Genomic DNA, 72,089 nt, shown 5'->3' with positions numbered 1-72,089 from the left:
ATGGCTGACATGAATGGGCATAGTTTTAATGTGCTTGGAAGTAGGTACAACGGGGATATCAGGTAGATTTTTTTTACACAGAGGGAGGTGAATGTGTTGGATACACTGCCAGCGACAGTGTAGAGGCGAGTACGATAGGGTCTTCTACGAGGCTCTTAAATAGGTGCATGCAGCTTAGGAAAATGATAGGCTATGCGGTATGGAATTTCTAGGGAGGTTCTAGAGTAGGTTAAATGGTCGGTACAACACTGTGGGCCGAAGGGCCTGTAATGTGCTGTTTCTGATTCTGTGTCTATATCACATGGAGCTCCATGCCTCGCAAACACGGTTGTCAAGAAGGTGATTGCGGCTTTGCTGGATGTTGACTGTCGTGCTTTAACCTCTGGTTAATTGGAAAAGTAGCCTGTTGTAACAATATGATTCTTCCCATGGCAATCAAACAAATCCTCTCCTAATCTGAAGGACGGCCTGTCCGCTACAGGGTGCGGAGTAAGGTTTTGCCATGAGATCCTCCAGATATCTTGGTTCATTCTTGGACAGCACTTCAATTCACCAGCTCTTTGTTTACGAGTTTTCCTCATCAGGATGCCCTTTGTGCATCTTCTGGAGAATTTCTTTGTGCAACGACTCTGAAATCATGAATCTGCTCCCTTCCAGGACCATTTCTCCCACTGCTGACAGTTCAGCTCTGCATGACCAATAATCCCGAATACATACTGGAATGCTATTGTCAGTTGCAGGCCGCCCTTTCTGTGGGTCACTTTCACTACAGTAATTCATCCGTGCTTGCTGGCGCCCTGATCGTCTCTGTTCCATCAGGAGATAGAACACAAAACACAGAAATCTACAGCACATTACAGGCCCTTCAGCCCACAATGTTGTGCCGACCATGTAACCCACGCTAGAAACTGGCTAGAATTTCCCGAGCGCATTGCACTCTATTTTGCGACGCTCCGTGTACCTATCTAAGAGGGTTTTAAAAGGCCCTACCGTATCCGCTTTCACCGCCGCGATATTCCACGAACCCGCCGGGTGAAAAGCGTAACCCTGACATCCCCATGGTACCTACTTATAAGCACTTTAAAGCAATGCCCCTCGTGTTAGCCATTTCGACCCTGAGAAAAAGCTTCTGGCTATCCACACGATCAGTGGCCCTCATCATCTTACCTAACTATTATGTAACCTTCCGTCCTTCGACGATCCAAGAAGAAATGGCTAAGATCATGCAACCTATTCTCAGAAGCTACGCCCTCTAATCCAGACAACAGCCTTCTAAATCTCCACTGCACTATCTCTGGTATCAACATCCCTCCTGTAGTGAAGTGAACTAAACCGAACACGTTACTCCAAGTGGGGTGTGACCAAGTTCTTATATAGCTGTAACATTACCTCAATCTCAATATCATGGTTGATGAAGGACAACACACTACACGCCTTCTTAACAACACTGTTAAATTGTGCAACCGCTTTGAGTGTCCCATGGACATGGAGCCCAAGATCTCACAGATCTTCCAAACTACCTGGAGTCTTAACATTAATATTATATTGTGTCTTAAAATTTGACCTGCTAAAATGAACCACTTCAAACGAGGTCTTTTCTTCTGTCCGACACAACAAGTGGGATCTCCTGATGGCCACCCATTTGAATGCATGTCAGCCCATCACCTCCTCTACCACCAGGATTAAGTCGCACTCGGGTTCCTCAGGGATTATCTGATGGTGTGAACACCGATCGCTTGAAGTTCGGGTCAGGGCACCCTACCCCCTTCTTCACCATTCCCCATTCTGTGTCCCTCTCACACCCTATCTTTTAAATCTTTTAATATTTTAAATCGCAGCAAGAGGCAGAGATTTTAAATCGTCGCAAGAGACGGAGAGGGAAGAGGTAAAAGAAGGTCGGAGAGAATCTGTTTTCTTTTAACTGATCAGGGCAAGGTGGCTAGACTGCGCAGGCGTATGACGTAGCGCGCCAAAGATTTAAAACGAAAAGTCCGCTATATACAGCCGCCATCGTCTTAGCGGCTATCGTCAGAGTGGACTGAGGCAGAGTGAGACGGCTTTGGCTCAATCAGGCTTGGGCAAGAACAAGCAGAGGCGAGCTTTGAACGGGACGCAACTGAGCAAGCGCGTGAAAGTCGGCCTCTGAGATCAGCGGGGGAATTTAAAAAGCGAGCAGAGGCTGAGGACGAGCTTCACTGCAGGTCATGTAAGGCCAGGTAAACTCCTTTAATTAATCTTATTAGTTGAGGAGTAGGTAATGGAGGTAGATTTAGGGCAGTTGAGTGCTCCGTTTGCAGTATGTGTGAAGTCAGGGCGAGCACAGCTGTCCCTGATGACCACACCTGCCAAAGGTGCATCCAGCTGCAGCTCCTGACAAACCGAGTTAGGGAACTGGAGCTCGATGAACTTCGGATCATTCGGGAGGCAGAGGCAGACAGCAGTTTCAGGGAGATAGTCACCCCTAGGAGTCAGGAGACAGATAGTTGGTTGACGGTCCGGAGAGGGAAGGGGAATAGACAGGAAGAGCAGAGCACCCCTGTGGCCGTTCCCATCAACAATATGTATACCGTTTTGGATACTGTTGGTGGGGACGACCTACCAGGGACAAGTTGCATTGGTTGTGTCTCTGGCACTGAGCCCGGACCACCGAGTCACTCCTGCCTCCCCAGGTCTCCTCTGCGTCCCGTTCCGTGTGCATTCAATATTCGATAGGTTTCAAACTGATTTCTCCCTCATCTTTCGCCCAGAACCATCAAGCGCTCCTCAAAGGTTTACTCTTTCATTCCCTGTTCAACCTCCTCAGAGTTCACCCCATGATATTGCTGTATCCCTTACAAACAAAACAATGCTATGTAGTTCCCCGAACCAGTGTACACACATCTCTCTGTTGTCATCGCCAAGTGTTCTCAGTAGCCAAGCCGTCCCGACAAAGCGCCAGCGTTGTCTGCTAGCTACCCTCTGACACAAAGACACACACGCGAACTCATATAAACACTCGGAGATGCAGACACACATTAATAATGAACACATTATGAACTCTGAACTTTTTAACATGGAGGCAGCTATTTCGCGAACTGTTTGAAATGATTTTGCACTCGGAAAATCTAATATGTCTGTGGCGATGTCAGCGGGTTTGGGGGTACACATGGAAATGGGGCTGTACATTGATTTGCGGATGTCCGGACGTTTCAGGGCATGTTGGCGAATACGGGTGTGCACACTGATTTCGGAGTGTCAGTGAATTTCGGGGTGCCCACAGTTTTGACATGTGAGGGTGCACAGGGTGTGCAGATCTATTTGAGGCACCGCACAGAATCGGGTGTGTAGGCGGATTTGAGGATGCATACAGATTGGGGTAACCTTGGATTTAGGGGTGTGATGACTCTGTTTCATTTATAGATACTTTAATAACAAATGCACTTTGAACTTTGAACTGTGTTCTTGCTATTTTATTTAAGGTGGAGGCCGCTTTGCTGTGATTTGTTTGAAATGATCTTTGCTCTGGGATAATCTAATGTGCATATGGAGTTGTCAGCAGGTTTGGGGCCCGCACAGATCTGGGTATGTCGGTGGATTTGGGAGTCTTTAGTTTTGGGGTGCTCACGGATCTGGGTATGTGGGTGGATGGAGGAGTGTGTTTAGTTTTGGGGTGCGCACGGATCTAGGTATGTAAGTGGATTTGGGAGTCTTTAGTTTTGGGGTGTGCAAGGATTTGGTGGATTTGGCAGTGTCGGCAGGTGCGCATGGATTTGGGGTACACACTGATTTGGGAGCGAACACTGATTTGTGCCTTGCCTGCGGCTTTGCGGGTGTGCACAGTTTTGGGAGAACACACAGTTTGAAGATTAGCGCAGATTTGGGAATCCCGGTGGATTCGGAGGTTGTTTCATTGATACAAACTTTAATAATAAATGCAACTTGAACCTGTGTTCTTGCTTTTTTTTAGGGTGGGAGCAGATATTTTGAGAACTGCTTGAAATGATTCTTCTTCTCAGATAATGTAACTTGCATATGGGGGCGTCAATTAGTTTGGGGTGCGCACAGATCTGGGTATCTCAGTACATTTGGGGGTGTCTGCTGCTTCGGCGTAGGCAAGGATTTGGGGGCGCACACAGATTTGAGGTTTGCGCTGACTTAGGGATGTTTTGGTGAATATAGGGGTGCACAGGGATTTGTGGATGTGAGCAGACATCGGGTTTTGTCAGCGAATATGGGGGTCGGTGGATTTGGGACACCTACCGACGAGGGGATAAAGATGGGTTTGGTGAGGTGCGAAGATTTAAGGGGATGTAAATGATTATACGAGGATTTAGGGGTATGTCAGTGAATGTGTGAGTGCACTGGAATTTTCGGGTGCCGGTTGCTTTTGGGGTGCACGCTGATTCGAGGGTTGAATGAGGCTTTTCCAGTGAGCACAGATTTGTGAATGCGCACTGATTTGCAGAGAGTTGGGGGTGTTGGCGGATTCGGGGGTGAGCACTGGCTTGGGGAGCCGGTGGATTTGGAAGGGTGTCAGAACTCAAGATTGTTCCGTTTTTATGCAATAACAATTAATTCAATATATACCTTTGTTCTTGTATTTTTTTAAAATAGAGATAGCTATTTCATGAACTGTTTGAAATGATACTTGCTCCGGGATAATCTAATGTGCATGTGGGGGTGTCTGCTGAAATGGTGCTGTGACGAGTCTCAAGGTTGTTTTATTTCTGACACAGAAATTGAAAATTTGAAAGTTTGAAATTTGGCCTCTGTTCTTGCTTTGTTACGGTTCAACAGCCATTTGTGAAGCGTTTGATATGAGAGTTCGAGAACATCTGCATTGCGGAGACAGATGGGAAGGGGCTGAACCAAGGGGGATAAAGTAAATTGGAGGTACGGGAACGTGTATAGTCAGGCAGGGACAAGCAGAGACACAGACACAGAAACACACACACACACACAGAAACACACACACACACACACACACACACACTCTCTCTCTCTCTCTCTCTCTCTCTCTCTCTCTCTCTCTCTCTCTCTCTCTCTCTCTCTCTCTCTCTCTCAAAGCTGCACTTCCTTATCTTCCTCTCCTGCTCAGTCGTGTTCTTTAATACATATTGTGTGACATGATTAAAACATACCCCACTTCTGGTATTAGATTAGCAGCCGTTTACAGACTCTAGCACTCCCGAGTATTTAGCCAAAGCCCGATGCCATGTTAATTCCTGGAAAATGTTTTCAGTAATGCCCACTGTCTGTTCTCTCTCTCCAGTAAATTTACTGGCGATTGTGATCCTGTCCCGGGGAAAGTGCAGCCTCTCTACCTGCACCACTCGCTACCTGGTGGCCATGGCAGCGGCGGATCTGCTGACCATTGTCATCAGCGTCATTCTGAATCGAATCAGAGTATATTACTTCCCGTGGAGTTTTCTGGACATCACCCCTGTGTGCAGTGTTATCGATGTACTGAGGTTTCCAGCCACACACTGTTCTGCCTGGTTCACCGTCACTTTCACCTTTGACCGGTTTGTCGCCATTTGCTGCCAGAAACTGAAAACAAAATTTTGCACTGGGAAAACTGCGGCTGTGGTTCTAACAACAACCGGGGTACTGTCCTGTCTGAGAAACATTCCCCGCTACTTCACACTGGAACGCGCAGTGATCATCGACAATGTACCATGGTTCTGTATTACCAAGGACAATTATTTCACTGACCCCTGGTGGGTGGGATATGACTGGCTGGATACGGTTTTATCTCCGTTCCTCCCTTTCGCTGGGATCCTGCTGCTCAACGCTCTGACAGTCAGACACATTTTAGTGACCAGTCGGGTCCGTAAGGGGCTGAAGGGTCAGAGCAAGGGGGAGAACCGCAGTGACCCGGAGATGGAGAGCAGGAGGAGGTCTGTGGTTTTACTCTTCACCCTCTCCGGCAGCTTCATCCTCCTGTGGATGACAATAGTTGTAAATTTCATATATTATCAGGTCTCAGGAAAAGGACACGATTTCAATGATTCTGAATTGATCTTTCAGTACGTCGGGTTTTTCCTGATGAATTTCAGCTGCTGCACAAACACATTTATTTACGCGGTGACTCAGTCGAAATTCAGGGAGCAGGCAATCAGCGCGATGAAATATCCCGTCACTTCGATGCTTCAGTTGATTAATGGCGCCGCATTCTGAGTAGTCGCCAGAGGCGGCGGCAGAGTCTCCAGTCCGGGCTCCAGCTCCTCAGATTCACCGCCTGATCTCCCAGGTGTTATTCTCGGGCGTTTTCTTTCCCATCCACCGCAGTCCGGGACGTTCAGATAGTGTGTGTGGGGAGGGGCAAAGCACCGTCCAAGAGAGTCAGTACCTCATTCTTCCCGCCAGATGCCAGACAAAGAACTACTCCGGAATGCCGCCCGCACATTCGTCTGCGGATATGTCCATCTATTCCCATTCCGCTCACCAACTTCACTGTCAGACATTCCCACAAGACGGCGCGGGTCGAGTCAGATGCTCATTTACTAACCCAATGTGAATCAAACCAGCCTCCACTGTCTCGTTTAATGATTGGCAAAATTAAGACTCTCCAACTTAAAGGCGCATTCCCGTTATCAACTGTTATCAATCAGTGGAAACACATTTAATTGATAAGACACCTCGGACGGTTCAGTCACCTTTGTTGTAACAAACTAACCCACATAAATGATCTAAATATTATTCATTAATTTAATCACAATCTGTCATCGCAGGGATTGCACCTTTCTGACGTAATTGGTTTGTAAATAATTTTAAATCATTTATTTTTAAATATATCGAAATCTGTCCCTGTGGAATTGCAAAATGCCTTTAAAAACCCCAGGCATTTGCTGCCTTAACATTTCATTCCGAGAGATCGCCTGTCGCACAAAGAGACAAATCACTGGCCAGAGAAGATGTCGGCAATGTTCGATAGTTACAAGAGTGTGGAGAACATATTGTACATATTCATTGTCTTCATTGGAGTTCCTGGTGAGTGAGCAGAGCATTACATATTCGTTATTTCTGTGTGTTAACCGGAGTGAACCTGTTTAAGATAATGTTACAAGCTTACAACCTGATCACCATTGCACAAATATCCAACAGAGATATCGATCCTGTCAATGTCACATACTGAATTTTCATATTTAATAACAAGTGGAACTAAGTCTATGTTTCTCCTCAAAATCACGGGATCGAATAGAACGCTGTTCCTGCCTTGAATGACAGCTTGTCCAGAGATGTCCCAGTGATGGGGCCAGGGATCTCTCCGGGAAGTTGTGACTGGGAGATGTTGGCATTCTGAAGTATACTTTTCCTAGGTTATTGATCAGAGGGAAACCCTAGTCCTGCGCTTCACGTCTCCCTATGGAGTCTGTCACAATCAGATCCCACTGTCTGTTGGTCAATAATTGTGTCTGATCACCTGAACCAGTGTTCACGGATCTGCTGCCGTGTGTTATCGAATTAAACTGCGCTGCAGAATTAATCCATTAACGGCGCAACTCAGCCACAGGTCACTAAGTGGCTCCTTCTTTCCCTCTGAAACCCGAAATAAATCGGGGCAGCGCTTCGACCTGAAGGAGGGTCTCGACCCGAAACGAAAGATTATTCAATTCCATGGATGATGCCTGACCTGCTGAGTTCCTCCAGTTCTGTGTGTGTTGCTCCTCTCTGTATCCATTCTCGGCCTCATCAGATGCTGATTTTCCAGAGTCCTGGTCAGCCACAGTTAATTCAGTGAAACGCGCCAGATCAGAGACAGTGTGACCCACTTCTGGTGTTAGATTAGCAGCCGTTTGCAGACTTTTGAGTTTTAGCCAAAGCCGATTCCATGTTAATTCCCGGAAAATGTTTTCAGTAATCCCCAGCGCATGTTCTCTCTCTCTCCAGTGAATGTAGTGGCGATTGTGATCCTGTCCCGGGGAAAGTGCGGCCTCTCTACCTGCACCACTCGCTACCTCATGGCCATGGCAGCGGCCGATCTACTGACCATTGTCACCGTGGTCCTTTTTTTTCGAATCAGAAAGTATTACTTCCCGTGGAGTTTTCTGGGCATCACCCCTGTGTGCAGCGTTATTGATGTACTGGGCTTCACAGCCACACACTCTTCGGTCTGGTTCACCGTCACTTTCACCTTTGACCGGTTTGTCGCCATTTGCTGCCAGAAGCTGAAAACAAAATATTGCACCGGGAAAACTGCGGCTGTGGTTCTAACAACAACCGGCGTACTGTTCTGTCTGAAAAACCTTCCCCGATACTTCACATGGAAACCGGCGGTGATAATCGACAATGTACCGTGGCTCTGTATTGCCAAGGACAATTATTTTACTGACCCCGGGTGGATAGGATATGACTGGCTGGATACGGTCTTAACTCCGTTCCTCCCTTTCGCTGTGATCCTGCTGCTCAACGCTTTGACAGTCAGACACATTTTAGTGGCCAGTCGGGTCCGTAAGGGGCTGAAGGGTCAGAGCAAGGGGGAGAACCGCAGTGACCCGGAGATGGAGAGCAGGAGGAGGTCTGTGATTTTACTCTTCACCCTCTCCGGCAGCTTTATCCTCCTGTGGATGACAATGGTTGTAAATGTCATATATTATCAGGTCTCAGGAAAAGGACTCGAATTCAATGATTCTGAACGGATCTTTCACTACGTTGGGTTTTTCCTGATGGATTTCAGCTGCTGCACGAACACATTTATTTACATGGTGACTCAGTCGAAATTCAGGGAGCAGGCAACCAGCGCGGTGAAATATCCCGTCACTTCGATGCTTCAGTTGATTAACGGCGCCGCATCCTGAGTAGTCGCCAAAGGCGGCGGCACAGTCTCCAGTCCGGGCTCCAGCTCCTCAGATTCACCGCCTGATCCCCCAACTGTTATTTCCGGGCGGATTGTCCCATCGACCGGCAGTCCGGGCCGTTAAGATAGTGTGTGTGTGGGTAGGGACAAAGCACCGTCCAAGAGAGTCAGAACCTCATTCTTCCCGCCAGACGCCAGAAAAAGAATTACTCCGGAATGCCGCCCGCACATTCGTCGGCGGATATATCCATCTATTCCCATTCCGCTCACCAACTTCACTGTCAGATTTTCCCACAAGACCGCGCGGGTCGAGTCAGACGCTCATTTTCCAACCCAATGTAGACACCAGACTCCACTATCTCATTTAATGATTGACAAAATTAAGACACTCCAACATAAAGGCGCATTCCCGTTATCAACTGGACTGGACTATGGTGTACAAAATTGGGAAATAAAATCCTCACTGCTTCTGTCTTCTAATGAAAGCTAAATTACCGCCAACAAATCCTATCGATTATACGTAAAGAAACACAACAGTGCGAATTTATTTGAAGTCACCCCATGACTTAAGAAAGCGGTTAAATGAAATCAATCAAGCCCCCCAAAATTGCAATGAAGCCTGCATGATTTATTTCCGGATATGCTTCACCCGAAAATGCCCTGTGTTCAATCGTTTCATAATGGGGAAAAAAATTCTCAATCCGGAAGCATGTTTTGCAACATGACAAAAGGAATAATTCAGCTTAGTAAGACATGGGGATAAAATTTCTTCCCTTCTTGTTTCTCCCATAAACCCAGCACCTTCATGTTCCCATTGTAGTTCATGTCAATATAATTCCGTCCGTTCCTGTTTTACCCCTTTCTCCCCATACACCCAACACGTTTATGTATTCTGTAAAGGTGTACCCATTTTCCCATCAGTCTTTCCATAAGCTCCTAATTCTCAAAATACATAACTCTGAAATTCTGATTTGTTAAGTGAAGGGTCTTCATCTACAGTTGAACTTTTGTAACTTACAATCAACCCACTCATTCCCCTCAATACCTCTGTGTGCTGGGACTTATAAGAAGAAAATATATAAACAAGTACTTGAATATGAATTAATGCCTGGTGAGTTTCCAACAGTAAATCTGACCGACTGCTAGAATAACGTGTTTAAGAGTCATCAAAACATAAAAGTAATCTGAACAATTATAACGCTACGTGTGAAGAAATTTTTCCACCAACCTTAAGCCTAAAATGATGGCAACCATTTCTGCTGAAAATACTGATAAATGGTTGCAAATAAATTTCTCTATCATTGTCTATACTTCAATCCCAAAAATGGGCTACTCCACCATCCCCAGTTAAATTATCTTTCGTTCCATCTGTAAAAATGTTAAAACTTGGCATGGTTAGTATAATGCTTGGGTCTATCGGCTTGTATTTGTCCAGGGTGAAACCCGTCCACCCGCCAAACCGTGTCTCCCGTTTGCGTGGATGCTGTGTAATGCACACTGGTACAAACTCACACATACAATATCAGACAGCACACAATGTACGTTTTACAGATTACTCTTTATAAGCCTTACTGGAAATAGGTAATTAATAGCGATACAATATAAAAAGAAAAGAAAAAAGGCGCCGGCTTATCAGAGTTCAATCAGTTCGTGCACAACCGCTGGAGCTCAATTATCGAAGCTTTCTGTCCATCATTCGATCTTCTCCGACCTTCTCGACCCGCCGCCTGGGACCAGCCTGGGACCAAAGGGTCCAGCACGTCCTTCCTCTTCGGTTCTCCTCCCGAAAAACCCGCGCACTGACTCCAGGTTCCCACACATACAGACAGAACAACATCGCTTCCAGTGGTCAGTTCCTCCGTTATCAATAATTATAACCCAAATATTTCAACTAAACAGAGCATTACCAAATCAGTTACCTGCAAAGTCGTTTCATTATAGCGCTACAGAGGACCCACTTTGTAACAGTTAACAGTTAACATTACAGTTAATGATCTGAGAACCGTGCATTCTCCCCCCACCGAATTAAGTCATGCCCTCATGACGTTCAGATAATTCGCCAGCCTCTCCTGCAGAACACACCTCCCAATCCAAGTGCAGAAAGCAGTGGCATAACTCCCCAAAGCAGTGGAGATCACACCCTGTTCCCCAGGTGCCACATAGGCCAACCTGTCTGAGGGGTGCCTAGTTCTCTGAGGCCTGCGCACTCCTTCTTCTAACTCCTCCACCTCGGACAATACGGGAGACCCATGGGAACTACGAGGCGAACCCTCCCGCGAGCGGTCACCCAAACACCTTTGCTCCTCGTAACCCTCCATCGCTTGCTTGGGCCCCACATCCTTTGTTCCAACGCCATGTGGTAACCCCGACAGTCCATCACCAGCTTCCCTTACTCCCTCTAACCCAGTGGGGGAAGGACCGGGAGCCTCCACCTCCATCACGGGGGCGTCAGCGAACGGCAGCATGTACCGATCTTCCGAGTCATCATCCTCCGAGTCAGTATCCCTCACAGGGACTGTGCCCGGGCCCGACTCTCCCGGTGTGGGCTCTTCCTCCACCCTGCGTGGACGCAGAGTCCTGGTACAAGGCGCAGCCGGCACCTCGGGCTCCCGCTCTACCTGTACATCTCACCCCAAGGGCAACAGGTGATTCCGATGGAGAATCTTGACGGGCCCCTCCCATCCTTGGGGCTCATCCGGAAAACCGGTAGATTTGGCATCAGACTCTCTACTACATAGGGCGTGCCCGCCCAGCGATCAGCCAGCTTGTGTTTCCCAGGTAGTCCCAAATTCCTTATGATACTTCTCAGGCCAAGATAACTGCCAACACCGAGGTCGGTCCGGGGGTGACGTTACCCGATATAAAACTTGTTTCCTCAACTTCAACTGAGGCCATTCCCTCAATAACGGAGGCACTGAAGCGTGTTTCATCTTCTCCGCCCACGCCACATCCCCCTTTTCCACCGCGCACCGAACAGCGCCAATGCCCGGGTCATCTCGCTGAGCAGCTGCCACTTCCCCCGGACTGAATTCCGGCAACTGCTTAGTCTTCAGTGCAGTCAGGTCACAGTAAACTGGGGGTAGGGCGTCATTAAAAGCCACCAATGGGTTCCCAGTTCGCTTCCGGCCTTTCCTTTTCCTTGGCCTTCAAGCTGATAGCAAACTGACACATGGCTTTCACCCCAGGGGCAGGAATGCTCTCCCACTCCTCGTCCGTCTCCTGTTCCTCATGCTCCCGTCGTGACAAAGCATCCGCATCGATATTCTTGCTCCCCGGCCGGTACTTCAGGCTGAAATCAGATACCGACAAGGCCTCCAATCACCGATGGCCTGTAGCATCCAGTTTCGCTGAAGTCAGGATATAAGTACTGGGTTGTTGTCCGTCCTCATCTCAAACCTGGCTCCGGTGAGATAGTCACTCAGCTTGTCCACCACTGCCCACTTCAACGCCAGGAACTCCAGCTTATAGTTTCTCTCGGAAGGCGGCAAACACCGGCTGACAAACGCGACAGGTCTCAAGCCGGTGCCGTGATAGATAGATAGATAGATAGATAGATAGATAGATAGATAGATAGATAGATAGATAGATAGATAGATAGATAGATAGATAGATAGATAGATACTTTATTCATCCCCATGGGGAAATTCAACATTTTTTCCAATGTCCCATACACTTGTTGTAGCAGAAACTCATTACATACAATCCTTAACTCAGTAATAATATGATATGCATCTAAATCACTAGCTCAAAAAAAGCATTAATAATAGCTTTAAAAAAAGTTCTTAAGTCCTGGCAGTTGAATTGTAAAGTCTAATGGCATTGGGGAGTATTGACCTCTTCATCCTGTCTGAGGAGCATTGCATCGACAGTAACCTGTCACTGAAACTGCTTCTCTGTCTCTGGATGGTTCTATGTAGAGGATGTTCAGGGTTTTCCATAATTGACCGTAGCCTACTCAGCGCCCTTCGCTCAGCTACCGATGTTAAACTCTCCAGTACTTTGCCCACGACAGAGCCCGCCCTCCTTACCAGCTTATTAAGACGTGAGGCGTCCTTCTTCTTAATGCTTCCACCACAACACGCCACCACAAAGAAGAGGGCGTTCTCAACAACTGACCTATAGAACATCTTCAGCATCTCACTGCAGACATTGAATGACGCCAACCTTCTAAGGAAGTACAGTCGACTCTGTGCCTTCCTGCATAAGGCATCTGTGTTGGCAGTCCAGTCTAGCTTCTCATCTAACTGTACTCCCAGATACTTGTAGGTCTTAACCTGCTCCACACATTCTCCATTAATGATCACTGGCTCCATATGAGGCCTAGATCTTCTAAAGTCCACCACCATCTCCTTGGTCTGGGTGATATTGAGACGCAGGTAGTTTGAGTTGCACCATATCACAAAGTCCTTTATCAGTTTCCTATACTCCTCCTCCTGTCCATTCCTGACACACCCCACTATGGCTGTGTCATCAGCGAACTTCTGCACATGGCATGACTCCGAGTTATATTGGAAGTCTGATGTGTACAGGGTGAACAGGACCGGAGAGAGTACGGTTCCCTGTGGCGCTCCTGTGCTGCTGACCACCGTGTCAGACCTACAGTCTCCCAACCGCACATACTGAGGTCTCTCTGTCAAGTAGTCCACTATCCAATCCACCATGTGAGAGTCTACTCCCATCTCCGTTAGTTTGTGCTTTAAGATCTTGGGCTGGATGGTGTTAAAGGCACTAGAGAAGTCAAGGAATGTAATCCTCACAGCACAACTGACCCCATCTAGGTGAGAGAGTGATTTGTGCAGCAAATACGTGATAGCATCCTCCACTCCCACCTTCTCCTTATACGCAAACTGAAGCGGATCCCGGGCGTGCCTGGTTTGTGGCCTCAGATTCTGTATTATCAGCCACTCCATGGTCTTCATCACGTGCGATGTCAAGGCAACAGGTCTGAAGTCATTCAACTCCTTTGGTTGAGGTTTCTTCGGTACCGGGACAATACAGGATGTTTTCCACTGTCTGGGTACTCTTCTCTGATCTAGACTCATGTTGAAGATGCGCTGTAGTGGTTCTCCCAGTTCAGTCGCACAGGCCCTCAGTAATCTTGGGGAAACTCCATCCGGTCCAGCCGCCTTGCTGGTACAGATCTTCCTCAGTTGACCTTCCACCTGTGCAGCCGTAAACCTGGGCGTGGGCCAGGTCTCCTGTGAGTGGCTATTTTCCTGTGAGGGAAGTAAGCCTGGTGTGGAGTTCTGCGGTGAGGGTGGGATTGTGCTGTCGAACCTATTGAAGAAGTTGTTCAGCTGGTTCGCTTTCTCCACATCTCCACTTATGTTTGCCCCCCGCTTTGCACCACATCCGGTGATGATCTTCATCCCATCCCACACCTCCTTCATGCTTTTTTTCTGCAGCTTTTGTTCTAACTTCCTCCTGTACTGCTCCTTTGCCCCCCTTATCTGTACTCTGGGTTCCTTCTGAACTCTTTTAAGCTCCAACCGATCACCATCTTTAAAGGCCCTCTTCTTCTGGTTTAGGAGGCCTTTGATGTGACTAGTGATCCAGGGCTTATTATTGGGGTAGCAGCGAACAGTTCTAACAGGAACAACGGCATCCACACAAAAATTAATATAGTCCGTTGTGCAATCAGTGACCTCCTCAACGCCCCCACAGAGCCCCCCTTGCAGTACATCCCAGTTAGTAGTACCGAAGCAGTCTCTCAGGGCCTGTTCAGCTTCAGGAGTCTACTTTCTAAAAGAGCGTGTGGTAGTGGGATGCCTCATCACAATTGATTTATATCTGGGCTGTAACAAAACCAGGTTGTGATCAGCTTTCCCCAGCGCAGGCAGCGGGGATGCACTATATGCATCCTGTACGTTTGCATACAGCAGGTCAATAGTCCTGTTACCCCTGGTGTAACAATCCACATACTGGGAGAAAGCAGGTAGTGTCTTGTCCAAGGTCACATGGTTGAAGTCCCCTGTAATTAACACCAGTGCCTCAGGGTGTTGTGTTTGTAACTTGGCAACCGCGGAGCTGATGACATCACACGCTACCGTTGCGTCGGCACGCGGCGGGACGTAATGACCGCAATGACGCTGGCGAATTCTCGAGGCAGGTAATATGGCCTCATACTCACGGCGATCAGCTCAATATCCTTTTCACAAACGGAGATCTTTGTACTCACATGCCCGGGGTTACACCATCTTACGTTAATGTAGAGAGCGAGTCCCCCTCCTTTCTTCTTCCCACACTTTTTGGCATCTCTGTCAAATCTTACCGTAGTAAAACCAGGTAATTCTACATTTACATCCGGGATGTTAGCCGTCAGCCATGTTTCGGAAAAACACATTAAACTGCATTCCTTGTATGCTTTAACATTCCTTACTAGTGAGGCTAGTTCATCCACTTTATTTGGCAGCGAGTTCACGTTCCCCATAATGACCGAAGGAACAGCGGGTTTATAACGCTTCTTCAAGTCCGTCCGCTTATCCCTGCGCAGTTTTCCAGCCCTGGAGCCACGGAACCTCCGTTTAATTTCGTTCGGGATCTGGATCTGTTGCGCAACACTGACTTGCGCATTTCTCAGCGCAAGTAGCTGGTCTCTCGAGTACACCTTTCTCTCCATCTCAATATTAAATAAATACTCAACATAACACTATGACTAAAAAGAAAACAACCTAAAAAGAATGATCAATTTGATCGAATCTCGGGAGCAGCTGGAAAAGGCTGCCGCTCAGGTCGGCGCCGGAACTTGATACAAGATGGACCCTAATCCCTCCCGGCTGGCGTCAGTGTGTAGTACACAGGGTAAACGGGGTCCGCAAAAGCCAGCACCGGTGCCTGGGTCAGCAACTCTTTCAGCGATTTAACAGCCTCCTCACATTTTGTATCCAATCTCTGTCCAAAGGGCTCCAACGGGTTGAGATATTCTCCAACCTCCCGGCCCTCTTTTCCTTTCTTCCCCATGGGAGGGTAACCACCCAGAAGCTGGTTTAAAGGGGTGACTCACTTTGGCGGAGCCCTTCAGGAATCTCCGATAATAACCACAGAACCCCGAGAATGAGCGCGAAGCGCTCACAGTCCGGGGCCTCGGTCAAGTGGTCACCGCTTCTATCTTATCCGGGTCTGTAGCGACTCCAATTTGCAAGATTATGCGTCCAACATAGCTAACAGACGTCTTGCAGAACAGACACTTGTCCAGGGAGAGTTTTAACCCTTCCTACCTCAGCCGACATTGCTCCTTCAGTAGCCTCGCTTCGTGTGCTTCCAAGGTGGCTCCAAACACTAACAAATCATCCAAATACACCAACACTTCAAGCAAATTCATATCCCCCACCGTCTTCTCCATGACCCTCTGGAAGGTGGCAGGGGCTCCCGATATGCCCTGGGGCATTCTTTCGAAGTGGGTAAAATCCCAGAGGGCATATAAATGCCGTCCTCTCTTTGTCGGCCTCACTCATCGTGATCTCGTAGTATCCACTCCTCAAGTCCAACACACTCAACCACTTCACCCCACTCAGACCCTCGGGACCGTATACTGGTCAGGGACAGTGAGCCGGTTCAGGGTCCTATAGTCCACACACATGCGTACCCTTCCGTTCTTCTTCCGGGCCATCACTATTGGGGACGCATAGGGGCTTCGGGACTCAGAGATGATTGCAGCTTCCTTCAACTTGCACAAGTGCTGCCGCACGTCTCCACATCTGCAGGGGCCAGTCGCCGCGACCTCTCTCTGAACGGGGTGTCCTCAGTCACTCGGATGATATGGCGAGTGTTCTTGGAACAACCCATATCAAACTTACCAAAAGGAAAAACCTCTTGCAGCTTCAGCATCTTGTCCACCAGCCTGCGTTTCCACTCCGGCGGCACAGGAGAGTCCCCAAAGTTAAAGGCATCAGCGGTCAGTTTTCCTCGGTTTTCCTATCCTCCCACCACCACCCCCCCCCCCAGTGGGCCTCACAGGGGCGCTAGACATTACCATCACAGGAAACAAATGCCCCAGCGGCATCCCTCTCTTAAAGGTGATTTCTCTCTCCGTAGTGTTCCTGACACTCACCGCTATCCGCCTGGCATCTACCCCCGAGGGCCTCGGCACTTCGGGACTCACCAGCACCCCAGCCGGAAATCGTGACTCCCCCTCGAGGTTTTCCGCAGCGTCCACGAATAGGGCCTCGCCATCAGGGATTCCGGGAAATCTGGAGGCTCCCTTCACTCTCGCTAGTTTCCCGGGCCCTATTATCACAGGCTTCAACTGGGTGCACTACACTGTCCCTCGTTTAAATGTAGTCTCCGGCCTGGGGTGACGCCGCACTTGCTCCAAAGCAACATGAAACGCTGGGTGCACTGCCTGGGTCCCCAAACAGTTCTCACTCGCCCTCTCCTGGCAAGCCCCCATGAGCCTCCGCACCACAGGGGTGTTGGTCCCCAGCAGAATTGAAGCGCCCCCCCCCCCGTCTCAACCGTGTCTGGAAAACCAGCGACAACGTCTCCAAAACTTCAGACACTCCCACATCGGCTACTGAAAACTCCAGTTTCACCGACAACTACCCGTCATTCGGATAATCCCCAGCACTGACGTCTCAAATCCCCAGTGCACGGAATGGGGTCAATGGCAAATGCTTTAATTACTGGTTGTAAAACAAACGGTATCGTAGCGTGACCTGTGTGACCCTTCTGGAATAGGGTCTTTTGCTTTTGGGGGTTCCTAGGAACATTGCTGGGAACGTGTTCACTTACAGACACCAGGCCGTTCCCTCACTGGGTCCCCTCTAAGTTTCCCGACACCTCTCCCTTTTTGGATACCCGGGGACTCGTCCTCCTAGAGGCTCCCGGCAGCTCTCATTCCCGCCGGAAGTGGCCCTCCTCCCCGAAGTTACAGCACACTCCCTGCCTCTCACAGTCTCATCGGAAATGTCCCTCTTTCCCACAGTTATAGTACACTCTACCAGCCGCCCCTCTTCTCGCAGACGTCCCGCCAATTGCAGCGTCCTGCGCTCTCCGTCCTCTGGGAGGGCGGGGGGTGGGGTGAAGCCCTTCCTACCGACCCCACAGCCCTCAGCTCGGCCACCACTTCCTTTATCAGTTGCGGGATGGAGCCGGCTCCTCTCCCATCCCCACCGGGATCTACAACTGAGGATCTCACCCTGCTGACAGAGTCCTTCCGCGGCTTCAACGCGCGCTCATCCCCCCTCACATCTCTGATCAGATGAACGAACTGTTTTATAAGACAGCCGGAGACTCCAAGCAATCTTGTCCTCGGCCTCGGCACCCCAAAATACATGATCCATCTTTTCTGATCCACCTGTTCAGCCCGAATGGCCCCCGGCGCCGCCATCCATTAAGCTGTCTCTCTAGCCGATAAAGGTACGCTGAGAGCTTCTCACCCTCCCCCTGCTACATGTTTTAAAATTCCCTGAGAAGATCCTAGGAGCATCCAGTCAACAAAGCACTTTCCAAAGCCACTATATAGTCCTTCAGAGTGGCCAAAGGCTGCTTAGCCTTCACACCTCGCACTACCCCAGTCACCTCTCCCCGAAAACTTTCAACTAATCTCTGTCGCTTTTCCACATCCGAGCACTGACACTCCCTCAACAACTGTGACGTTTGCTCAACCCATGTCCCATAATCCTCCTCACCCTCGGGAGCGGGCGTTATCCCCGAGAAAACTCTGATCTTCTGGCGGGGCCCCTCTGCCCTTCTCGCTAAGGAGGTAAGTGCAGAGGCCAACTCAGAGCTCTCGCCTTTCACGGTGGAACGGGAACTGACCAACTTTTCCAAATCTGACCACTCTTTCCGTTCATCCCCCAACACCGGAAGAATCCGTTCCCTACGATCTCCTCCCCCTCTCTGCAGGCAACTCCACTCGCTGAGCTTTGACGCCTCCTCCCCGACACTCTGCAGGCGCCATGGCCCCGCCTCCCCGGGGACGCCAATCTCCTCTGGCATCTCCACCCCTGTTATGTCCTCACTTGTCTGCACTAACACTATATCTGTACCTGCCTCAAAATCAAAGTTCCGCGATACAACCTCCACTTTGCCAAAAGTTTTAACCGCACTCATACCTCGCAGTAACACTTCATCCGGTACGCCGGTCTCCACCCCCCTCAACACGCAAGCATTGCTCTCTGCCCCCTTCGCAGCCGCACTCCATCGCCGAAAAGCAGCTGCCGCCATCCCATTGTATTTTATTTAAGCAGAGTGGTCACACAGCATCCACAGAATTCAATCCCGTGACGAGCAGCCCACAGATGTAATGCGCTTAGGGCTATCGGCTTGTATTTGTCTCGGGGAAAATCCGTCCACCCGCCAAACCGTGTCTCCCGTTTGCGTGGATGCTGTGAAATGCACACTGGTACAAACTCGCACACACAATATCAGACAGCACACAGTGTACGTTTACAGAGTACACTTCATAAATCTTACTGGAATAGGTCATTAGTAGCGATAAAATACAAGAATAAAAGATAAAGGCGCCAGAACTTATCAGAGTTCAATCAGTTCGTGCACAACCTTGGAGCTAAATTATCGAAGCCTTCGGTCCACCAGTCGATCTTCTCCGACCTCCTCGACCCGCCGCCTGGGACCAACCTCGGTGGTCGACCAGAGCGCGTCCGGCACGTCCTTCCTCTTCGGGGTTCGTCCCGAAAAACCCGCGCACTGACTCCAGGCTCCCACAGAGACAGATAGAACAACATCGCTTCCAGTGCTTAGTTCCTCCGTTATCAATAATTATAACCCAAACATTCCAACTAACCAGAGCATTACCTCATCAGTTACCCACAAAGAAGCCATTTCACTCTAACGCTACAAGTAGCCATTTTATATAAGCAGCTAACAGCTAACATTACAGTTAATAATCTGGGAACCCTACGTTAACTATTTGGGTAGTAAAATGCTTTGAGGCCTAGTTATGAGGCTTCATCTCAGAGTAAGATGTAACCTCCCTACTTTAAATATACTGCAACCTTTATGTTGCATCTGGGTGTGATGGGTGGCCTGGTTTAAATCAACAGGGTTTACTGGAGATTCAGAGTCACTCCACACTGTCACGGAGAGTTCAATGGTGACTTGTTTGGTCTGATTCCAAGTTAACTAACTATACTCTCTCATCTTACTGGTATCTCGGCTTTTTCATTGACCAAGGAAATGAAGAGCATGTCACGGTTAGGTTGTGATTATGGGGGCAGTGGGAAAATCATCCCTCGTGTTTCAATCCAATTCGTGATCCTATTCTTCCAGTTATCCTCACTCCCCTGCTTCTCCCCATCACCTTTAATTCTCTGGCTAATCAAAAACCTGTCTAGCTCTGCTTTAAATGTACCTAATGACTTGCAGCTCCTGGCAAAAATTCCACAGATTTACCACCCTCTGACTAAAGTAATTACTCCGCATGCCCTCTTTTCCTAGATTCCCTTATCATGGGAAATAACTTAGCCATATCTAATCTGTCCCTGCCTTTTACAATTTGGAATCTTTCTATGAGATCCCTCCTTATTCTAGTGAACTCCAGCGAAAAACGGGCCTAGAGCTGCCAGGCGTTCCTCATATGGTAACCCGTTCTTTCCTGTAATCCTTCTTGTGAATATTCTCTGAACCCTCTCCAATGTCATTAATACGTTTTTAAAATAAGGAGCCCAAACCTGCACACAATACTCTAAATGTGGTCTGCGGAGTTCTTGTGGAGCATGAATATTGCATCCCTGTTCTTACATTCCAGTAAAAAACACCTGCACCAGGTGTATCGAGCGCAACTCCTTAGAGACCGCGTCAGGGAACTGGAGCTGCAGCTCGATGACCTTCGTCTGCTCAGGGAGAGTAAGCATGTGATAGAGAGGAGCTGTAGGAAGGTAGTCACCCCGGGACCACATGAGACAGAGAAAAGGGTAACAGTTAGGAGAGGAAAGGACAAGAAGCCCGTAATAGAGAAACACCGGTTGTTGCACCCTTAACAATAAGTATTCCTGCTTTGGGGTGTGATGGTCTACCTGGGGGAAGCAACTCTGGCACAGAGTCCGGTCCAGTGGCTCAGACGGGTAGCGAATGGAAGAGGGTGACAGCAGCGATAGGGGACAAATAGGCGATTCTGTGGACACAGGAAAGAACCGCGGATGGCAGTTTGCCTCCCAGGTGCCATGTCCGGGATGTTTCTGATCGCGTCCACGATATCTTGAAGTGCGAAGCAGAATAGCCGGAGGTGGTGGCACATATTGGTACCAACCGCAAAGGTAGGAAAAGGGAGGAGGTCCTAAAAATGGACTACACGGAATTAGGAAAAAGTTAAGAAGTAGAAACTCAAAGGTAGTATTCTCGGGATCACTGACAGTAAGTTCAGGAATAGAATGAGGTGGAGGATAAATGCGTGGCTGAGGGATTGGAACAGGCGGCAGGGATTCATCTTTCTGGATCATTGGAACCTCTTCTGGGGCAGTGTGACCTGTACAAAAAGGACACTTTGCACTTGAATCCGAGGGGAACCAATGTCCTAGCGGGAAAGTTTGCTAAGGCTATTGGGGAGAGATTAAAGTAGAATTGCTCGGTGGTGGGACCCAAACTGAAGTGATGGAGGAAAGGGAGACTGGCTCAAAAATAGAGAAACTTTGGAGACAGGATTAGGTGGTAGAGAGCGACGCACTCTTTCCGGTGATTGAGATGTGTCTATTTTAATGCGACGAATATCATAAGTAAAGTGAATGAGCTTAGAACGTGGATCAGTACTTGGAGCTATAATGTTGTGAACATTACTAAGAATTGGATGGTGCACGAGCAGGAATTGCTACTTCAAGTGCCAGGCTTTAGATATTTCAGAAAGGACAGGGAGGGAGGCGAAAGAGGTGGGGACATGGCACTGTTGATCAGGGACAGTGTCATGGCTGCAGAAAAGGAGGAAGGCATGAATGGGTTGTCTACGGAGTCTCTGTGGGTGGAGGTTAGGAATAGGAAGGTGTCAGTAACTCAACTGGGTGTTTTCTTTTTACAGATCACCGAAAAGCAACAGGAACATCGAGGAGCAGATGGGAAGACAGATTCTTGAAAGAAATAAAAGAATAATATGGTTGTTTTGGTGAGAGATTTTAATTTCCCAAATATTGATTAGCATCTCCCTAGAGTGAGGGGTTTAGATTGGGTGGAGTTTGTTAGGTGTGTTCAGGAAGGTTACTTGACACAATATGTGCGTAGATAAGTCTACAAGAGGAGAGGCTGCACTTGATCTGCTATTGGGAAATGAAACTGGTCAGGTTTCAGGTCTCTAAGTGGGAGAGTTGTTTGGAGATAGTGATCGCAATTCTATCTCCATTAAGACAGCTTTGGGGAGAGGTAGGAACACACAAGTTAACTGGTTTAACTGGAGGAAGATGAACTATGAGGCTATTAGGAAGGAACTTGGAAGCATAAATTGGAAACAGATGTTCTCAGGGAAACCTACTGAAGAAATGTGGCAAATGTTCAGTGGATATTTGGTGGGGTTCTGCCCAGATACTTTCCAATCAGACAGGGAATGGAAGGTAGGGTACAGGAACCGTGGTGTACAAAAGCTGCTGCAAATCCCGTCAAGAAGAAAAGAAGAGCTAACGAAAGGTTGAAAAACTAGGTAATGATATGAATCTGGAAGATTATAAGGCCAGCAGGAAGGAGCTTAATAATGAAATTAGGAGAGCCAGAAGGAACCATGAGAAGGGCTTGGCGGACAGAATTAAGGAAAACCGCAAGGCATTCTACGAGTATGTGAAGAGCGACAGGATAATACGTGAGAAAATAGGACCAATCATGTGTGACAAAATAAAAGTGTGTATTGAACCGGAGGAAAAGGCGGAGGTATTTAATGAATACTTTGCTTCAGTATTCACAATGGAACAGGATCTCGGTGATTGTGGGGTGACTTGCAGTGGACTGAAATGCTTGAGTGTATAGTCATTAAGACAGAGGATATGCTGGAGCTCTTGAAAGATATTCAGTTAGATAGGTCGCCGGGACCGAATGAAACCCTTGACTACTGAGGGAAGGGAGGGAAGGGATTGATGCTGAAGTGGTGATAGGTAGGTCATATAGAGAGAAGCAGTTGCACGCAAGGTCACGGCACCGGAAACTGAGTGACAGTCAGGAAGGAGAGTGCAGCGCACCCCTGTGGCCATCCCACTGAACAACAGGTATTTCACTTTACACACCGGTGGGATGGGGGAATGACCTCGCAAAGGAAAGTCACAACAGCGCATCCCTGTGGCCATCCCCTGAACAACAGGTATATCACTTTACACACCTGTGGGATGGGGAATGACCTCACAAAGGAAAGTCACAGCTGTTGGGTCTCTGGCGCTTGGTATGGCTCTGAGGCTCAGATGGGAACAAGGTTCTGCAAAGGAAGTTCAGGAAGTGAGGCGCCAAGTAAAGAGACAGCTCATACGGGGCTGTGATCTCAGGACTGCCATCTGTGCCATGTGCCAGGAATAGGAAGTATAAACTATTTACCGCGTGACGAAGGAGTTGGTACAGGAGGGAGGGCATTACATGTTTGGATCATTTGAGCCCACAGGGACTGCGGTGTGCACAGAGTGTGAGTGTGTTCGTGGAGAGAGGACATCGTTGATGGAGGGTGAGTGAGCATGCAGGTCCCTCTCTCTCTCACACACAAACACATGCATTGGAGTGTGAGGGAGGGGAGTGAGAAGGGAAAAGGGAAATGAAGAGCATTAAGTCTCTCGGTGATCGTGGTGTGACTTGCAGTGGAATGAAAAGCTTGAGAATGTAGATATTAAGAAAGAGGTTGTGATGGAGTTTTTGGAAAGCAACAAGTTGGATAAGTCACCGGGACCGGAAGGGATGTACCCCAAGCTAACGTGGGAAGCGAGGGGTGAGATTACTGAGCCTCTGGCAATAGGCTTTACATCTTCAGTGAGGACGGGGGAGGTTCCGGAGGATTGGAGGGTTGCGGGTGTTGTTACCTTATTCACGAAAGGGAATAGGGAGAGGCCACGGAATTATAGGCCAGTGAGTCTCACTTCGGTGGTTGCTGCGTTGATGGAGAAGATCCTGAGAGGCAGGATTTATGAACAGTTGGAGAGGCAGAATATGATTCGGAACAGTTAGCATGGCTTTGTCAAAGGCAGGTCGTGCCTTACGAGCTTGACTGAATTTTTTGAGGATGTGTTAAGCACATTGATGAAGGTAGATCCGCAGATGTAGTCTATATGGATTTCAGCAAGACGTTTGATCAGGTACCCCATGCAAGGTTTATTGAGAAATTAAGGAGGCATGGGATCCAAGGGGGCATTGCTGTGCGGATCCAGAACTGGCTTGCTCACAGGAAGCAAAGAGTGGTTGTAGACGAATTATATTCTGTATGGAGGCCGGTGACCAGTGGTGTGCCTCAGGGATCGTTTTGGCCACCAAATCTTTGTGATTTTTTATAAATGATCTGGATGAGGAAGTGGAGGGATGGTTTAGTAAATTTGCTGATGGCAGAAATGTTGGGTGTGTTGTGAATAGTTTGGAGGGCTGTCAGAGGTTACCACGGGACATTGATAGGATAAAAAACTGAGCTGAGAATTGGCAGATGGAGTTCAACTCAGATAAGTGTGAAGTGGTTCATTTAGATAGGACAAATATGATGGCAGAATATAGTATTCATGGTGAGACACTTGGCTCTATGGAGGATCGGGGGGATCTTGGGGTCCGAGTCCATAGGACACTCAAGGCTGCCACGCAGTTTGACTCTGTGGTTAAGAAGTTGGACTGTGTATTGGTCTTTATCAATTGTGGGATCGAGTTTAAGAGCCGAGAGGCAATGTTGCAGCTATATAGGACTCTGGGCAGACCGCACTTGGAGTACTGTGCTCAGTTCTAGTCGCCTCACTACAGGAAGGACGTGGAAACCAAAGAAATGGTGCAGAGGAGATTTACAAGGATATTGCCTGCATTGGGGACCATGGCTTATGAAAACAGATTGAGTGAACTCGGCCTCTTCTCCTTGGACCGACGGAAGATGAGAGGTGACTTGATAGAGGTGTACAAGATGATAAGAGGCATTGTTCCTGTGGATAGTCAGAGGGTTTTGTCATAGCCGAATTGACTCGCAGGAGAGGGCATAGTTTTAAGGTGCTTGGAAGTAGGTACAGAGCAGGTGACAGGGGTAATTCTTTTACGCAGAGAAAGGTAAGTGTGTGGAATGGGCTGCCGGCGGCGGTGGTGGAGGCGGATGTGTGGAGGTAGAGGTCTTTTAAGAGACCCCTGGATGTCTACATGGGGCTTAGAAAAATCAGAGGCGCTGGGTAAAAGCTAGGTAGTTCAAAGGGCTTGTATTGATAGATAGATAGATAGATAGATAGATACTTTATTCATCCCCATGGGGAAATTCAACATTTTTTCCAATGTCCCATACACTTGTTGTAGCAAAAACTCATTACATACACTACTTAACTCAGTAATAATATGATATGCATCTAAAACACTAACTCAAAAAGCATTAATAATAGCTTTAAAAAAGTTCTTAAGTCCTGGCAGTTGAATTGTAAAGCCTAATGGCATTGGGGAGTATTGACCTCTTCATCCTGTCTGAGGAGCATTGCATCGACAGTAACCTGTCGCTGAAACTGCTTCTCTGTCTCTGGATGGTGCTATGTAGAGGATGTTCAGGGTTTTCCATAATTGACCGTAGCCTACTCAGCGCCCTTCGCTCAGCTACCGATGTTAAACTCTCCAGTACTTTGCCCACGACAGAGCCCGCCTTCCTTATCAGCTTATTAAGACGTGAGGCGTCCTTCTTCTGTGCTGTGTGTTGTTATGTTTCTATACCTCTAGAGATGTACGCCAACATTAATTTACCTTCTTCACCACCGACTCAAATGGTGGTTAACCTTTAGAGATTCCTGCACAAGGACTCCTAAATCCCTTTACATCTCTGCATTTTGAATTCAATCCCCATCTAAATAATAGTTTGCCTGTTTATTTCTTCAACCAAAGTACATTACCATACGGATTCCAACATTGTATTTCATTTGCCACTTCGTTGTCCATTTCTCTAAACTATCGAAGTCTCTTATGGAGACTTAACAGACAGGAATATGCGGATTTAGATTTCAGACTATGATTTATAGACAAACATGTGGAGTGTTTCAGGTCTGATTAGCATTTAGGGATCGGGATGTGACAGGGTTGGAAGTCATATTATATTTAAGGTTAGGGAAGTAGAGAGGTAGAGTAGGATTAGCATTTGGGGACATGGCTCTGGTGGGCGAGATGTCTGGTTAGGTTTTCTGGAGAGGGAAGTGTGGTGCTGGAGGTCAGATTAGATTCGAGATTAGGTTGAGAGATGTGGGGTGCCGGAGGTTGTTAGAGTTCAGATTAAAGTTTAGAGACAGTGTTGAGGGGATTTAGAGTTCAGTTTATGATTTAAGGAATGGGATGTTCGGAAGTTAATTTTCATATTATGGTAAGGGGCGGGGATGAAGGAGGTTACAGTGCAGATTACGATCGGGGGTTGGGATGGAATATTGTGAAGGTTCAGATTTAGGCTTGGTGACAGAGGTTTGGGGATTTAGAAGTCAGGACATGTATAGCGGCAGGTTTGTGACGGAGATAAAGATCAGATTGGGTTTAGTAATAAGCATGTGGGCGAGTTAAATATCATGATGGGTTTAGGGACAGGAATATATGGAGTGAGAGGTCAGAATGTGGTTTAGGGTCAATTATGGAAAACTCTGAACATCCTCTACATAGCACCATCCAGAGACAGAGAAGCAGTTTCAGCGACAGTTTACTATCGATGCAATGCTCCTCAGACAGGATGAAGAGGTCAATACTCCCCAATGCCATTAGGCTTTACAATTCAACTGCCAGGACTTAAGAACTTTTTAAAAGCTATTATTAATGCTTTTTGAGATAGTGATTTAGATGCATATCATATTTTTTACTGAGTTAAGTATTGTATGTAATTAGTTTTTGCTACAACAAGTGTATGGGACATTGGAAAAAAAGTTGAATTTCCCCATGGGGATGAATAAAGTATCTATCTATCTATCTATCTATGTTGGGGTAGTTATGCGTCACATGAAGCGTTAGACGTCAGATATGGGAAGTTGGAATTCAGATAATGATTTAGCCAAGGATGCTGTGTGTTAGAGGTCAGATTAGGAATGAGGGAAAGTGATGTGTTTGTGTAATAATGGGGGGGGGGGCGTGTGTGGAGATTGGATGCCAGTTTAGAGTATGAAAATGTGTCTTGGCCCAAAAGGTCGACGACTTATAATTTTCAATACATGATACCTGACCCGCTCAGTTCCTCGAGAATTTTGTGCGTTGCCTATCTGACCACTTGTAATCTTAATGCTTGCCGTTCGATTGCCTCTCAGTCTGCTAAGTTTGATGCCCGGCCAACCTGTCTCTATAACACAGGTCACCTTGTACTGGCAACAACTTCGTACACCTTTCGTACACACACACACACACACACACACACACACACACACGCACACACACACACACACACACACACACACACACACACACACACACACACACACACACACACACACACACACACACACACACACACACACACACACACACACACACTCCACTCAGCCAATCCCAGACGTCTCTCCCTTGCAAGCACTTTCCAATCTCCCTCCATTTTCTCGCGGTCCACAGCACTGCTGCTTCCAATGCCCCTTTCAACAGGACGTCCACCCGGGAATAACAGCTTAGAGATGAGACGGTTAATGGGAAAATCTGGAGCTCGGTCTAGATACATTGAAACTTCATCTGGGTTGCGCTCAGGGCGCTACTTTATTAATGAATTGAACCACCGAGGTGATCGGGTATTTCACCGCGCTGATCACCTGCTCCCTGAATTTCGACTGAGTCACCGCGTAAATAAATGTGTTCGTGCACAAGCTGAAATTCCTCATCAAAACGCCGACCTCATGAAATATCCATTCGGAATCATTTAAATTGAAACCAAGAGCTTTGACCTGATAATATATGAAATTTACAACCAGTGTCATCCACAGGAGGATGAAGCTGCCGGAGATGGTGAAGAGTAAAACCACAGACCTCCTTCTGCTCTCCATCTCCGGGTCACTGCGGTTCTCCCCCTTGCTCTGACTCTTCAGCCCCTTACGGACCCGACTGGCCACTAAAATGTGCCTGACTGTCAGTGCGTTGAGCAGCAGTATCGCAACAAAAGGGAGGAACGGAGTTAAAACTGTCTCCACCCAAGCCTGTCCTACCCAGCCGGGATTAATGGTAATATGGCCCTTAAGTTCACAGAACCACGGTACATTATCTATGACCAATTTGGGTTCCCAGAGGAAGTACCGGGGAATGTTTTTCAGACAGAACAGTACACCGGTTGTTGTCAGAACCACAGCCGCAGTTTTCCCGGTGCAATATTTTGTTTTCTGCTTCTGGCAGCAAATGGCGACAAACCGATCAAAGGTAAAAGTAACGGTGAACCAGACAGAACAGTCTGTGGCTGCCATCCTCAGTACCTCGGTAACACTGCACACAGGGGTGATATTCAGAAAACTGGACATATAGTAACGCAGTTTCATTCGAAACAAAATGATCTCGAAGACAATGGTCAGTAGATCAGCCGCTGCCATGGCCACCAGTTAGCGAGTGGTGCAGGTAGAGAGGCCGCACTTTCCCCGGGACAGGATCACAATCGCCACTAAATTCACTGGAGAGAGAGAGGGGAGCAGAGAGAGAGAGGGCGAGAGAGAGAGAGACCAGAGGAGATGAGAACGGACAGTGGGCATTACTGAACACCATCTTCAGGATTCGGCTAAAGAATGTGTAAACAGCTGCTAATCTAACCTCTGACACGTCTCTCACTATCTCTGAAATATTTTATTCACTGTGCAAATAAGACGATGTGTGACTAACTCAGTACCTAAAAACCAGCTGCATGAACGACAGCGATCGATGCTAATCCTGATTCCATCCCTGATGGGGGCCGTTGGTAAACAGAGGTTGAGTGGCTTCGTTAATGGATTAATTCTACAACGCACAGCAATTCCATAACACACTTCAGTATGCCCGAGGACTCTGATTCAGGTGATAAAACCCAATTGTTAACCAACAGCAGTGGGATCCGACTATGACAGACTCAGCAGGGAGACATAAAACACAGGACCAGGTGTTCAGTCTGATCAATATCTCAGAGACAGTCAACTTCACCATGTAAAACCCTCCCGGTCGCCCAGACGCATCTTCGGTCCGGGGAAAATGCCTCTCTCCAGCATGGGGCATAACTCTGGACGAATTCCTAGTAAAACCCTTCCAATCACATCTTGCCAGAGAGCTTCACTGGGACTACTCTGGAAAAGGTGATGTTAAAGGGACGACAAACGTCCGAGTCGATCCCTGCTGGCGTAAGAGAGACAGAAGTTTTGTTTCATTGGTCATTAAATATGAAAAAGCAGTTTTCGAATTGACAGGATTGATATTTCTGACGGATATATGTACAATAATCATCAAGTTGGAAGCTGGTAAACTGATCAGTAATAGGTCCGCATTGGTTAATACACAGCAATAACAAACACTCACCAGGAACTCCAAAAACGGCAATGAACACGTACAATATTTTCTCCACACTCCTGTAACTATCCAACATTGAAGACATTTTCAATGAAATGTTAAAGCAGCAGAAGCTGGGGTTTTTAATACTATTTAGAGAATCCGCAGGGAGAGGTTTCAACAGATTTAGAAATAAAGATTTTCAAACTATTTACAAACCGATTACGTCAGACACGTGCAATCCCCACGGTGACAGATAGCGATTAATTTAGTTAATTAATTGTGAAAAGGCAAACAATGAATAATGAGAACGTATTAAGGGCTGTAAAATGGGAGTAGCATTCTTCCAGCAAAGGGAACATTGTTTCAAACACCATCAGACCCAGCTCACCACCTCTTGTACGTGTTGTTTTGAATTTACCTTGATTCCTCTTTCCTGATTATCACTAACCCCACCCCCCCATCAGGGTACCGGGGGTATACCAAACTTTGTCCTGGGTCAAAAACATGTCTACGTTCATCGCCATTAAAATAAATGTTTGCTCTGAGAAAAGATACGCTGTTGACTTCCATTTGAGTTACTTCTACATGGAACAGAGAAACGTAAAGCGCAGGAACAGACCCTTCGGCCCACGGTGTCTGTGCCAACCATGACGTCATGTTTAAAGGAACGTAACTAACTCTACATGATCCGTCTCCCCACATTCCCTGCCTTTCCGTATGTCAACCCTCACAACAGTAACCGTGGGCATTTGGGTCTCTATTCACAGATACCTTTAACCATTTGTGTTAATTAGTTGCCCCCAAAAGGGTGTCTAAACCGTCTGAGCTGTTGTATCAATTACCTGTGATTCCACTGTAATTATGTAGTTGAAATGAACCATTGTTCAGACACAAAATATTGAAATAAATTATGGCATTCTAGTTTGTGAAATTGCATCGAATCACCGACTGCTCCCATTCTCCTCAAGCGCGTAAATTCGTTATGTAGTTTGTGTTTTGGGGGACACTACCAAGAGGATCTCCAAGAAAATGTTTGTTTGTGGTGATGAATAAACACCATCACCATCAACCCCACCACGTCCCATCCCTAACCCTACTCCCTGGCCTGCACACTCAGCTGTCTCATACTTACACTTAGTCCAGCGGTCGTGGAGCATTTCTGGAACTTCCAGAAAGTACCCACAGGAGGGTGATTGATACGTTCGTGGCCTAAGTTAGACAGCTTAGTTATACAGTTCTCGTTACAGGCATACGGGGTTATACGTGTGGCAATGTGAGTGTGTATAAGCTGTTTACAACCGTGAGTGTGTGTTTCTATCTGCCTGTATGTGCACATAAACGGACACACATCGACACTCAGACATCCACACATAAACACTGACGTGTATTTGTTAATTTGTTGTACTATGCGTGTTTGTCTGTGCTTGATATGCGTATGTGTTTGTGTGTCTGTGTATACCTACAGTATCTGTGTCAATGTTTATGTGTGTGTGGGTGAACCGCTGTGTACGTCTCTGTCTGTCTCTGCCTGTGGGAGAGTCTGTGGTAATGGTGGTGTTCGTGATACCATGTCTCTGTGCGCATGCCTGTGTCTGTGCCAGTGCCCGTATGTGTTTTGCTTCTGTTCAAATATGAAACTAACTTTATTCGTTAAGTACTTGCATTGTTTTTAAGTATTTAAGTAAACTACTTAAGAACTTTTTTAAAGCTATTATTAATGCTTTTTGAGAGAGTGATTTAGATGCATATCATATTTTTACTGAGTTAAGTATTGTATGTAATTAGTTTTGCTACAACAAGTGTATGGGACATTGGAAAAAATGTTGAATTTCCCAATGGGGATGAATAAAGTATCTATCTATCTATCTATCTATCTATCTATCTATCTAACTATCTATCTATCTATCTATCTATCTATCTATCTATCTATCTATCTATCTATCTATCTATCTATCTATCATGTCAACTTATAATACATTGAGATTCGTGTTTTTGCAGATATTCGCAGTGGAGTAGAGAAATGCAATAAAATCAGCGAGAACCTAACACCTAAGGGCTGTCAAACTGATAATATGCACACGGATTTGAGGTACAGATGGATTTGCGGTGGGGTTCCACTCGGATATTGGTGTTCTGACCGATTTGTGGTGTCTGCGTTTTTGGAGTTGTGACGAATCTCAAAGTTGTTTCGTTTATAGATACTTTAATAGAAGATGCTGTTATGAACTTTGTTCTTGCTATGTTTAAGGTGGAGACAGAGATTTTGTTGGAATAGTTCTTGTTTGGGATAATCGAATTTTCATGTGGGTGTATCAGTAGTTTCGGGATGTGGATAGATATGGAGGTGCATACGGATTTGGAGGTGCGCACGGAATTCGGGTCCTCACGGATGGGGGGTCTCTGCAGATTTGGAGTGTGACCAATCTCAAATTGCTTTTATTGATAGACACATTAATCGTACTTTTAAACTTTGATCTCAGCTCGTAAATTTTTATGGTTCAGTTTGTGAACAGTTTGAAATTATTCTTACTCTGCGAGAATCTGATGTGCATGTGGGGTTGTCAGCGGGTTTGGGGTGCTCCCTTATTTGTCGATGTGCGGACACCTGGGGACGGACATTGATTTGGGGATACGCAGAGCTTCAGCGGTGGGTTGTCAGATATGGTGGTGGGCGCAAGGGTCGGAGATGTGCACAGTCTCAGGGGTGCGTTGTCGAACGTGGGGACTACACGGATTTGGGTTTAACACAGATTTGCTTGACTCGGCGTATAAAGATTTGCAGAAGAACGTTAGGCTGCGTGTGGATTTTTAATGCCGAGGCAGACATTTTCTGAAATGTTTGAGAAGATTCTTGCTCAGGGACCATCTAACGTGCATGTGGGTGTGACACCGTGATTTGGGATAATCTGTCGGGATATCTGTTGGTTTGAACGTGTAGGCGGATTTGCGGAGGCATACGGATTTGCGTTCCACAAGGATTTTGAGCCTGTGAGGGTTTGTGGATGTGCTGATTTATCAGCGCATCGGCGAATACGGGTGCTTACTGATTTCGAGGTGTCGGTGCGTTATGCGCGGGGAGGGAGAGTGACAAACCTCAAGGATGTTTCTTTTATAGAAACTTTAATGATAATTGCACCTTGAATGTTGAAAATTGTTCTTGCTATCATTGAAATGTGAGCCAGTTATATTGTGAACTGCTTGAAATAAATCTTGCTCTGGGATAATCTAACGAGCATGTGGGAGTGTCAGCAGGCCAAGGGCAGAGACACACTTGAGGATGAAAGGCCAAATACCACAGGGCATGTGTTCAGGTTGAAAGCGGGAACACTACCTCATTAGTCCGAGACTAATGGACTTCCTCATTAGTCCAAAATAACACTGTCCTTCTTTGCAATGTTTATTTCTTTTGTGATTTGGCCTAATTTTGTATATATTTCCTAACTACTGCTGTAAAAAAAAAACAAATTATATAATAGAGTAATGTTAAACCTGACTCCAATGTTTAAAAGAGACGTGCGTTGCAAGTTTGTTGTTTTCATACACATGGTGGTGAGTGTCTGGATTGAATGACAGGGGTGGTTACGGAGGCAGATGCAATAGAGGCTGTTGGATATCTCATGAATGTGAGGAGAATAGAGGGATGTGGACCTTGAGTCGTCAGAAGGATTTTTTTTTAAGGGATGAAATGCCCAGTTCATTTGTTTCTGGACAACACAGTCAGCAGCGGGGCCAGTTCCCCTGCTGTACTGTTCCGTGTTGGTGAGACCACAGCCGGAGGACTGTATGCATCTCTGGTCGCTCGCCTCAGGAGGGATGTGATTAACCTGGAAAGCCGCTGTATTGTTCCGTGTTGGTGAGACCACAGCCGGAGGACTGTGTGCATCTCTGGTCGCTCGCCTCAGGAGGGATGTAATTAACCTGGAAAGCCGCTGTACTGTTCCGTGTTGGTGAGACCACAGCCGGAGGACTGTGTGCATCTCTGGTCGCTCGCCTCAGGAGGGATGTGATTAACCTGGAAAGCCGCTGTACTGTTCCGTGTTGGTGAGACCACAGCCGGAGGACTGTGTGTATCTCTGGTCTCTCGCCTCAGGAGGGATGTAATTAACCTGGAAAGCCGCTGTACTGTTCCGTGTTGGTGAGACCACAGCCGGAGGACTGTGTGCATCTCTGGTCGCCCGCCTCAGGAGGGATGTAATTAACCTGGAAAGCCGCTGTACTGTTCCGTGTTGGTGAGACCACAGCCGGAGGACTGTGTGCATCTCTGGTCGCCCGCCTCAGGAGGGAAGTGATTAACCTGGAAAGCCGCAGTCAGGATTCACGGCTTTTGTAGCTGGGACTGGAGAACTCGAGTCAGAAGGAGACTGGATAATTGCTGTGCACTGATCCCAAACCGGAGGGTGATCCAACACTGATTCTGCCCTCCCCGTCCACAGGCCCCACTGTCACGATGCGATTGTAGGTTTGTGCAAAGGGTGACACGTGACACAAAGTGTTCGTAACTGAAGCTGTTGTACATTATTCAGAAACACGCGATTCGCATCGGAAATACAACTCCCGTTGCTCACCGTACGAGATGGACTCACCTTCACTATGAACTACAACTCCTGTCACCGCGCTCAGTCGGCGGCAGCTGCCGAAGATTCGGGGCCGCGGGGCCATATGGAAGTTGTAGCAAATGAGGTGGCGCCTATCATAGCTCAGACTAACTTCCATCACTTGCTGTCACTGGCTGAGGTGCCTGTCTGTCAAAAAAATAACATACACGGTGATTAGTTAATATGAACGTCAGTAATGGGGTGTGTCCTTGCAAAAAGTTAGAGTGTTACCAGTCAGAGAAAAGACGGTGACGTCAGTGGATATGCGTCCACATCACGTTTGCCTTACTAACGGTATTTACTGCTAATGAAATGAAATTTGTGACGGTTATAACCGATGTGCTGAATTGTACTGATCAGACATCTAGTCAGGCTGAGGAAATTAAAATTATTGTCAAAGCTGCAGAAAAGTATCTGCAGTGTTTTGTGGGAAGCTACAAATGGAGCTGTGATGATTTGTATCCCAGTTTAGTTGTGGAAGTACCTAATGGGATTAAAATATCACAGTGGAATGATAGAAGCCTGATTTATAAAGCTCATCACCTTGATATATTGGTGTCACAAAGGAAATATTTGGTCACTCCTGCAAAACCAGCAAAACCTACATTGTGTTTGAGATGTCTGTACTCATTTCTTTTTGCCGTATTTAACCTGGAAAAATATTCCTATGTCAAGTGGAGAAGTATACCTGAAACAAGGAAACTGGTGTCAGTTAAAGTGAGCTAGGACACGTACAATTTCCAATGTAACAGTGCAAAATAAGTGAGTACAGTACTGCCTTTTTTTCCAGAAAGCGAATGGCCCCTTCCAAAGCGAATGTCGATAACTTCACTCCGCCGCAGTCTGACACATAAATGAACATGTGTAGAGTGTCACTGAGAGGGTGTGGTATGGGAAATGTAGCCGTGCAGTGAAAAACAATGCTTCCCATCCCTTCTCGAGTAAGGTTGTCAAAGATCACAGAGAGAATACGTTAGAATGGGGTTGACAGGGACAATAAATTAAACACGATGGAATTATGCAAGGATGCAATACTCTTGACGTGAAGTGATGTCACACCGCTTTATGCATCAGCGATGTGACATCACTTGGAGAATTGTGATCAGGTTTGGACATCTTATGTCAGAAAGAATGTACTGAAACCGGAGAGTTTTCAAAGAAGTCTCGCGCAAATGATTCCAAGATTTATTGGCTCGTCATAGGAAAAGCCTTTGATGGCTCTGGCCTGTATTCACTAGAATTCAGAAGAATGAGGGGTGTCCTGTTTGCAACCGATCGACTGGTGAAAAGCCCTGACGGTGGATGTGGAGAGGACGTTTTCTATATTGAGATAGTCTAAGACTAGAGGAGGCAGACTCGGAATAGATGGACGCCCTTTTACAACGGGGATGAAGAGGAATTTCTTCAGTAAAAGAATGGTGAATCAATGGAACTCTTTCCCAGAAAAAGCTGTGAAGGCCAAGTTTTACCTGCAGTGTATTTAATACTGAAGGGATACGGCGAGAGGCCAGAAGGTTGATTCTGAGAGGAAAAAATAGATCCGTTATGATGAAATGCCGGGCGTAGCCAACTTGATGGGCCAAATGGAATAAAGCTACCCATGTATCCTGTGGACTTAGGGAATGGCGGAACAGATGATGGATCGCATGGGTCAATTGTGTTCCTATGTCTTATGGCCGTACGACAGAAATGAAATTAATACTGAAGAGAGGAATGATTGAAGTACTGAATGAAGAGAGGGCAGCGGCTTGTGCAGAATAAGACCGGGTCTATGTCAAAATGGTGGAAGAAGGGAGACAGATTTCACAGGGAAATACATACAGACCATTAGTTTTACATAGGCTGTCGTAGCTCGCAAGAAAAACATAACCTAGAAGTGTTTGCATTTGTGTATGGTAACACGAAACAGTGTCAGAGCGGGAAGCTATAATCATCCATTCATCAGTTTACCGGGGAAATGATCAGTATGGAATTTCATCGGCGATCCAGTTTTGCAAAATAATTTTGCATTTACATGTATGTTCAACGCCAATCTGCATTTTCCTTTCGAGTTAATTGTCCTCGTAATTAGAGGGTTCGCTCTGCAGAAGCGTTGAATCTAATATCGTGTGTCTACAACTGTTATGAATTTTAAATTTCGTAAATCGTGATGTTCTCAGAACAGGACCGGACCAACACTGCACACGTGCCGTGTGTGGATTTCTGTAACGGTAAACGAGAGAAACAATAAACCCTTGCACACTACTTCACTTTTTAAATATATACCATTTCTGTTTTTGCTCGAGATTTAATCTATTCAATATACGTACACTGTCATTCATTTACTTATTTAATATGATTATTATTGTTTTCTTTCTTCTATATTATGCATTGCATTGAGCTTCTGCTGCTAAGTGAACACATTTCACGGCACATGTCGTTGATAATAAACCTGATTCCGATTCTGAGAGGACAAAAGATGTTGGCGTTAAGCAGAAGCCGCACTGCATCGTGACGGAGCATCGCGATCCCGGCTGCACTTTCCGTACCGTCCACTTGATGTCCCCATACCTCCAACCATCCGCAGCTCAATAGCGGATATTCAGGGAGGAGCCGAGGAATGGACTCAGACATCTCGTGACATTATATATTCGGCTCCGTGGATCAGAAACAAATCCAATTGTAAGTTGTCTTGGTCTACTCAAATAAATCTCTGTGACATTCGTGTGTCTGCTATATACGCAAATAATCAAGTAGCCTTGTGGGGGCGAGAGCGAACGTCACTGGCCGAGATTCGGAATCAGGTTTAAGATCACGGGAATATATCGTGTAATATATTGCCTGCCGACGGCAATACTTCCAACGAATAATAATAAAACCATAAATTAATAAGAAGTTAATAATTATATAAGCAAATGAAAATCAAATCGTAGTGCAAAAAGGGATGGAAAATACTGAGGTAGTTTTTATAGAGCCTCTGTCCATTTAGAAATCCGATGGCATCCCTAATTAACCTTTTTCTTTCGGGAGCGGGAGAAGCTGTGTTTTTTTTTCTCATCGATGTTGGTTCTTCTAAGAGTTACCGGGAACCAGAGAAAAGATGCATCTCGAAATTCTTCGCTCATTCCGTCGGCAACTCAATTTCATAGCTCTACCTGATTAACATTTTCCACTTAGTAAAAACCCTGAAACCCATTTTCTAATGGGCATCCTCGGCAAATCTATAGAAGAGTACGTATGATGGATCAATGGAAGCTCAACCAGGGTGCAAATACAACAAACTGTGAAAATGCAAATATAAATAAATAGCAATAAATAAAGAGACATGAGATAATGAGACAAAGACACCTGGAACCTGACAGCATTGGTTGCGGAACATTTCAATGATGAGGAAGTGGAGTCCATTGTCGGTATTCCCTTTTAATCAAGAGCCTGATGGTTGAGGATAGTAACCGTTCCTGAACCTGATGGTCTGAGTCCTGTGGTTAGGGATCTCTATTGAACATTTCAATGATGAGGAAGTGCAGTTCATTGTCGGTTTGCCCTTTTAATCAAGAGCCTGATGGTTGAGGATAGTAACCGTTCCTGAACCTGGTGGTCTGAGTCCTGTGGTTAGGGATCTCTATTGAACATTTCAATGATGAGGAAGTGCAGTTCATTGTCCGTTTGCCCTTTTAATCAAGAGCCTGATGGTTGAGGATAGTAACCGTTCCTGATCCTGGTGGTCTGAGTCCTGAGGTTAGGGATCTCTATTGCTCGATGCCGCCTTCCTGCGATAGCGTTTCATATATATGAGCTCGATAGTTGGGACGGATTTAAGCGTGATATACTCGGCCAACTCCGCCAATTTTTCAATGATTTTCCCTTCAAAGGCAGCGTTTCCATACCAGGCTGTGTTGCAATCTCTCAATATACTCTCCACTACACATCTGTAGAAGTTCTTGGTAGCGGGTGAGGTGCCGAAGGATTGGAGGATTACTAATGTTCTTCTGTTATTTAAAAAAGGCTCCAAAGATAAGCCAGTGATACTGACAGTATTGTATTCTAAGGAACCAAATAGATAAATAGTGTATTACGCTTAACTGGGCCATTGGTTAATTAGGGTGACTGCTTATTAGGGACAACTCTTAAAGAACAGAATCTAATAGAGAAAATAGCTGGGCTTTCCTATGCCGCTTAATTGGGACGGAAAGTTTCCAACTAGCGTCAGTCATTTGCACTTATGTGGCCGTTTGAATCTGCACCGTGGATAGATCAAATATTTCTAAAATAGCCTCCGTTGTGTATGCTTGTGTTACGTTAATCATTTGTGTCAAAGGAAGCAGAATTAAAAGAACGGGTCTATTTTGACTTCCTCTACTGGAGCAAGTCGATAAATAGGCAGATAAAAATTTCAGCATGGTATAGATGGGCCGAAGGGTTTGATTCTGTGCTGTTCACTTCTATGAAGCTATGACTGCAATTACAATCATTCGACTACCTACCCCCGTCACAATCTCACTAATCGCTGAATCTACTTGCATACCAGCTGTCATATCTTTTGTCCGAACTCGCTGCTTCCCGTTCCCCTGCCAAGTTAGCTTGAACTCTTGCCAACAGCTCCAGGAAAACTGCACGCAAATATATTGGACTCCCTCGAGTTCAAGGGTAACCCATCTTTTTTCTGCATGTCATAGTCATTCCCGGAAGAAATTCCAATGGCCTAGAACCGTGAAACCCTGCCCCTTGCACCAATTCGTCAGCCACATATTCATCTGCCAAGTCATCCTATTCTTCCCCTCAGTGGAGCGTGGCATAGACAGCCACCCAGCGATTACTCGCCCTCTGGTCCTGCGTTTCAGGTTGCTGCATTGCACCCTATATTCTCCATCCAGGATCTCCGTCGCTATCTTCCCCTATGATTTGTGCCAAAATGTACTACGAATTCTGGCTGCTCGCCCTCCCGTGTTAAAACACTGTGATACCAATCTGAGACATCCCTGACCCTGGCATCTGGGAAGCAACATACCACCCGGGAGTCTCTCTCCATCTCCAGTGCTCTCATTGTCTCGACCATTTGTTTCCGAACCACAGAGCCAGACTCAGTTCCAGAGACCTGGTTCATACATAAGAACATAACATAAGAGATAGGAGCAGGAGTAGGCCAATCGGCCCCTCAAGCCTGCTCCGCCATTCAACAAGATCATGGCTGATCCAATCTTAATTCTAGATTTCACCGAATCCCACAAGGCAACAGTGCCAACCAACAGGGCACCATGCCGCCCATTTTATTTTATTATTCATCCCGCCCAAACCCATGTGATCACCCGGGGGGGGGGGGACGAGTTGCCAATTGAGGAGAAAAAATACAGACAGTATTAGGAAACGGAAGCTGCAGCCGGATTACCTTCGGCTCGTACGGAGAATGAGAAGATGAAGTGACGGAGTTGCAGAGAGATAATGCCTTCCTCCACCTCCTCACTATCAGTTCCAATATTGGTTCTTGATTGTGTTGATGCTACAGGTTGATGTCAAGAGCGACTGAGGTTTCTCATAGTACTTTCTGGCTATCCAGCCATTACAGTTAAAATGCTCAGGGACCTTGACAAGATGAATTTGGAAACGCAGTTTGCTCTTTTGTGTGAAAAGTCTCGCAGGATCTTGGGAGATATCGCAATGGTCCATACACCCATGAACACTACATCATTATACATTTTTTCAATATCTTTCTGTGTAATTTATGTTAATTTTATGTATTTACACACTAATCCTGTCGCAAATCAGCAAATTTCTATCATATAAGTCAGCGGTAATAAAACTGATTCTGATTTAGAAATGGAGGTATGAAGGGTGGCATCGTGCTTCTTCAAAGGACAGAAGAGTAAGTATTTGAGTACATTTAGAGATGGATGAATTAATGATCGGCTCAAAGATGAACAACAACAATGGGAGAACAGAATGCATGTTTCAGGTGGCAATTCGATCACTCGTGAGCGCATTAAACATGTCATAGACTCTTAGAAAAGAACAGCAAGGAAACAGGTCCTTTGGCCCATCAAGTCTATGTTGAAACATTTAACCTTACTACACGCATTGACTTGCACTGAGAACATCGCCGTCCAGATCCCCACCATCCATATACCAATCCAAACTTCTCTTAAACGTTGAAATGATATTCGCATGTACCACTTGTGCTGACCACTCACTGAGTGAAAAAGGTTCCCCTTATACTTTTCATCAGTCACCCTTATCCCATGACTTCCGTTTGTAGTCCCAGCCAACCTGAGTGGAAAAGGCCTGCTTGCATTGGCCATATCTATACTTCTCATTCAGTGTACCTCTATCAAATCTCCTCTCAATTGTCTACGTTCCCAGGAATAACGCCCTGAACTATTCAATCTGTCATTATAAATCCGGTCCCCTAGACCCGACAACATCCTTGTAAATCTATACGACACTTATGTAACCTTATTTTTATCTATCCTTACATATATGACCAAATGTGCACACAATACCCCAGATTAAGCCTCAACGATGTCTTATACAACTTCAACGTAGCATCCCGTCTCCTGTAATCTACACTTTGATTTATGATGCCCAATGTGTCAAAAGCTTTCTTTCCCGTTTCTACCTGTGACTGAATATCGAACTGTATTCCTCGAAGTGGAAAAACATAGGCTATCATGTAATCCTCTGGCACCTCACCTGTCGATTAGGATAATTGAAATATCTCTGTTAATTTCCTAGCAATTTGACTCTATTGGGTCCGATGGCTCCTTGTCAGACCAGGGGATTTTATCCACCCTAATTTAACACAGGACAAGGACCTGCTCCTCATTAATCTGCGTAGGGTCCATGAATTTAATATCACTTTGTCTTACTTCTATAGACTCTGTGCCGGACTCCCGAATATATAAAGACGCAAACAATATTTTAAATATCGTCAATCACTTTTGGCTCCATGAACGAATTATCATCCTGGTCTTCCAGAGGACGCCTTTTGTCCTCTGGACGTTGCTTCAATATTCTCCTGCATTTCTTATAACACACAAGCACATCGCTTGTTCCTATCTGCTATGGACCTCCTTTTCTTTCTTAACCATGGCCTCAATATCTCTTGAAATATATAGAACAGTCTGCCCGAAAGCACAGCTCGTTTCTGATATCATCAAAATTGGACTTTGATGGACAACGCGTCCTAATTTTTTTCATATTGACTTTGGAACTAACTGCATTGTGGTCACTCGATGCAAAGTGTTGTCCTACAGAAAACACCTGTCGCCTGTCCTGCTTCATCTCCTAACAGCAGATCAAGTATCGTTCTCACCAGCTGCAGTTATTTCTATATTCGTAACAACATTGAATCTAATTCAGTTCCGCATTTTCCCGGCAGATGCCAGTCAAAGAAATGCTTCGGAATGCCACGCACAAGTTACTCGTTGCATATGTCCATCTGTTCCCATTTCACATTCTGACCTTCCCAAACCTGGCCACCAAGCCAAAAGTTCTGTGATCTAAGTCACTGACGTAGAGGTACAGGACCCGGTCCCGAGACAGACCCCTGTGGAAATCCACGAGAGATTATCAGACAGCCAGAAAAGACTCCCTTTGTTCCCACTTTTTGTGACAGATGGCAGGTGACAGATGTGTGCAGGGGAACACTTTCGGACCTGAACACATGAGACGGTTTTCAGCTGAGCTACAAGGGAATTAATGCCTAGTTTGTATGTGATAGTTTCACTCACTAGTCACACCATACCTCCTCCTTCAATCCTTCCCGCTTTGTTGCATCTAAAAGAACGTAACCCCATAATATGGAGATGCCGGTCCTAGCCCTCCTGCAAACAAGTCTGAATAATGGCTACAATATCATAAATCCAGGTGTTGTTCCATGTCCTGAGCCCATCTGCCTTTAATTTAATGCATTTATTAATCAGGATGTTGAATTGACAGGATCGATATCTTTGACGGATATCTATGCAAAGATCATCAACTTGGAAGCTTTTTGATTTATCATAAACAGATTCACATGATTAACACACAGAAATACCAAACATGAATTGCTCTGCTCACTCACCAGGAACTCCAATGACGGCAATGAACACGGACAACATTTTCTCCACACTCTGGTACCTTTTCAAAATTGCCGACATTTTCTCTGTGCACCAATGTGTCCCCCTGTGCCACAGGCGGTCTATTGCAACGAAATGCTGAAGCACCGCATGCCTCGGGTTTATAAATATCATCTAGCGACTCCTCAGGGACAGAGTTCAACATATTTTAAAATACAACAGCTTAAAGTATTTAGAAACCTATTACATCAGATTGGATTAATTTAAATGTTGTAAAATATTTTTGATATTGAAAAAGCAAATGATATTTATTTAAGAGCGGACTTTTGATTAATTTTCGGAAATGCAATCGAGGGGGCTATTGTACCATTTTTTCTGATTATTTTTATTTGGACGTCTTGTAAATTATGGGTGGGCAAGTGTGACATAGAATTCATTTTTATGGTTGGAAGATGATATTAGGAAATCACAGTTAATTATAAATGTTGTAACATCAATATTTTTACTATTCTATAGGCAAATGGTATTTATGGAAGGAAAAATATGAAATTCTGGAAACGAGGATGGAGGAGGTGATTATCTTTTTTCTGTGTAATTGGACGTCTTGTGTCAGGTACAGGTGGACGAGTTATATTCAGGTTGAGATGAGATAGAGATTGGGATCCCATAAAGCAGTATTTATTACTTCTTGTTATAAATAGTGATAATTTTCTCTGAGATTGGTTTTGGTGTGTGTCAATCACTATATGCAGCTGATGGACGTTTATGGATTAGAGGTAGATATTCCAATTTTACTGTATATAGGATGCATTCGCAATTAATAAGGTCGAACACTCGGCAAATAGATGGGACAAGTTATGTGTTATACAGACAGGATTAATGGACCTGTACGTGATTGAAAATGATATAGTCAAACTCCTTAAAAGGTGTCAGTGGTAAGATTTCCAGGCATGTGGACGGATAATAAGCTGACATGGAAGGACCGGATAAGAAAATAACTGATAAATATAAAGAAACATTAAATATTCTCAGTTATCCCTGCGGGTATTCTGGGGTGTTACATGAAAATATTTGTTGACCAATTTTGTTTGTTTAATTGGATCTGTTCTTGATTATGGTTGTGGTTTATAGATCAGCTTCATCTTCAACTTTATAATGTTTAGGTGTGATACAAGCACAGACTTTGAGATTGTGTTGTGGTGCAGTCAGGTCGTCCCCTGTTTCGGCTTTACTGGTTGAAATTGTGTAGTTTAAATTTAATGTTAATATACTGGACTAATTTAAGGGGGAAGAAATGATCATCCTGTTAAAGGTGCGTTGGAGGACTGTTGGGAACTTCACAAGAAGAGCGTTTTTAGCTTTAGGTGCCTGTGTTCTTATCACGCTTGAAATATGGGTTCGTTGGGTTGTGAAAAATGTCCCACAGTCGTGTTCTTGGTAACCCCACCTTGTTTCTTTCAATGCCTTTAGTTGGTTATAGGATACACGATTTAATAAAGTCTAACAATTCTGTTATGCCTGAGAATTTGTTGTTTCAATATTTCAATTTTTAAGGAAATTATTGAGATAGTTTAACCATTTTTCCAGAGGGATCAAAATATCATTTAACTGGGAATGTTGGTGTTGCTGTGTTATGCGTGTATTATTGATAACAATAAAGAAACGACCTACCAGCCATTTATCAGGATTAACAACAGAATCGCTTGCCATCATTTCGTGCTTACAGTGGGTGGAGGAAATCTGTCTATGTGAAGGTGTAATTTGTTCAGATTCCTTCTCGGTTTTGAAGAGTCTTAAAACAGGTCATTCTCGCAGCAGGTCAGATTTACTGCTGGAAACTCATCAAACATAAGACATTGGTGAGGTCTAATCTGGAGTATTGTGTGTAGTTTTTGTTACTGGCCTGAAGGAAAATTATCAACAACATTGATGCAACATTAAAATTGTACAAGGCATTGGTAAGGCCAAATTTGGAATATTGTGTACAGTTCTGGTCATCGAGTTATAGGAAATATATCACTAAATTAGAGAGAGTGCAGAAACGATTTACTAGGATGTTACCTGGGTTTCAGCACTTAAGTTACAGAGAAAGGTTGAACAAGTTAGGTCTCTATTCATTGGAGCGTAGAAGGTTGAGGGGGGATTTGATCGAGGTATTTAAAATGTTGAGAGGGAGAGATAGAGTTGACGTGAATAGACTGTTTCCATTGAGAGTAGGGGAGATTCAAACGAGAGGACATGATTTGAGAGTTAGGGGGCAAAGGTTTAAGGGAAACACGAGGGGGTATTTCTTTACTCAGAGAGTGATAGCTGTGTGGAATGTGCTTCCTCAAAAGTAGAAGAGGCCAGTTCAGTTGTGTCATTTAAGGTAAAATTGGATAGGTATATGGACAGGAAAGGAGTGGAGGGTTATGGGCTGAGTGCGGGTAGGTGGGACTAGGTGAGATTAAGAGTTCGGCACGGACTAGGACGGCCGGAATGGCCTGTTTCCGTGCTGTGATTGTTATATGGTTATATATGGTTATTGAAAGAGTGCAGAGAAATTTACAATACGTTTGCTGGGACTTGAGGACTCGAGCTTTAGGAAAAGGTAAGGACTTTATTTCCTTTAGTGTTGGAAAATGATGGGAGATCTCGCAAATTTATACTAAATTATGAGTGTTGTTGACAGGGTAAATGCAGGCAGGATTTTTCCTCTGAGGTTGGGTGAGATGGGAACTGGAGATCGCAGTTTAAGGGTGAAAGGTGAAATACTTAAGAGGAACCTGAGTGGGATTTCCTTCACTCAGAGGGTGTTGAGGGTGTGGGAAGAGCTGTCAGTGGAAGTTATGGATTTCACTGCAGAGAAGTTTGGATCAGTACAAGGACGGGAGGGGTATTGAGGGCCATGGTCCAGCTGCTACACACACACACACACACACACACACACACACACACACACACACACACACACACACACACACACACACACACACACACACACACACACACATACACACACACACACACTTTCACATCTCCGCCCCCAGGTCTCCACTCTGTTCAGTCTGCATTCAATATTCGATAGGTGTCAATCTGATTTCTCTCTCATTTTTCTAAGCTCATCGAGTTCAGGCCTGGAGCCATCAAGCGCTCCTCATAGGTTCAGTCTCTCATTCCCTTTTCAGGCTCCCCAATGCATTGTGTAGAGACTGTCCGAGCTCTCCCCTCTTCAGAATTAAGCCCATGATATTTCTGTATCACTGATAAGCAATGCAATGCTATCCAGTTCCCTGAGCCAGTGTCCACACATCCCTCTGGTGTCCTGAAGGGTTTCCTCCACACTCGCCATTTGTTCTTAGTCGTCGCACCATCACGACAAAGACTGAGAGCTGTCTGCTCGCTGGTCTCCGACACAAACACTCACACACACACAAAGAGACGGACACACACACATGCGGAGACATATAACACATTGAGATGCAGACACTGTCATGGTTCGGTCCGTGAAACCCGCATTCCGGTTCATGTTTCGGTCCATGCTCCTTATTCCAGGTTTTCCGGGTTTTCCCAGTTTCTGTTGAGGCAGCTGATTCTTCTTTGGGCTGGTCTCATAAATAGCTTCAGGATTCAGCCTCTGGCTGCTGGATTGCTCCTGTCCTAAACCCCGTCTGTATCCCTTCCCTTCACCTTCCTCTTGCGTCGCCTTGCCTCGCCTGGAGCCTTGCGTTGCCTCGCCTTGCCTCGCCTGGAGCCTTGCGTTGCCCTGCAACCTGTGTCTGGAGCCTTGCGTTGCCCTGCAACCTGTGTCTGGAGCCTTGCGTTGCCTCGTCTGGAGCCTTGCGTTGCCTCGCCTCGTCTCGCCTAGTGTTGCTTCTGCCTGGAGCCTCGCCTCGCCTTGCTCTGCCTCTGCCTATGCCTGGAATCTTGCCTCGCCTGTGTCTGGAGGCTTGCCTCGCCTCGCCTCTGCCTGGAGCCTTGCATCGCCTCGCCTCGCCTCTGCCTGGAGCCTTGCATCGCCTCGCTTCGCCTCGCCTCTGCCTGGAACCTTGTCTCGCCTCGCCTGTGTCTGGAGCCTTGTCTCGCCTCGCCTCTGCCTGGAACCTTGTCTCGTCTTGCCTGTGTCGGGAGCCTCGCCCTGTTAGGAACTACTCTTTGTGTCCACAACTCCGCTAGGCAGGTCCGCCCGTTTGCCGCTACCTCGCTTTGGGAACCGTCTTGTCGTGTTCAGCGTTCTGTGTAATGAGTCCCGTCCTGTATCCAAGGAGGGGTCCCGTCCCGGCTCTGTGTTCTGTGTAATGACTCACGGGCCTACGTCCTGTATCCAAGGAGGGGTCCCGTCCCGGCTCTGTGTTCTGTGTAATGACTCACGGGCTTACGTCCTGTATCCAAAGGACGTATCAAGGCTTTGGGATCTCGTACAGTCCCAGTCAGGTCCAAGGTCCTTTGTCTGTTCAAGCCACGGCGTTGTGTTCTCCTCTTGTCATGTGCCTCGCTCACCAACCCGGTGCTGGGGTTCCCTTGTCCTGTCCAGGAGTCTCACGTCCAGACCAGTGACTCTCCTTGTCCTGTGGCCACGTCTTGTCCGAGCCTGGTTCTGGAGTCCGAGCCCGAGGCAAGACCCAGGTTCTGGGTCCTTGTCCAGTCTCTGGCTGGGAGTCCAAGCCCAGGCTCCCAGTTCCCAGTTCCATGTCCTGCTTCCGCTATCATCGTCAAGTCCCAGCCCAGGCCCGGAATCCTTGTCTCGTCCGGAGCCTGTGTCATGTCCAGCGTCCTTTCTTTCCCACTGTCCTTGCTTCCTTCTTACGCCTAGTCCTGTTCCTGGTAGTTCAGTGCCTTTGGGTCCGGATGACAGGGTTAGTGAGGCTCCCAGGGCTTGACTAAATGATCTCCAAACTTGTGAGACGAATTGGGGACCCCGGTCAGAAGGAGGTAGTCCCGCAACAAAATCCAGCGTGATGTGAGACCAGCGGCGGCTCGGGACAGGTAGGGGACGAAGCAATCCAGCAGGTGGTCGGTGGGAGGCTTTTCCACGGGTGCAAGCAGAACAGACAGAGACAAAGGAACGGGTGTCAGCGTCCATGGAGGGCCAGCAGACATGTCTCTTCAGGAGGGTCAGAGTCCGATCGATCCCGGGATGGCAGGCGAAACGAGACGTGTACCCCCCACTGGAGAACCTGAGATCGAAAGGAATCGGGCACAAAGAGGAGATTGGAGGGTCCGTTGCCAGGGCCAGTCTGAATCCGTTGGACCACTTTAACTATGGCCTCGATCTCCCAGGTGAGTGCAGCCACTACACAGGATGGTAGAGGAATGGTCTCGGAGTTGGGAAGGCCCTCCTCGGAAATGTATTGACGGGAGAGAGCATCCGGCTTCCCGTTCTTGGACCCCGGACGATAGGTGAGGGTGAACCTGCACCGGCCAAAACATAATGCCCCGCGGGCTTGGCGGGATTTCGGGCGTTGTGCGGTTTGGATGTATGCGAGGATCTTGCGTTCGCACCAGATGATGAACGGATGTTCCGCTCCCTCCCGTCAGTGCCTCCACTCCTCCAAAGCGAGTTTGACCGCCAGTAACTCCCGGTTCCCTACGTCGTAAGTTCATTCGGCGGGAGACCGCTGGCGAGAAAAGAAGGCACTAGGATGAAGTTTCTGATCAGGACCTGAACTTCGGGAGAGGAGCGCTCCCACCCCAGAGTCGGAGGCGTCGACCTCCACCATGAATTGACAAGAGGGGTCTGGTTGGACCAGGATGGGAGCGGAGGTGACACGCCTCTTCAGCTCTGAGAACACTGAGTCAGCTTCGGGGTCCCAATGAAAAGGGGTCCTAGGTGGGTAAGGGGCGCCGCCACCCGACCATACTCCCTGATGAACCGGCGTCAGGAGTTCGCGAAGCCCAGAAATGGCTGGAGTTGCCTGCGTGTCGTGGGTCATGGCCGCTCCGCCACCGCCCGGATCTTCTCGGGATCCGCTCTCACTCGCCCGCTCTCGGTGATGTTCCCTCAGGAGATGAAGTCACACTTCTCAGCTTTAACCAATCATCTGTTCTCCCAAAGCCTCTGTAGCAACTGACGGACATGAACTGGAAACTGCTGGAGAAGATTAGGATGTCATCCAGATAAACAAACACAAAACGGTTAATCAAGACTCTTAGGATATCGTTAATCAGGGCTTGGAAGATCAGCGGGGGCATTGGTGAGGCCAAATGGCATGACCAGGTATTCGAAGTGGCTGGAGGGATATTAAATGCCGTTTTCCACTCGTCTCCCTCCCTTGTTCTGGCCAGATGGCAGGCGCTTCGTGGGTCTCACCTGGAGAAGATGGTGGCTCCGTGAAGTGGTTGGAAAGTGGAGTTTATGAGGGGCAGTGGATACTCGTTCTTTATGGTTTATGATTTGGGCCTCGCTAGTCGATGGACGACGTAGTGAACCAGCCCTGTTCCACACAAAGAAGATCCTTGCGCCCGCCGGGGAGGATGAGGTTCGGACAATGCCCGCCGCGGGAGATTCACTGATGTAATCCTCCATTACTTCCCTCTCTGGTCAGGACATGTTATAGAGCCGACTGGTGGGGAGAGGAGCTCCGGGGAGAAGGTCAATAGCACAATCGTATTGTCGGAGTGGAGGCAGGGAAGGGGCCCGGTGCTTACTAAACACTTGCCCCAGGTCGTGGTACTCCGCTGGGTTCAGCGGCAGACGAGGTCGCGGTGGCTTTTACAGGAGAAAGGGCCGACTGTAGACAAGCGGAGTGACAAAACGGACTCTAGCCGGCTATCTTCCCAGTGGACCAATCAATGTGGGAGTTATGGCGGCTTATCCAGGGGTACCCAAGAACTATAGGCGCTTGAGGAGAGGAAATTAGGTGAAATTGTACCTGTGCCCGATGGTTCCCAGAGAGAACCAAACACAGTAGTGGTGTTCAGTGAGTGACTCGGGCCAGACGTCTTCCGTCCAGTGCCCGGGCCTCCAGAGGGGTACTCAACGGCTCCCGAGGAATTCCGGCCCGGGAAGCTGTGTCTTCATCCAACAGATCTCCCTCGGCACCGGAGTCCACCAAGGCGGACAGAGACAGGGGCTGTTGGTGGTAGTTTACAGTAGCTTGGATCTACATCCGGGTTTGGGGGACGGAAGGGAATGTTGTCTGACTCTCCTTTCTACTGGTGAGCCCTCCCTTTTGGCCGAAGGGAACAGCTAGCACGGAAATGGCCAGTTCGTTCTGTTACTCAAAGCGACTGAGGAGAACCCAAGCGCAGGACTCAGGCACGGAGATTGAGTTGGGATGCTTGCGCAGACGTGAACTTTGAACAGCGAGCAGGAGGAATCTTGACACGGAGCTCTGATATGGAGTCTGGACACGGAGACGGGGTTTTCAGATAATATCTGGAGCTGAAATTGGGGCACGATAGGGGATTAACCAGCGGGAGCCTGACAGCATGAACTGATTTAATAGCTGCTTTAAATATTTACTTAACCCAGGTTTTACAGCCCAGTCTCTCTCTCTCTTAAACCCGGAGGAAAACAAAATCCAGCGGCTAGAGGAACTAAGCGGGTCAAGCAGCATCTGTGGAAGGAAATGGAGAATCGACATTTTGGAATGAATGATCTCGACCTTGAAAGTCGATTGTACATTCCTCTCCACAGATTCTGCCTGACATAGAAACATAGAAACTAGGTGCAGGAGTAGACCATTCGGCCCTTCGAGCCTGCACCGCCATTCAGTATGATCATGACTGATCATCCAACTCAGAACCCTGTACCTGCTTTCTCTCCATACCCCCTGATCCCTTTAGCGACAAGGGCCACATCTAACTTCCTCTTAAATTTAGCCAATGAACCAGCCTCAACTGTTTCCTGTGGAAGAGAATTCCACAGATTCACCACTCTCTGTGTGAAGAACTTTTTCCTCATCTCGGTCCTAAAAGGCTTCCTCTTTTTCTTTAAACTGTGGCCCCTCGTTCTGGACTTCCCCAACATCGGAAACAATCTTCCTCCATCTAGCCTGTCCAATCCCTTTAGAATTTTATAAGTTTCAATAAGATCCCCCCTCAATCTTCTAAATTCTAGTGAGTATAGGCCTAGTCGATCCAGTCTTTCTTCATATGAAAGTCCTGCCATCCCAGGAATCAATCTGGTGAACCTTCTTTGTACTCCCTCTATGACAAGAATGTCTTTCCTCAGATTAGGGGACCAAAACTGCACACAATACTCTAGGTGCGGTCACACCAAGGCCTTGTACAACTGCAGTAGAACCTCCCTGCTCCTATACTCAAATCTTTTTGCTATGAATGTCAACATACCATTTGCCTTTTTCACCGCCTGCTGTACCTGCATGCCCACCTTCAATGACTGGTGTACAATGACACCCAGGTCTCGTTGCACCTCCCCTTTTCCTAATTGGCCACCATTCAGATAATAATCTGTTTTCCTGTTCTTGCAACCAAAGTGGATATCTCACATTTATCCACATTAAATTGCATCTGCCATGAATTTGCCCACTCACCTAACCTATCTAAGTCACCCTGCATCCTCTTAGCATCCTCCTCACAACTAACACCGCCGCCCAGCTTCGTGTCATCTGCAAACTAGGAGATGCTGCATTTAATTCCCTCGTCTAAATCATGAATTTATATTGTAAACAACTGGGGTCCCAGCACTGAGCCTTGCGGTACCCCACTAGTCACTGCTCAGTTTTCTAGCATCATGTTTCCTACTCGAGATTACAGCATCTGCAGTCTCTTGTGCCTCTCTTTTCAGAATTTGCCCCTTTCAGTCCTGCCTCAGACTGAACCAGGCTTTTCTGTCCGTTTTCATTTCTGTTCTGCTTCTTCTTTAGCCCATCACGCCACCGGGACACAGGCTCGCCAGATTCTTCTGCCCAGGGCCGTGATTTGATCGGGCCTGTGGCTTCCCTCTATCCACACGATTCATTCGTCTTCCAGCGGAACGTCCTTCCGATCCCAGGAATGAGGCCTTTCGAGATTTAGTTGACGTTTCTGTCGCACTGGGCTTTTACGAGATGGGGTTGCTAGAACCATGCCCAACACTCCTCCGTTCGTAGCCGGGCTTAGGCAGTCCATGGCCGAGTTTTCATTTCTGTTAGGAACTACTGAATGTGTTTCTGATCCCACGCTGATATGGAAATGGCCACAATTCTTTCCCACTGAACATACGCAGTGACATAATATTCATTCCCCGAGTCTGCAGCGCGCGTAGTGGACAATCGCGGTACTGCAGGCGATCAGCAGCTCCCCGAAAGTGAAAGCATTCTGAATCAGGAAGTGCTGGGAGTTAACATGGCTTCGAAAAGAAAGGCCGAGAGTTGGACCGAGGAGGTAATTTGTCCCGTCTGCCTGGATTTCTTCACCGATCCGGTTATACTGGAGTGCGGGCACAACTTCTGTCGCTCTTGTATCACACGGTGTTGGGAAAGGGAGGAGAGAAACTCCTGCCCGGAATGTAGAGAGGAGTTTGCTGACCGCACCCTCAGGGTGAATCGGGCCTTAGCAAATCTGGCTGAAAAAGCTCGAAATCTAAACCGGAATCCCAAAGGGAAGGAAAGTAAACTTTACTGCGAGGAACATGAGGAAGAACTGAAGCTGTTTTGTGAAACGGAGAAGACACTGATCTGTCTGGTCTGTGGAGACGCGCAGGAACACAGAGAGCACCGCTTCATGCCGATTAAAGAAGCTGTTACACTCTACAAGGTAAAGCTAACTCGAATTTGATTCTCACCCCTTGGTCTATTGTACACGACACGAGCCTCCATAAACAACATATCATCCCCCCACCGTTCGCCATCTCCAATCGGATTCTACCACGAAGCAAAAGCCCACTCCCACCCTCCACCACTACAACTCTCCACGCTCTATAGGGATCGCTCTCTACATAACTCCCTTTTATCCACTCGCTCCTCCCCACTGATCTCCCTCCTGACACCGATACCTGCAAATGGGACAAGTGCTACACCTGACTCCTACCAACCCCTGCCTCACCAATATTCAGGGATCCAAACAGCCCCAAATCCACCCCCCCCCCGGTTCTTCCATGGTCGATTGTCCTTTCGTATTATCTTCCTTCTTCTCCAGCCCTGACCTCTTCCACCTGTCCCCTCTCAGCTTCTCACTTCATCAGCCTCCCCCCCGTTCCCCCTCACGTTGTCTCACCCGTCACCTGTCAGCTGGTTCTCATCCCCAACCTTTTTATTGTGGCTTCTGTCCCATTCCTTCCCAGTCCTCATCCCGAAACACCGACTGTTTATTTCCCCTGAATAGATGCTGCCTGACTCACTGAGTTCCTCCGGCATTTTGTTTTGATAATTGGGTTTGATCACCTGTTTCTTTTGATGCATCTTTGTTTCTATTTCCTTCACTCTCTGACTTCCAGGATCAGCTAAAATCTTCCTTAGACTCTCTCACAAAAAAGAAATCAGACTTCCAGGAAAAGGAGCAGCAACAGAAAGAGATGATTTCCGGAGTTCGGGTGAGGCTTCCTGTGCGGAATTTCTGATATTACTGTTGAGTTTTGCTCCATTTAATGCAGAATAGCAGAGTATCGCAGCTCCAGTGACCTGGGTCCAATCCTGACCTCTGCTGCTGTCTGTGTGGATTTTGCATGCTCTCCCTGTGGCCATGACGGTTGTAGACGCATCCCAAGAACATGCTGGTTAAATGTGTGTGTGAATCAGGTGGGAGTTAATGGGCCAATGAGGGAGAATAGGTTTCAGGAAAACTTGAGGGAATGGGGTTGATGGGAATGTCTCAGAAGTAGTATGGACCCCAATGGACCTTAATGTCAAAAGGAAATACAACACAGCAATGCAGTAAACTAATCTTCACCTTTCATTCGACAGAAACAGTCACACAACCTTCAGTCCCACATCACATCCCAGTTTGCTGAACTGCGCCAGATTATCACTGAGAAAGAGCACAGCTTACTCAGGGATCTCAGGAAGGAAGAGGCGAGGATTCTAAATCCAATGGAGAAAAATCTTCTTAAGATTCAAGAGAATATAAGGATTATTCAGGAGGAAATCTCAAAGTTAAAGGAACAGATGGATCAGAAAGATGGTGTGATATTTCTCAAGGTGAGGGATTACATTTCAATTCATTTCTGTCAAATTGAACTAAATGAACAGTGGTATATTTGAAATAATCACAGCAGAGCGGCCAATTCTACCAAATCAATTACCGCTGCTGGTGTCCTCACACAGAGTGTTCTCCTTGCATGATGCACCTCCAATCACTCCGCGAATGACATTCTAAAATGTCAGAGACAGGTATTTGATCATTTATCAGCAACATACAATATGTAAGCGATGCATTTTCTGCATAATTAATCATAAATTAAATTGCAATTAATCTGTCAACAAAAGATATGACATCTGCCAGTCCCAGGCTCAAAACAGCCCACAACAAAGTACGCATACATAACTTATCCCTTCGCTTTTACCATGTCCCCACTCACCTGACTGGTTTTCGTATTAAACACGTAACTCAGAATACAATGCAGACAGAAAACAAACGTGTTGCTCTTACACACAGCATTTACAAATAGCAGTAAACTGTTTCTCACCAGACAATTGATGCAACTATTCAGGGTTGTTGTTGTCCCAAAACTGGACTTCCACAACTTCTGTACATCCCAGGACAGAATGCAATCTTCTCTGACATGATTTACTCTGATCATAACACAGAGCTGCTGATTGTGTCCTTAATTACCACATTAATATCCTCTAACACTCTCATTAACACCCAGTTCCAATCACAGGCTGTGAGTGTGTCTGGTGCGGTGGGTGTGAGGATCTCTTTGTCAATCAGTGAGAGCAAAGAATTTGACCCACACATCGGACTTATCCTCCATATCCGGTTTCCGTCAGATTAGGGAAACTTTCCATGTTTCTTTAATTTTTCGTTTATGTTTCACATTAGAAACGTAGAAATATAAACATTGAAAACTTACAGCACAATACAGGCTCTTCAGTCGTCAGATTACGGAAACTTTCACTGTCTCTACTTTTTTGGATAAGTTTTACATGGGATTGTGTACCATTTTCTGTCATGAGCAGGCCATTAGGTCCATCTTCTATCAATTTCCCTGGCCCCTCACGTGTTTATCCAGCCTCCCCATTACATTCAATCTCTGATGTTCCATTTCAACCAATCCTGTGGCACATCCTCTTCACTAAATTTCTTGTGGGATTTATTAAGAACCACCTGGCATTTTATCTTTGGCTGAAGGTCTCCCCATAAATAGAAACATAGAAACAAAAAAAACCTACGACACAATACAGTCTCTTTGGCCCACAATGCTGTGCCGAACATCTACTGACTTTAGAAATTACCTCGAGTTACCCATAGCTCTCTATTTTTCTAAGCTCCATGTACCTGTGTAGGAGTCTTGTGAAAGACCCTATCGCATCCGCCTCCACCTTCGTTGCCGGCAGCCCATTCCACCCATTCCAAAACACTTACCTGACATCTCCTCCGTACTACTTCCAAGCACCTGTGTCCTCTCGTGTTCGCCATAATGAAGTACTTTTTCCACCTTCGCACAATCAAATCCATCACTAATCTTAAATTGTTCCATTTTACCATTCTGATGTCTTATCCAGATGGTAATGCACAGCCTGTCCTGTCTTTCCTGTCAGTTCCATCCTCTCAGTAATGGTCTAACTTTCAGCAACTTTCCCTGTAATTTACCCCGTGGTTCTGTATTGCTGGTGTGAGTTTGTGACTGTGGGAGTGGGAATTTTCAACACCTTGTAATGATTTGGATGAAATTCAGGACGTGGACATTAAGTCCAAGTCTAATTAGATTTGTGCTTTTATTTATTTCAGGAGGAAGCTCATCGAAACAGGAGGTAGGACATGCTCTTTACTGAAAACCTGTATGGATTTGTAAAATAGTTCAAAATTCCAGTTTATCACCAGCAGTTTAATATTTACAGAATCAGTGACGATGTCCAGGAATTGTCAGTGACAGATGAGGCCCTACCGGTTGAAAAATTCGATTGCTTTTATTTGTTGAACACAGTGCTGAGAGAAACACTTGATGCCATTAACCGAGGTAAAACTTACAAAGATTCATTTTTCCTTGTTTATGAGACACAATTAATTTGTAAGCTGAAGCAAGGATTGGCTGTGATAATGGACTGAAGGGGAACTAAAGTTTATTCCACATCAGCCCCACTAACTAGGAGGCATCACTGTCACATGGTCAGCTGGAGATGTCAGATCCCTGAACACACCAGCACAGGGCCACAGTACAACCAATATACGGGATTGGCAGATGAACCACTGTGTCCTGATCCCAGGCACACTGCACCAACACGCCAAGACATGAATTTGAATCTACCACAGAAGCTGGGAATTTAATACTGACTTGATGATATTGTAGGGAATAAAAGCGGGTATCAGTGTGGTGACCGGGATTGTCAGGAAAATACACAAGTCCTCTGTGCCCTGTGAGTGCAGACTCTGACTGACAAAGGTCTTCCCCCTTCCGGATCAGCATCTCTCACTGTTGTTAGAGGGAGAAGAGGGGAGCAGTAGTGATAGGGGACTCAATTGTCAGGAGACAGACAGGAGAATGTATGGACGTGAATGGGGCACCCGAATGGTATGTTGCCTCCTAGGTGCCAGGGTCAGGGATGTCTCCGATCGTGTCTGCAGCATTTAGAGAGGGAGGGAAAACAGCCAGATAACTTGTTGCATTTTGGGACCAATTACATAGAAAGTAAAAACAAAGAGGTCCTGCAAAGAATCTGGCTAGCTTGGTAGAAAGCTCAGAAGCAGTACCCCCAGGGTTGTAATTTCTGGATTGCTGCCTGTGCCACGTACTGGGGAGGGTAGAAACAGGATAATTTGGCAGATAAACCATGGCTGAGAAGACGGTGCAGGGGGCGGGGCCTCAGGTTCTTGGATCATTGGGATGTCTTCTGGTGGAGGAATGACCTGCTCAAAAGGGATGGGTCGCACCTCGACCCGAGCGAGAACAATATTCTCGGTGAGAGAGGTTTCATAAAGCTGTTGGGTAGGATTTAAACTAATTTGGTGGTGGGGGGGGGGGGGTTGGAACTGGAGTGAAGGGATAGGACTGATGGTAAAAATGCAAAGATTGCGTGCCGTCAGACTGTCAGATAGGGCGGACAGGTGAGAGGAGAAAATTGCAGCCAGCAGGGTGAGTATCAGTGCATTAGGGATGCAGAATTAAAAAGGGTAGCAGATACAGTACACAAAGTGTTATATCTCAATGCATGGAGTATGAGAAATAAGGTGGATGATCTTGTTGCTCGATTACAGATTGTCAGGTATGATGTTGTGGCCATCACGGAAATGAGGCTGCAGGATGGTTGTAGTTGGGAGCTGAATGTTCAAGATTACACAATGTATCGGAGGAAGGAAGGAAGGCTGATGGGGTGGTGTGGCTCTGCTGGTAAATCAGCAGCTAGATGTGACATAGGATTGGAAGATGTTGAATCTTGTGGGTTGAGGTAAGGAACTGCAAAAGTAAAAATGACACTGACACCAGTCATATACAGGCCTCCCAACAGTCAGTGGGTTGGGGCCCACAGATTACAACTGGAAATAGAAAAGGTTGATGAAAAGGATAATGTTATGATAATCATGGGAGATTTCAACATGCAGGTCAATTGGGAAAATCAGGTTGGAAAAGGATCTCAAGAGAGTGAGTTTGTTGAATGCAATGTGATGGCTTTCTAGAGCAGTTTGTCGTTGAGCCTACTCGGGAACAGCTCTACTGGATTGGGTGTTATGTATTGAACCAGAGGTGAGTAGTTAAAAGAAACCTTAGGAAGCAGTGCTCACAACATGACTGAGTTCAACTTGAAATCTGAGACGGAGAAAGTAAAGCCTGATATTGTAGTATTTCAGAGGAGTAAAAGAAATTACAGTGGTCTGAGAGAGGAGTTGGCCAAAGCAAATTGGAAGGAGATGCTGACAGGGATGAGAGCAGAGCAGAAATGGTGTCAGTTTCTGGGAAAATGAGGAAGGTGAAGGATAGATGTATTCCAAAAATAAATAAATACTCAAATGGCAAAATAGTAAAACCGTTGCTGACAAGGGAAGACAAGTTATTGTAAAGGCAAAAGAGAGGGCATACAACAAAACAAACATTAGCAGGAAGACAGAGGATTGGGAAGCTTTTAAATATCTACAGAGAGGAACTGAAAGAATGATTGGGATGAAAAAAATAAACAAGAAATAGATTTGAATTGAATTGACTTTATTACTTACATCCTTCATATACCTGAGGATTAAAATTCTTTATGTCACATCTCCATCTAAATGTGCAATGTGCAATTTATAGTAATTTATGATGAATAATATGTACAACAGGCTGGTTAATATAACATAGAAATACAGTTGTGTCAGTATGAGTTAATCAGTCTGATGGCCTGGTTGAAGAAGCTGTCCCGGAGTCTGTTGCTCCTGGATTTTAATCTGTGGTTTAGAATCCAATGTTAGCATTCAATTCAAGGGGTTTAGAATAGCATTCAATCCAAGAGCAGGGATGTGATGCTGAGGCTTATAAGGCACTGGTGAAGCCTCACCTTGAGTATTGTGAACAGTTCTGGGCTCCTCGTCTAAGAAAAGATGTGCTGGCATTGCAGAAGGTTCATTTCATAAGGATGATTCCAGGAATGAAAAGGTTATCATACGAGGAACGTTTGATAGTTCTGTGTCTGTACTCGCTGGAATTTAGAAAGATGAGGGGGAATCTCATTGAAACATTTCGAACGTTGAAAGTCCTAGACAGAGTAGATGTGGAAAGGATGTTTCCCCTGGTGGTGGAGTTTAGGAAAAGAGGGCACAGCCTCAAGACAGAGGGGTGTCTATTTAAAACAGATGCAGAGAAATTTGTGCCAGCAGCTGGTGAATTTGTGGAACTTGTTGGGTGTATTTAAGGCAGAGCTTGATAGGTTCTAGATTGGACACAGCATCAATGGTTATGGGGAGAAGGCCAGGTAGTGGGGCTGAGGAGGGAAAAAAAGGATCAGCCATGATTGAATGGCGGAGCAGACTCGATGGGCAAATGGCCTAATTCTGCTCCTATGTCTTATGGTTATCAGACCACTACATTGAAGCATTGTGAGAATGAGCTCGGACACACCAACAAGCATTAACATGGGTCAAGATTTCATCTCGGGAGAAGCACACACAGCATAACCGGCCTGGCAAAGCTCCCTCACACACATACACAGGAAGGATTGGCAAATTGTAGTCAGAGACTCAGCAATGTACGTTGTTATTTCCCTCAGTAACCTGGAAACCAATCTCTTCAGAGACAGTCATTTATTCATTTAAACAACTCAACACACCAGACATGTGATGACACACTGTAACATACAAATTCTTCAATGTTCACACTCTCCTTCAATATGTATGCCACCACACGGATATTTACCACAATCCACACACACACACACACACACACACACACACACACACACACACACACACACAAATTATTTAAACAACTCAATCACGTGTGACACATTGTCAACACACACCAGACATGTGATGACTCACTGCAACATACAAATTCTTCAATGTGCACACTCTCCTTCAATGTGTATACACACCACACGGACATTTACCACAATCAACACACACACACACACACACACACACACACACACACACACACACACACACACACACAAACACACACACACACACTCACGGATATACTATCAGACTGTGACACACGGCCACAGAAATAGGCACAAATTTCCATTTAGGATTGAAATCTGCCGTCCTTACCCAGTCTGTCTGTTCTGTGGCACTGAGCTGCCCTCTGACATGACGTCACGTCAACACTTCACAGACAGACTCCGGGGTGAGATTCCTCAGGAGGATGATCTGGGAGGGTTTGACGGATGTTGAACTCACGGCCCACTTCATCAATCTGTAAGACTAAGATGTCTTCTTGAGCATGGCCCATTTGTGTGTGTTTGCCCCCCCCCATCCCTCTAACCATTTCCCATCTGTGTACCTGCCCAAATTTATTTTAAAATATTTTATTTTTACCTGTTTCTACAGCGTCTGAGGGCAAATTCCACTTACCAACCTCCGTCTCTATGAGAATGTTACCCGATAGACCACTCAGAAAAATTTCCTGTCTCACTTTCAATCTGAGGCCTCAGGTTCTGTACTCCCATTTCTTGGAAAAAGAAACTTTATTTAAGCTCCTTATCAATTATTTCCCTCAATAAGGTGTCATACCTGAACATCCTACACTACAGCTGAATAGCCCAAGCTTATCCACTCTCTGCTTTTAACCCAAGCCCCCAGTCCTGGTAACATCCTCCTGAAGCCTCTTGTCCAGTGTAATGACATCCTCCCCATATTCGGGATCCGGAAATGCAGACAATGCTCCAAGTGTGGTCTATCCTCGACATCAAAGGCCTTGCTGAATTTCATGTGGACAGTGTGGAATAGGCTGATGAATACACGACTGAAAGTGTTTTTTTTTAATTGCGACAAGAAGGGCGGCGTGGGAGCTAAATTCTGAAGGAAGGCAGTTTTTTAAAAAAAACTTTGCGCACAAGAACGGCGAGACTGCGCAGGACAGCGCGGAGAGTTTAAAAAGATGACCACCCTATAGAGCGGGCAGCGGAGTGGGTGGCAGCAGAGTGTAGGGCTTTGGCTCAACGGGCTTAGGCGGTAACGGGAAGAGGCAAGAGCGAGGCACAGACTCTTTTTTCCCCCTTGGCAAATCGGCCCGGACGGACGGGGTAACAGCAGGGCACATTAGCTAACGTTTTAAAAAGTTCGTATGCTTGGCGAAGTAAGTGGGTGAGTAGACCTATCTTTCTTTGTTTCATTCCCGTAGAATTAGGTAGCATGTCTGCAGGGTTAGTGCTTTGTTCAGGGTGTCAGATGTGGGAATCCTGGGAGACCTCCAGCCTCCCTGATAGCCACATCTGCACCAGGTGAACCGAGATTCAGCTCCTCGGAGACCGTGTTAGGGATCTGGAGCTGCAGCTTGATGACCTACTGCTTATTAGAGAAGATGAGGAGTTGATAGACAGTAGTTACAGGGAGGTAGTCATCCCTAGGCTACAGGGGTCAGAAAACTGGGTGACTGTCAGGAGAGGGAAGGGAAATGCCCGGATAGTGGAGAGCACCCCTGTGGCTGTCCCCCTCAGCAACGAGTATATTGTTTCGGATGCTGTTGAGGTGGATGATCTGACGGGACAGCCACGATGAACGGGTCTCTGCCACTGAGCCTGGCGCTGTTGTGCAGGAGGGAAGGAGGGAGAAGAGGAATGTGGTAGTCATAGGGGATTCTATAGTCAGGGGAACAGACAGGAGATTCTGTGAGCCTGATAGAGATACCCGCATGGTGGGTTGCCTCCCAGGTGCCAGTGTATGGGAAGTCTCGGATCGGGTCCAGAATATTCTGAAGGGAGAGGCCGAGCAGCCAGCTGTCTTGGTACATGTTGGTAACAATGACATAGAGAGGAAAAGGGAGGAGGTCCTGCAGATAGATTTCCGGGAGTTAGGAATGAAGCTGAGAAGCTTCTGTATTCTCATTCTGTATTCTGTATTGCTACCTGTGCCACGTGCCAGCGAGGGCAGGAATAGTAGGATCAGGCAAATGAATGCGAGGCTGAGAGACTGGTGCAGCGGGGCAGGGCTTCAGATTCTTGGATCATTGGGATCTCTTCTGGGGGAAATATTACCTGTTCGAAAAGGACGGGTTACACCTGAACCACAGCGAGAATGTTTAATAGAGCTGTTAGGGAGGGTTTAAACTAATTTGGCAGGGGGATGGGAAACCGGAATGATAGAGTAGAGGAGGGGGAAAACAGAAATAAATCTAAGATAGTGAGCAGTAAAGATGTCAAGAAGGACAGGCAGGTGATGGGGCAAATAATATCAAAGAAGATACTAAAAGCTTTTTCAAATATATAAAGAATAAAAAAACAGGTGAGAGTGGATATAGAACAGATAGAAAATGATGCTGGAGAAATTGTAATGGGAGATAAGGAGATGGCTGAGGAACTGAACGAGTATTTGCATCAGTCCTCACTGAGGAAGATATCAGCAGTACACCGGACACTCAAGGGTGTCAGGGAAGAGAAGTGTGCGCAGTCACAATTACGACAGAGAAAGTACTCAGGAAGCTGAATAGTCTAAGGGTAGATAAATCTCCAGTACCAGATGGAATGCACCCTTGTGTTTTGAAGGAAGTAGCTGTGGAGATCGCGGAGGCATTAGCAATGATCTATCAAAAGTCAATAGACTCTGGCATCGTTCCGGAGGAGTGGAAGATTGTAAATGCCACTCTGGTATTTGAGAAAGGGGCAAGGAAGCAAAAAGTAAATTATAGACCTGTTAGCTTGACATCGGTGGTTGGGAAGTTGTTGGAGTCAATGGTCAAGGATGAGGTTACGGAGTACCTGGAGGCATATGACAAGATAGGCCAAACTCAGCAAGGTGTCCATAAAGGAAAATCCTGCTTGACAAACCCATTGAAATTTTTTGAGGAGATTACAAGTAGGCTAGACAAGGGAGATGCAGTGGATGTTGTGTATTTGGATTTTCAGAAGGCCTTTGACAAGGTGCCGCACATGAGTCCGCTAAACAGGATAAGAGCCCATGGAGTTACGGGAAATTTACATATGTGGATAGAGTGTTGGCTGATTGACAGGAAACAGAGAGTGGGAATAAAGGGATCCCAATCTGATTGGCTACCAGTTACCAGTGGTGTTCCCCAGGGGTCCGTGTTGGGGCCACTTCTTTTTACGTTGTATATCAACAATTTGGATTATGGAATAGATGGATTTGTGGCTAAGTTTGCTGATGATACAAAGATAACTGGAGGGGACGGTAGTGCTGAGCAGAAAGAGAGTCTGCAGAGAGACTTGGATAGATTAGGAGAATGGTCAAAGAAGTGGCAAATGAAATACAATGCTGAAAAGTGTATGGTCATGCACGTTGGTAGAAGAAATAAACGGGCAGACTATTATTTAAACGGGGAGAGAATTAAAAAAAAATGCAACGGGACTTGAGAGTGCTCGTGCAGGATACACTTAAGGTTAACCTCCAGTTTGAGTCGGTGGTGAAGAAGGCGAATGCAATGTTGGCATTCATTTCTAGAGGAATAGAGTATAGGAGCAGCGATGTGATGTTGAGACCCTATAAGGCCTCACTTGGAATACTATGTGCAGCTTTGAGCTCCTTATTTAAGAAAGGATGTTCTGACATTGGAGAGGGTTCAGAGAAGATTGACTAGAAAATTCCGGGAATGAGAGGGTTAACATATGAGGAACATTTGACCGCTCTTGGTTTGTACTCCTTGGAGTTTAGAAGAATGAGGGGGAAACTCACAGAAACATTTCGAATGTTAAAAGGCATGGAAAGAGTGGATGTGACAAAGATGTTTCCCATGGTGGGGGAGTCTAGTACGAGAGAGCATGAATTAAGGATTGAAGGGCGCCCATTCAGAACGGAGATGCAAAGACATTTTTTTAGCCAGAGGGTGGTGAATCTGTTAATCTCTTGCGGCAGTGGAGACCAAGTCATTGGGTGTATTTAAGACAGAGATTGATAGGTATGTGAGTAGCCAGGGCATAAAAGGTCATGGTGAGACGGTGGGAGAGTGTGAATAAATGGGAGAATGGATCAGCTCATGATAAAATGGCGGAGCAGATTCGAAGGGCCGAATGGCCGGCTTCTGCTGCGTTGTCTTATGGTCGTATTTGAATGCACCAATATACGTAATACGGATATTGTAGCACAGATAGAGTTTGACAGGTACAAACTTAGGCAGGTACGACTTTGGTCGAAGGAATTAAACGCATAGACAATTCTGTAAACAGGGCGAAATTCAAAAATCATAGGTGCAAAGGGACGTGGGTGTCCTTGTGCAGGATTCCCTGAAGGTTAACTTGCAGTTTGTGTCAGTGGTAAGATTGGCAAACTCAATGTTTGCTTTCATTTCGAGAGGATTAGAATACAAGAGCAAGGATGTAATGCTGAGGTTTTATAAGTCATTGGTCAGACCACACTTGGAGTATTGGAGAGGGTCCAGAAGATTCACAAGAATGATTCCGGGAATGAAAGAGTTAACATATGAGGAGTGTTTGATGGTTCTGGGCCTCTACTCACTGGAGTTTAGAAGAAAGGCTGATTTATTATCCCCATCAACCCTATTCTCCCGCCTCCTCCCCATAACTTTGGAGACTCTGATCAATCAAGAAGTTTACTTATTAACTTCTGCTTTAAAAATCAAACAGGAGAAAATCTGCAGATGCTGGTAATCCAAGCTACACAGGTCCTGATGAAGGCTCTCGCCAGATCTCTCTGACACCTGTCTGGAGAGAGTTGATGTTGGGAGGATGTGGGTGTGTCGAGAACGGTAAGCCCAGCCTCTGACGATAGGGATGTCCATTTAGGACAGAGATGAGGAGGAATTCTTTTATCCACAGGATAGTGAATCTGCCACAGGCAGCTGTGGAGGGCAAATAATTGAGTATTTTTAAAGCAGAGTAACACACACAAATTGTTGGGGGAACAGCAGGCCGGGAAGTTTCTAAGGAAAAGAGTAAACAATCGACGGTTCAGACTGAAACACTTCATCAGGACCTGTGTTCCTTAAGGGTCCCTGCAAATTCATTCCCTGTCCTAATGAGGGGTTGCGGGGGATGGGGTTGTGGGAAAGGGGACAAAGTCATCCTCATCTGCCATCTTTGCCCCCTCTCGCTTCTCATTACGTCTACACACACAGTTCACCCATGGGCTTTCCACCCCTCCCCCTCCTGGTTCAATCTGTCATTCATATCTCCCCGACTGGTTCCCATCATCACCTCCTTTACTGTCTCAAACCATCACACTGCCCCACTTCAAACTCACAAATGAATGTGAACATTGTATGACGGGCCTGTTCCTGTGCTGTACTGCTCTATGTTCTCTGTTCCCAGTTTCGAAGAATGAGAGGAGATCTCATGGAAACACAAAATTCTTTCAGGGGTCAACAGGCAGGATATTTCCCCTGTCCGGCGTAAAACCCACGGGGAAACATTAGTTGTCCATCCGCTCCCGTCGGGTCAAACCACGGTGAAGGTTCGTATCGGCCACTCGACTGCGCCTGAGGCCCAGGGGCCTTTCCACCGGTCCCGGGCCGCGCTGCCCGAGTCTCCCCCTGATCCCCGGGGACTTTCTAATTTTCTGCTTCTCCCCGCAGTCTCTGCCACCCTGGATGTGGAAACGGCGAATCCGTATCTCGAGGTGTCTGAGGATCGGAAGAGTGTGAGATGGACCCGGACCCGAAGGAATCTCCCTGACACCGGGAAGCGATTCACAGACTGGGCTTGTGTGCTGGGATCGGAGGGATTCATATCGGGGAGACATTACTGGGAGGTGGAGTTGACGGGGATTAGGGTCTGGTGGCTGGGAGTCGCCGGAGAGTCTGTAGAAAGGAAGGGATGGTTCAGTTTGAGTCCGGAAACCGCATTTTGGATCATCGGGCGGCATTATGACGTGTTACATCGGGATTGTGACGGGTCCCGTGTTCTCCCCTCCCCCGAGTCCCGTCTCCCTGCCGGTCTCATCCCCGGGAGGGTGGGAGTTTATCTCAGTTACGAGTCCGGGACAGTTACATTTTACAACGCGGAGACCAAGTCCCATCTCCACAGCTTCACTGGGAATAAATTCACGGGGAAACTTTATCCTCTCTTCCGGACTGGGGATGGAAACCAGTGGTTGAGAATCTGCTCCGGTTCCACTCCCGGTCTGTAAATGTGTCGGGTCCCGGAACCAGCGGCAGGAGGAAAGTCCCTGTAAATATAAATGTGCGGAGAGTGCAGCTAAATACGTAGCTATGGAGATGGTGCAGGAGGGAGGGCTTCATGTTTCTGGACAATTGGGCTTTGTTCCCGGGAAGGTGGGGCCTATTCCGACGGGACGGTTTGCCTCTGAACTGGAGGAGGACTAACATTCTTGACGGTAGATTTGCCAGTGCTGCTCCGGGAGATTTAATCTAGATTTGCAGAGGGAGGGGAACCAGAGTTTTGGAGCAGATAGTGATGTGGAGGAGGAAAAGGAACATGAGAGGACTGCATGTATAGACGGAAATGAAAAAGCAAACTTTATACATATTCTATATATTATATATATTCTCAGGTACACCTATTTCAATGCACGGAGTATTGTAGGTAAAACAGATGAGTTTAGGGCGTGGGTTGACACGTGGGATTACGACATCACACGTGAGTCTTGGTGGCAGGAGAGGCAGTACTGGCAGCTTAATGTTCCGGTAACATTGGAGAAAGGCCAATTTTGTGGAAATGAAAAATGATCTAGGAAGAGTGCATTGGGAAACGTCTTTTTTCTGGCAAGGATGTGTTCGGTAAGTTCAAAGGTGAAATTTTCAGAGTGCAGAGTTTGCACGTTCCTGCCAGGATTAAAGGCAAAATTAACAGGCATAGCGAACTTTGGTTTTCCAGGGATATTGGCGATCTGGATAAGGGAGAAGTGTATAGCAGGTATAGGCAATCAGGAAGGCCAAAAAACATGAGGTTGCTTTGGCAGATAATGTGAAGGTAAAGCCAAAGGATTTCTACAAATATATTGAGAGTAAGTGGATAGTAAGGGACAGCATTGTTCCCGAGTAGATCAGAGTGTGGAGCCTCACGAGATGGGAGAGATCTTAAACAGTTTTTTTGCATCAGTATTTACTCAGCAAACTGGCATAGTGTATATGGAAGGAAAGGAAACAAGCAGTAGTGTCATGGAACATTTGTAGATTAAAGAGGAGGAGGTGCCTGCTGCCTTAAAGCGAATAAAGGTAGATAAATCCCCCGGGCCTGACTTGATATTTTCTCGGACCTTGAGAGAGACTAGTGTAGAATTTGCAGGGGCCCTGACAGAAATATTTAAAATGTCCTCAGCCAAGGGTGCAGTGCCGGAGGATTGGAGGGTAGCTCATGTTATTCCGTTGTTTAAAAAAGGCTCCAATAATAAACCAGGTAATTACAGGCCAGTGAGCCTGACATCAGTAGTAGGTAAATTATTGGAAGATGTTCTGAGAGATCGGATATACAAGTATTTAGACAGCCAAGGGCTGATTAAGTATAGTCAGTATGGCTTTGTGCGTGGTGGATCGTGTTTAATGAATGTTGTAGAGTTTTTCGAGGAGGTGACCTAGAAAGTAGATGAAGAAAAGGCTGTGGATGTTGTCTACATGAACTTTAGTAAGGCCTTTGACAAGGTCCCACATGGGAGGTTAGTTCAGAAGGTTCAGACATGAAGTATCCATGGAGAGGTTGGAAACTGGATTCGAAATTGGCTGTGTGGGAGAAGACAAAGAGTGGTAGTGGATGATTGCTTCTCAGACTGGAGGCCTGTGACTAGTGGTGTGCCTCAGGGATCTGTGCTGGGACTATTGTTGTTTGTTGTCTATATCAATGATATAGATGTGGTCAATTGGATCAGCAATTTTGCTGATAACACCAAGATTGGAGGCTTTGTGGACAGCGAGGAAGGCTTTCAAAGCTTGCTGAGGGATCTGGACCAACTGGAAAAATGGGCCAGAAAATGACAGATGGAATTTAATGCAGAGAAGCGTGAGGTGTTGCATTTTGGAAGGACAAACCAAGGTAGGAGAATGGTTGTAGTGTTCGATGGTTCTATGGAGTGAACTAAACACGAGATGAGAATTATCGATCGATTAAGGTTAACTCGTTCACCGCATCCGTCAACCGAACAGAAACACCGGGGATTCAGCAACAGCTGCGGGCGGCGGGTCCCGACCTCCCCTGGGTCCTAAAGTCCACCTGGGTCCTAAAGACGTCTGGTGTGATGGCCTTCATCAACCGTGGGATTGAGTTCAAGAGCTGTGAGGTGATGTTGAAGCTATATTTCTCCTAACCTGTACATAAGTAATTGTAATAAGATGATGAGAGGCTTTGACCATGTGGATAACCAAAGGTTTTTTCCCAGGCTTGAAGTGACTAACACGAGGGGACGTAGTTTTAAGCTGCTTGGAAGTCGGTACTGAGGGAATGCCAGGGTAAGTTTCTTACACAGAGAGTGGTGGGTTCATGGAATGCACTGCCTGCAGCGATGGTGGAGGTGGATACAATAGGATATTTTAAGAGACTCTTAGATAGGTTCATGGAGCTTAGACACATAGAGGGATATACGATCAGGAAATCCTAGGCAGTCTCTAGTGTAGGTTACATGGTCGGTACAACATTGTGGGCTGAGGAGCCTGTAATGTGCTGTAGATTGCTGTGTTCTGTGTCAAAGACAGGCAGAGGGACAGGAGGACAGCATGGAAAGGTTGGGCCGAGAGGCCTGTGTTAGAGCTGTAAGGGAGGGGTTCTGTCCCAACCATCGACTCTATTCCCCTCAACAGATGCTGCCTGACTTGACAACGTTCTTGAAAAGTTGCATTCAGTTCCGCTTAGCATTCTGTACAAAGGATGTTTTGTGCTGGGACAGTGCAGAGGAGATTCATCATGATTGAGGGGGCTTCTATTCATAAGTCCATAAGGCATAGAAACAGAATTAGGCCATTCAGCCCATTGAGTCAGCCACCTTTCCATCATGGCTGATCCCAGATCGCACTCAATTCCAGATATATGACCTCCCGCCATATCCTTTGATGCCCTGACCGATCAGGAAACAATCAACTTCCGCCCTGAATATACCCACACAATCGGCCTCCACCACAATCTGTGGCAGAGCATTCCACGGATCCATTACTCCCTGGCAAATAAAAAAATAAGCTGCTTACCTCTGTTTGAAAAGGTGGCCCCTCAACTTTTTGGCTGTGCCCCACCACAGGAAATACCTTCTCCACATCCACCTTATCCAGTCCTTTCAACATTCGGTAGGTTTCAATGAGATGCCCCGCATTTTTCTGAGTTCCAGTGAACACAGGGTCAAAGCTGCCAAGTGCTCCTCATATTTTAACTCCTTCATTCCCAAAATCATCCTAGTGAACCTCCTCTGGATTCTCTCCAATGACAACACATCCTGTCTGAGATATGGGGCCCAACACTGTTGACAATACTCCAAGTGCGGCCTGACTCGTGTCTTATAAAGCCTCAGCATTATCTCGTTGTTGTTATATTCATGGGGCGAGATTGGACTGTGTTGATCTACAGGGAGATCTTGGAATCCGAGTTCATAACTCCCAGAATAGTGGTTCCATTGTCAGGCAGTGATGTTGCAGTTGTATAAATCTCTCGTTTAATCACATCTGGAGAATTACATTCGAAGACAGGAATAATGCGGAGGTTTTGGATGGTGAGTGGAAGAGGCTTAACAGGATGCTGCCTGGATAAAGTGAGACCGGACAATCTCGGGGAATTTTCTCTGGAGTGGCAGAGGCTGAGGGAGGTCTGACAGACGTTTACAGGAATGTGAGAGTCACAGACAGAGTGGACAGCCGGGATTTTTTCTCTGAGGAGGAAATGTCCAATGCCAATGGGCATGTACTTCAGGAGAAAGGAGGAACACATACTCATTGGACCTTTTTGCACTATTGAAGTATTTTGTAATTTAGTGCATTTTGTATCTTTTCTCTGCATATCTGCTGTTAAAAAAACAATTAGAAAAACAATGATGTTAAAAACCTGACTCAGAATGTTTAAAGGAGATTTGCGTTTCAAGTTTTTTTTTCATTCCCATAGTGGTGAGTGTCTGGTGTGAATATCGGGTGGTGGTGGAGGCAGATGCGAACGAGGCTATTAGATAGCATGTGAATGTGATCCCACTCAGAGAACAGACTGTGACGACAGTGGATATATGCCGGCATCACAGTTCTCTCACCAAAGATACTTTACTGCTGGATAAAATGAAGTTTGTGATGTTTATAACCGATGTGGTGAATTGTACTGCTCAGACATCTCATCCTACTGAGGAAATTAAAATTATTGTGAAAGCTGCAGAAAGGTATCTTGGTGTAACTGGTGTTTTGTGGGAAGCTGTAAATGAAGCTCTGATTTGTGGGGGGTTCTGCATCCCAGTCTACTTGTGAAGATATGTAATGTGATTGAAATATTGAAGTGAAATGCAAGAAGCCTGATTTTACATGGTCAACATTTTTAGCAGTTTATTTCTGATTTATCAGATTCTTCCGATGTTATATCTGTTCAGGAAACCTGCACATTTTAAGTTTTATTCCTGTGCAGGATTATATTGTTATTTCGGTTGACAGGTTAGTTGGTAGAGGGGTGGTGTTGTCAGTTTTATAAGGAAAGGGGCAGAGTATAGTGTTGTGAATGGGAATAAAATGCATCATGAACTTGTAGAAAATCTTGATTCAACAGGTATGTGTGTAATTTTCTTTTGTGAAAATATTAACTTTCTGAATTGTATTTGGTTTGGCCATCTACTTTTCTCATGGAAAATGGTTGTAGTAGTTCCCATTCTAAAACCTGGATCTCCCCGTCTGATCCTCCTTCTTGTAGGCCAATATCATTAAAGTCTCATTTATGTAAACTTGTGGAATGTGTGGTAATCGGGTGTTTGAATTATATTTTTGATAAAAGAGGTAATGTCACGTTTTATCAGAGGGGAATTTGGAACGGTAGAATAAGACCGTAAGACAAAGGAGCAGAAGTCGGTCATTCGGCCCATCGAGTATGCTCTGCCATTTTATCATGAGCTGATACATTCTCACATTTAGTCCCACTCCCCCGCCTTCTCACCATAACCTTTGATACCCTGGCTACTCAGATACCTAGCAATCTATGCCTTAAATAAGATTGGAATCAGTTTGGGTTTGGAAGATCATATTAGGACAGTACAGTTAAATAAAATGTTGTAATTGCAATATTTTTGATATTGAAAAGGCAAATAATATTTACTGAAGGATGGACTTTTGATTAATTTTTGGAAATGCAATTGAGAGGGCTATTGTACAATTTTTTCTGATTGTTTCTATTTGTACGTCTTGTAAAGGTATGGATGGGCAAGTATGACATTGAATTCATTTTTATATTTGGAAGATGGTATTAGTAAAGCCAGTTAAATACAAATGTTGTAACAGCAGTACTTTTACTATTCAAAAGGCAGATGGTATTTATGGAAGGAAAGAATTTTTATGAAATTGTGGAAATGAGGATGGAGGGGCTATTATCTATTTTAATTGAAGGTTTTGTGTCAGGTATGGTTGTGAAAGTTATATTCAGGTTGTTATGAGATAGAGACTGGGATCCCACAGGCAGTATGTATTATTTTATATTATAATTAATAATATTTCTCTCTGAGACAGGTTTTGGAGTGTGTAAATCACTGTATTCAGATGATGGAGGTTTATGGATTAGAGGTAGACATTTCAATTTTACTGTATATAGGATGCATTCCCAATTAATAAGGTCGAAAAGTCGGCAAATAGATGGGACAAGTTATGTGTTTTACAGACAGGATTAATGAACCTGCACTTGATTGGAAATGATAGGAACTGATATGGTCAAACTCCTTAAAGGGTGTCAGTGGTAAGATTTCCAGGCATGTGGACGGATAATAAGCTGACATGGAAGCACCGGATAAGAAAATAATTGATAAATATAAAGAAACATTAAATATTCTCAGTTATCCCTGCGGGTATTCTAGGGTGTTACATGAAAGTATTTGTTGACCAATCTCGTTTGTTTAATTGGATCTGTTCTTGATTATAGTTTTGTTTTATAGATCAGCTTCAGCTTCAACTTTATAATGTTTGGGGGTGATACAAGCACAGGCTTTGAGATTGTGTTGTGGTGCAGTAAAGTTCTCCACTGTTTCGGCTTTACTGCATTGGTCAGGCCTAATCTGGAGTATTGTGTGTAGTTTTTGTTACCGGCCTGAAGGAAAGTTATCAACAACATTGTAAGAGTGCAGAGAGAATTTACAATACGTTTGCTGGGACTTGAGGACTCGAGCTTTAGGAAAAGCTGAGGACTTTATTCCCTTTAGTGTTGGAAAATGAAGGGGGATTTTGCAGATTTATACAAAATTATGAGTGTTGTTGACAGGGTAAATGCAGGCAGGATTTTTCCTCTGAGGTTGGGTGAGATGGGAACTGGAGGTAGCAGTTTAAGGGTGAAAGGTGAAATATTTCAGAGGCACCTGAGTGGGATTTCCTTCACTCAGAGGGTGGTGAGTGTGTGGGAAGAGCTGTCAGTGGAAGTTATGGATTTCATTGCAGAGAAGTTTGGATCAGTACATGGACGGGAGGGGTATTGAGGGCCATGGTCCAGCTGCGGTTATGGGACTCGGCCGAATAACATTTCGGTACGGACTAAATGGGAAAAAGGGTTTGTTTGTTTGTTTGCTAGTGCTCTCTGACTCCAAATAAAGTGCCGATGAAGGGGAATTGGTTGGGGCTGTTGTCGGGAAGCAAATGATGTGCTTTCATGATTTCCTGCTGGCGATAGAAGTGAATTGATACTGGATATCCATGGTCAAAGTGTGGCGATCAGAGCCAGGGATTGTAAAGTTGTTGAAAACAAACAGACACACACACACACACACACACACACACACACACACACACACACACACACACACACACACACACACACACACACACACACACACACACACTCACTCCACATTGGCGTTCACCCCACTTCCCAAAAATATCTCTTTCCTCCTCTTTGGCTCAAACTCTCCCCACTCTCCTGCCCCCATCTTCACCCCTTCCCACTTTTGCCACCTCTGCTTCCCCGTTCCCTCACTGTCTATTTCTCTCCATCTCTTGTCTCCCACTCCCTCATTCTTTCTCTTCCTCCTCTCACCTCACCTATTTCCCTCTCTTCCACACACACACTCTCTCTCTCCTCTCTTCATCCGTTCCGTTCCCCACTGACACAGCCTTGTCCTCAGCAGATTCCTCCCTACCCTACCCACTCAGTCCCTCCTCCTTTACCTTGTTGTCTCTTTCTCCCTTTCTACCCAACGCTTCCCCTGCCTCTCACACTCTCTCCAGTTCCTCCTTTACTGCAGCTCGTTTTCCGGGCCACCCTCCCGTCCCCACACCCCCCACCCTGCACTGTGATGACGGTTGACTCCCACAGTGAAATGACTGATGTTGTGCAATTCTTCGTTTTTTGGACAGTGACACTCTTTTCTCGGAAGATGAACGCTTGTGGTTTCCGGGAGAGGCCAGTTTGTTCCCTTTTTATGTGCTACAGAATAGGCGGGGGAAGGGAATGTGGAGGAGAGAGGAGAGAA

General features: G+C 46.2%; 1 protein-coding gene across 1 annotated transcript; it reads left to right on the top strand.

Annotated features, from left to right (window-relative positions):
- Positions 1-46,972: 46,972 nt before the first annotated feature.
- On the top strand, positions 46,973-69,252 carry LOC140719994 (zinc-binding protein A33-like). Its single transcript, XM_073034905.1, has 7 exons — positions 46,973-47,171; positions 51,394-51,593; positions 52,273-52,368; positions 52,739-52,972; positions 54,726-54,748; positions 54,836-54,954; positions 64,105-69,252. Exons 1-7 carry the CDS (start codon positions 46,973-46,975, stop codon positions 64,656-64,658), a joined length of 1,425 nt encoding a protein of 474 aa, XP_072891006.1. The 3' UTR covers positions 64,659-69,252.
- The last annotated feature ends 2,837 nt before the right edge of the window (positions 69,253-72,089 follow it).

This window comes from Hemitrygon akajei, unplaced genomic scaffold (genome assembly GCF_048418815.1).
Source record: "Hemitrygon akajei unplaced genomic scaffold, sHemAka1.3 Scf000034, whole genome shotgun sequence".
In the NCBI taxonomy this organism is placed as follows: Eukaryota; Metazoa; Chordata; class Chondrichthyes; order Myliobatiformes; family Dasyatidae; genus Hemitrygon; species Hemitrygon akajei.
Note: the sequence above shows the minus strand (reverse complement) of the source record. Positions and strands in the feature narration are given on the sequence as shown.

What these genes read in the sequence shown, in the direction of transcription:
- LOC140719994 (XM_073034905.1), top strand. Translation starts at nt 46,973, where the DNA reads ATGGAGGGCCAGCAGACATGTCTCTTCAGGAGGGTCAGAGTCCGATCG. An exon ending in CTATGGCCTCGATCTCCCAG is followed by an intron (nt 47,172 to 51,393) that starts GTGAGTGCAGCC and finishes ATCGGGCCTTAG; the next exon opens with CAAATCTGGCTGAAAAAGCT. An exon ending in AAGCTGTTACACTCTACAAG is followed by an intron (nt 51,594 to 52,272) that starts GTAAAGCTAACT and finishes TCTGACTTCCAG; the next exon opens with GATCAGCTAAAATCTTCCTT.